The following is a 72089-nucleotide window of genomic DNA, read 5'->3' as shown; positions in this document are numbered from 1 at the left end:
CCATTCTTATCTTATTTGCCATTTATTATTAGACATTTTGATGGCATTCTGTATCCGTAATTGGGACACCCAGTTCTACGCATTGTACTTGAGTTTACTGTACAGTGATTTGGGGAAACTTTGAGTCATGCCGGTCAATTTTGCGCCACTTCAAAGTATGTAGTGGGTTTTACTTTTTTAAAAAAGTTCGAAGGTCCAGTGCTGCTCTCTCCTGGCAAGGTTATGAAGTAAGTTTTCTACTTTCTATATTGCAAAAGGAAAGTTGGCAACATCGCGCACAGCTCATTGCATCATGCAATCATTTTAACCCATTCCATGATCAGCCCGAAACCCCTTAACGCGCATGCCGCAGATAACGAACGGAGTTGCTTTTTGCTACGTTGTAATAGCGCTTTTCTCCCCATTTTGCTCTCGGGATTTTAATGTTGTTTTTGCTGTTCAGCTTGCATTCGAAAAATCGCTTCGCTTTATTAGTTTTTTGGCACTGAATTAAATAGTGCAATAAAATACAAGGTTGCTAATATGTGCTGAAATATTCATTAAATTTACACAGTACATAACGGGAAAATAATAAACAATAGAGGATAGGACGAAAAGCAATTATTTTTATAACACTAATTATTTTATTGATTTATTTTTCTTTTTGCTTTTATCTCAGTATATCATTTTTTTCTTTTTATACTCTTAAGAAATCAAAACTGTTAAATGTAAGATGATCTACCTTTCAAAAGTGCTCAACAAAACATTCTTCAAACAATTGACTGCTCGATCCAACCTGTGAGCAAGGAAATTGAATGAACAAAAACGCTTTAACTGTGGGAATGATTTTCTAAGAGGATAAAAAGTATTCTTCGGTGCCTTTTGATACATTGTAACCCTTCAAAACGACCAATAAGCACAGAGACATCTCTTTGCTTTTCGATTCTTTTATCGTAATTGCGATGACTTTTAAATCCCTTCTGAGTGTCCAGATATCAGTTGCTCAAGCGTGGGAAGTATTTTAAAGATAAATGATTACAAAAGATCAAAACTTGCGGCTAATCCCCTATTTCCCTAATGGATACTTTTGTGCATGCAACTAAAAGCCCCCAGCTGAGACAGGAATAACAGACGCTGCCTGGGCGCATTACCTAAGGAGGTGTCCCCCTTGGTGTCTTGTGGTCAACCCTTTCACATTATTTTCTTACAACAAAACAGTTTGAATCAGAAAGGAATTTCAAAGCAAGCTTTACTACTTGTATTTGAAAACATGACTTCAGAAGAAAAAAAAAAGAAAATCTTGCTTGAAATCGAGTCGGATTGTTTTTCTCTTTTTAAAACATTTTTGGATAAATTTTAATTAGTTTCATAGGATTATTTACTAATTAAAGCAACTTGATTATTGAAAAGAAACCAAATATTTTATTTCTATTTTTAAAATCTCCTAAAAGAAGGTGCAATTAAAACATTGGAGCTATTTTAAAACAATAAATAAAATCTGAAAAAGAAAGGAAGAAAAGGAATGTTTCGTTTTGTATGAATAAAGCGAAAATAACTCAAGATATTATTATTTCATTTGTATTGTAGTATATATTTTATGTTTTGCATGGTCAATTATTACGTATAATCAATGCGGTCGTCATAAATTTTGTTTGTGAAATTAAAAATATTCAAAACTGTATCACTAAAAATCCTTCAAAGGATGCCGTGAATGAAATATTAAAAAGTTAAAATTTAAGTTTGAAAATATCACGATTTAAAAATAAATAAATAATAAAAAATAATAATTGTATACAAATAAATAAAAAGCGTAGTAAACACATTATAATTTAAAAAAACATACTCGTACAAAATTAAGATGTGTAAGATAATTTTAAAAAAATATTGTGTAAAATAAATTATAAAATTTGAGGATTATGACCAAATTAGTGAAGGATGCTTGTGTAAGAAGGTGGATTTTTGATAACAAGAAAAAAATATTTCTGTTTATTTGCTTTATTCTGGCATAGAAATATTGTTAAATGTGTAAGGAAATATTTTCACACTTGTTCATCAGGAGTTCAAATGCCAGAATGCTAAGAAACAAAGCTTCCACGAAAAGATAAAAATACAATGCCTGATTATTTGAAGCATTATACGTGTCCCATCCAGGAGTACTTGAAAGGTTAATATCTTAGTAAAATAAAATAAATTACAACAAGTATCATGAAATACTATAAGTTACATCCCTTTTGTCTAAGGAAAAGAGCTTGATTACCGCTCCCCTAAAAGCACCAGAACCCAACAGAGAAGCGCAATAACAGGGTTCTGCCCCTGGAAGGATCGCCGACACAAAGAATGGGTTTTAAAGTTACTGTTTGGAAGCTACTCGTATTTGTGTCTTTTCACGGGCAACGGCTATTTTGTTCCACACGTGACGCCTCTTATATTTCATTAAACGTAACACATTAAAATATTAATCAACAATTTTTTTCTGCCTAATAAACTTATGTGTGATTTCTTAAGCAAAAAATTTCGTATTACCCTTTAAAATTATTACTTTTTAATGAAATATATGAACCGTCACGTGCGGGACAAAGAGTTGACTTTTTCGTGGAATGGACCATTTTTAAAAGTGCTGATAGCACGTTTCCTACAGTATTGTTATGAATGAAATATTAACAAGTTATATTAAAAAAAAAGTTAAGTCAATTCCTACTAAATTAGCATCATTTAAAAACACCATGTGAAATATCATTTGGCACCTTTTTCATGCTGTGCTCGATAAAATCAGAATCTTTTTTTTTTCCACCATAGAACGACGACCCGCCTTAATATTTATATTGCTTAAAAAATTTGAGATACATTTTAATAAAAGCATTGTTCAACAATGACCGTAATCAATGAACTTTCAATTAAAGGCTCACCTGTATTTTAGCATGATATTTGTTTAAAATAATTGTAATTCACGTTCTAATTATTTTGGAACATTGGAAAAAATCTTATCTGATGCAGAAAAATCAGGGTTTTTTTACGGATATTTAATTGTAATTTGGGCGAGCATTTTTTCGTCCTTATATTAAAAGATGTATGCAAAAATATTTTTCAAAATTGGAATTAATTAATAATTAATTAATGTGATTAAAGAATATTGCATGGTCATCGAGTTTGAGGTCGCAAACAGAATTTCAAAAGAATCCGATCACCGAAAGTGGATGAAAATTGAGTTGCAAGATTTGAACAAGATATATCTTCATGTATATTTAATAGTGAATTAATTCACTGATCGTGTAACGCTCTGACGTCATCAACAATAAACCTCGCGCCATAGCATGATAATTTGATAATATTTTTTGCTAATGTTTGACATGCAAGGAAATGTTTTATTTTGACAAGGCTGAACTGAATCCGGTAACTTAACTGTTTACTGTAAAGACTCATTTCAGGGGAATGAAGAAACGAAAAGGTGGCCAACAATGAACGCCATCTACTGGAGATTAGGGTTAATCCACTGGAGTTGAGGTTAAAATTTCAACTATCAAGATATCACCAAACAAGCAATTGCTTTGTTCAAATGTAGAAGCAATTTTCATCCGTCATACCTAGACGGGCAATTTTCTAGTAAATAAATAAATATCATTTTCTCACTCATTTTTTCCTTCAAGGATGCAATGCGGTGGTGTCCTTCAGTCAAAAGTATTACTTTTAGTCATTGAAATGGATAGAATGAGCAAAAAGAATTCCATGGACCCAGAAAATACTTTCATTTTCCCAACAGTTATTTTTGAATTAATTTTTTAAAATGTCCGATTTTTCAAACAAGGCGTGGTCTTGATGACGTCACAAATGATGCTCTTTGGCGCATCTTTCTATCACGTTTCCACGTTATGATAATCAAGCAGCGAATTAAAATTTCGCTCTACGCTTGCTATCAACCCTATCGTTGCCAATACACGTGAGTAAAGATGCGAATTAAGTATTTTGTTCTGTGAATTGCAACATTGAATGGCAATTCATTATTTGTGATGTCACACGACAGAAGTGTAAACAATAAAAGCGCAGAGATTTCAGTATTTTTTTTAAATTATTAAACTTAAATAAATTATTTAAAAAATGGTCAGATCCTATGTTTTTAAGCATGCTCTTTCAGACAAAAATACTTTTAAAATTTTGGAAACGACCTCTTTAGCCTTGTTATAACGTGCACTGTTTTCGCTACTGTAAAAAAAAAAAAAAAAAAAAAAAAAACTGCTTCAACTATCAAATGGTTTGCCAGGAAAGCATTTTTTGGGGGTCTCCTATAAAATTTTAATTTTCAGATTCAGGCAGCAGGCAGTTTCCTAAATTTGCAATTCAATTTCTCTCATTTTGTCGTCCAGAGTGAAGATTCCATCTTAATAAAAGCGAAACTTCTGGTGGCAAGGGGGCGAAACAAACTTTTCAGAGAGAGAGAGAGAAAGATGGGGAGAGAGGATGATTCATCACAAGCCAGCCTACCTGCAGGAAGCAGCGGCGCAAGAAGAAAGGAAAACGAACAGTTAAGCAGGAGAAAGGTGAAGAAAAAAATAAATGATTGAAAAATTCGGATGGAAAAAAAAAAAATCCCCCGTGAGAGGCCTTCGGTCGCGTGCGCATCGTGTGGAAATACGCCGGCGTGTGCGTAGCGCCATGTGCCGCGGGGGGGGGAGATATGTGTATACATATCGGAGGTAGTAGCACCTTTTGCGGGTCCGATAGAATTCTGGGGTCTTCGACAATGTGCCCGCACAATACTACATTTTGGAAAAGGGGGTGCCCCTTTGTGCTCGACCCTTAAGTCTAACGTTTCCGAACTGGAGGAAGAAAGGAAGTCTGCTCGTGCATCTGTCGATTGCCAAGCGATTTTTTTTTTTAATCGGAAAATATTACAGCTGGTTTTTAAAGAGTACTGCACGAGAAATATACAAAAGATAGGTTGAGATGGGGGAGGAGGGAATTGATTCGAAATATCCACGAGTGCGCGTGTCGGTGCGTGCGATCGCCGGTTTTTCTCTTTTTTTTTGGGGGGGGGGGGGAGTACCTACGGTAAATCAGACAGTTTTCACCAGTCGTGTTTATTTTTGCAGTGCACGTCGGAACCAGTAAACAAGTCCTCCCCCCTTCCCCCCATGAAGGTATGAGGGAGGATATGCAACAAATTTCAAGTGGCGAATATCCTTGTCCTTAATACTGTAACATATCATTGAGAGATTCATGTTAGTTAACTTAATTTTTTACTAATACGTAATAATATGCGTTTATTAAGGCATAGTTTAAAAGACACATGCAAAAGAAACATTTGTTATTGCAATCAATAAAGAAGAGCAAATAAAATAATAATTTAAAAAACTAAAAAAAACACGCTTTAGTAGCAAAATGAACTAAAAAGTTAAAAATAATCTTTGCGTGACAAGTATATAAAGTAATTGACCAAACACTTAATTTTACTGTAATAGAAAAAAAAAGCGTGGGGGGCTGCCTATTCACATTTTTGCATGGATAACAAGTGGAAGAAATTTAAGACAACTGATAAGAAGCCCCCCCCCCCCACGCTTTTTTTTTTCATTACAGTAAAATTAAAGTGTTTGGTCAATTACTTAATATACTTGTTATCCAATGATTTTTTTAAACTTTTTAGTTCATTTTGCTACGAAAGCGTGTTTTTTTAGTTTTTTAAACTATTATTTGTACGAATTATCATTAATGATTCAAGAGGGGGAGGGATTACGCAGACTACGCTATAGACATTTAGACATAGGGGAGAGGGTATTTTAAAGCGGTCTTTTTTAAATGATTCTAATACGGGGGGGGGGGGGCTCTTAGAGGTATGGACACCTCCAAGACTGTGTATTTAAGATTCTAGTTTTTGTCAAAAATTAATTATGTGTATTTTTTATTTCTGAAAAATATAAAGTCCTTACTTTTAAAATAAAATTTAGATACTAAATATTGCTAACACTTGTAATACTTAAATGAAATCTTTGTGCGTGTGTTCGATTTTTATAATGGAATGTATCTTAGTATTCTATTGCATGATTTGCATGAGACATTTTGAATGCTTTCCGGTAAATTCATGTGCAAACATTGTTACACTCCGCAGCTCTGATTTGTACGTTGTAAGTAATTCTAATAAGCCACTGGCTATTTGTCCAAAGGAAAATTGGACCCACAAACATACAAGTTAAGCTAATAAAAGCGTGTTAATTAGAATAAACTAATAACTTATCGTTAATAAATTAATTTGATTGTAGAATATTGCATTGTCATCGAGTCTGAGGTTGCATTCCAAATTTTAATAGAATCCGATCACAAGAAGTGGGCTAAAATTGAGTTGCAAGATTATAAATTTAATTTCGTTGGAGACGGGATTCGAAAGCACGCCCTATGATTCCCGGAGGTGGACGTCAGCGAAGACCCGCGCCTTAGATCGCTCGGCCACGAACGCTCATAAAGTGGTGGAATGTACTAATAGTAATTAATGTATTAACAGTGAGCCACTAGCTCCTAGTCCAAAGGTGAGTTGGTCACAAACATACAAGTGAAGCTAATAAAAGCGTGTTAAAATAAAAATTTTAAAAAATGCTCATTTAAAAGATATTGCATTCTGCACTTGAACACATTTTCCTCCAAATTGAAAATGTAAACGTGCTAAAAAGTTGATACTTTGAATGTACAGCTAATATCATTGTCGTTGATATCATTTCCTTGGGCTATTTAATCAAATGTAAAGACACAAAATGGTGGTTGTAATTGTATTACAGTCTGCGAACCACCATGAACCGTGGCAGCCGGAGGGTCAGCGAGTTTGGGAGCCCCACATAGGGGAGGCTATTGGGTGCAATGGCAACGGGAACCGAGTGGAGAAGGGGCCCAAAATGCAGCCAGAATCGTCCCTGTCCACTGGATTGTGGGGGGGGGGGGGGGGGTAACAGTCCTTTTCAGGGCCGACGAGTGGCCATGTTAGCCTGGTCGGAAATAGGGGCTTGGCCCTTTGGGGAGCATGGCTCGGAACCGGAATAGCGTAATTTTTAAAGGTTCTACGGGAGAACCACTGGTGCCCAAACTGATAAGAGAACCACCTTGGCTCTTGGCGTCCCTAGTCCTTTCCAGGGCTCATTATTGCGGCGTCTTAACTTTAGTTTAATTCGAAAGCCCGTAAAAAATACCCTCGTGGTAGATTTTTTTCCTTTGGATTTGAATGAAACCACCAAGGGCCTAATTTCACCAGGAGAAAAGTTATTAAGCGTTTTTAAGTAAGTAAAAATCAATTTCAAATTGGACATTAGTCTGCACAAGCTCAGTTTTAATAAGCATGAATAAAATGATTGAGAAGAGTGATCTGTTTTTTTTCCCTTGAGAGTGAACAAATAAAATTCTTGCTTTTGTTTTGAGGTTTTTCCTGTAATCAAGGTATTTAAAAAAATTTCCCTTTTGATTATTTTTCCGAGATTTATCATTTTTTTTTATTAATGCGGACTTTTACCATTAAATTAAATCTAATGGGGACTTTTAGATGTGCCATTAACATTATTTCAGAATAGTTAATGCTGTTGGGGATTTTGAGGGACTAAAGTCGTTATTCTAATGAGGGCTTTTGAAAAACGTATTCAAAAGGGAGTTTTTGAAGCTCTTGTTCCAATTCTGATGGGGTATAAAAAAAGAATACACACTCACGTTATTTTGAATTTTTTTCTCATTCCGAGGGCGGAAATGGGGGGGGGGGGTACTATTTTCCTTATCCTGATAGATATTTTTAGAGGGACTGTTGACGTTATTTGAAAACTGTAACTCGTATTCTAATAGGGCTTTTTAAAAACTTATGTCCTTATCTTAATAGGGAATTTTAGGGAGTTTACGGAACTATTGACTTTATTCTAATGTGAATTTTTAGGGACTATTGTCCTTACTTTGATGTTAATTTTATTGACTGTCGTGCTCACTCAAGTGAGAAATTTCACTGAGCAATGTCAAGATTCTACTGAGGATCTTGAGGACAGTTTTCCTAGTTCTAATGAGGACTTAAAAGGTTTGTTGACACTGTTGTTGATTTGTTGCCTTTATTTTAATAGCCCTTTTAGCAAAGTTTCTCCTTATTTATGTGTTGGGATATTTAGGGGAGTGTTAAATTTATTTGTGAAATTTTTCTCATTTGAATGGGCATTTTTACAGACAAGCACCCGAATTTAAATAGGGGTTGATAGGGACTTGTTATTACTCTGATAGGAATTTTTCCTTTTTTCTTTCAGTTAAGCCAGATTATTGAACATGCGTTACTTGGATTAACCTTTTTTTTTTTTTTTTTCGAGGTAGACCGGTCAAGGCCGGGCGACGCAGCTAGTTTAAATGCAAATTATTTGACAAATTGGCAACACTACATTTTTCGGAATGGTATGCTACAATATGGTACATAGACTTCGGTGCGCCCCACTTCAAGATTTAAAAGTATGCCCCGCCCCCATATACGATTTTTCCATTATTAAGAAGATAAGATTTTTCTACTAATATGCTCTAATATTCTTCATTTAATTTATTTTTTATTAAGATGACCCCCACGCTGCGATGTTCAATGTACACCATACGACATTTTTTATTTCATTTCCCATGCACACGGACACTTTCGTTAGGAAAAACTTAACTTTTAATTAAGGTAGGCGAACACCCTAATTTTCGAGAAAAAAAAAAGGTTTTTGATATATTGAGAAATTAAGAGGATCCCAGTGTTTTTCTTTCTGAATCCGCAATTGTTTTTTAAATCGATGAATTTTTGAGAATACTAGATGAAAATTACTAAACTCAAATGCACTGCTTGTAACTGAAATTTACTCTTTCTTTCTTGATTTTCTCATATCCACTTTTTCAAAGTTTTTATTTACGCCAACAGCTCTAACGAAAAAACGCGTTAACTCCAAAGATTTGAAACTTAGCAAAAATTGTAATTACTGAACATATTACTGCGATGTAAACCTTGAAAAGTTAATGTACATGCTATGTGGTTTTGAAATATTGATCATTTAAACTTAGGGGGCAAAAAGCACGCATTTCGGGGGAATTTTTCAAACATTTACAAAAAAAAAAAAAAAAAACCTGTTTTTAGTTTATTATTTCCAAATTGAAGGGTCATATCACTTTTTGGTATCTAACGAAGAGATAGACACAAAAAGTTTTAAAAATTATGAAAAAGTGAATGCACAGTAAGTGTTAAGAAAATGTTCTTTGCTGAAAATGTGTTTTTTTTTTAATTTAAAAAAAACACATAGATTTTTTTTTTTTCAAATCAAAATGTGTTATTTATATCAAATTTAATAATCGTGTAAAGTTTTAGAAAGGTGTAATGAATATTGAAAAAAAAAAAAAAAAAAACATATTTAGGGTGTTGGCCTACCTTAAATCGGGAGTTTTCAATTCCTGAAAAATACGAGCACGATTAGCGTGAAATTTATATCTGTTTCAAAGCTCTGCGATAGCCAAAACCCTCACCATTGTGATAAATTTGTGTGAGATGCCAGATTTTAAACTTTTTGAAAAGAAATTCAACACTTAGCCCTTCACATTGTCCAATATGGGACTGACCCAGTGGGTGCTCACTTCTACTCCGGTCACGTAAGCGAGGTTTGGGTGCAGAGCCATTCGGAAGTTTATTATGAACTAGTGATACCCGCACGGCTTTGCCCGTTGTTGAAAAATAAAAGGTCATTTGGTTCGCCTGTATGTTTACAAATAATGGATGATGAATTTCTCGCCAATTTGGTATGTTCATTTGCTTACAAATGTTACGGTTCCACGTTATGATAATTTGGTAATTTACTCGTCCACGTTGTAGTAATTTGCTCGGAAAAATGTTTTTAAAATTGGAATAGAAAAAGAACAAAATCGAATTTTCGAAAAATCACTTCGAGGTACACACCTCCATGGTACAAACTAATTCTGTGCCAAATTTCGTGAAAATCGGCCGAACGGTCTAGGCGCTATGCGTGTCACAGAGATCTAGACAGAGAGACTTTCAGCTTTATTATTAGTAAAGATAAAGACGAATTTGAAAGTGGTCTCGAATGAGTATATTGCTCAATGTAAATATTGCTCAATAATGGAAATTTTTCCTTTGCAAAAAAAGCATCTTGACTACATTACAAACTAAAAGCTACTGAAAGTGTTAGTGCCAATAGAAAATGAAGGGGTGCCCATATTCCTAACAGCTAGGGCGCACCCCTTAAATATCGCGAAGACCTCCCTTTACAAGAGCCTCCCTCCCCAAAGAAAAAATACCCCTCAAAACAACTCCCCTTAAAAATATCAATGACGCAGTCTGCGCCATCACCCCCCTAGGTGGGCACACCTGGAAAATGGAAAAAAAAGGTGTCGTTTTGAACAACATAATGTTGTCAACCAACCAAAAAATTTGCATGTAAAATTTAAGAAAAGGGTTTATCAAGTATACGGAAGTCATGGTGGTGGTCTATAGAAAATGACAGCCAATGTAAACAAAGTAAAATTAATTTACAATATCTATAAAGAGGCTTGCCAGATTTCTAAAATGTCCAACCGGGACACCAGAATGCCCCCCCCCCCGCGTCGCTGGTATTCAAAAGGGTATTCACCCTTGCCTAGTTTTTAGAGTGTTTTTTAGAGGGTAGTTCATTATCAATGCTATGAATAAATAGTTACAATTTTAAGCCAAAACTAGGCAAATAAATTTTTACATTTTATCTTACATGTTAATATTTAAAAGTTACTTCAGTTAGAAAAAACCCTTAAAGCACCTTGAATGAGGAATAAAAAATTGAATAATATTTGCATTGGCTAGAACTTTTTCAATTTTTATCTTGTTGTAACTATCTTAACAAAAGCTAGTCCAGTACTAGTTTTACATGTTAATGTGACAAAGAATTAAGAAATTACCGTTAAATATTTTAAAACTTTTTGGTCATCTTTTCTTCGATTTATCTTTTTCCGGGACACGAAGTAAACCGGCCGGGATACCGGTATTTTGTCTGAAAACCGGGACGCCTGGTTAGCCTATCTATGAAGAACATCTATGGGCACTACAGGGTTCTAGAAAATGCCATTGATATATAAGGACTTAAAGACAACATTTTTTTTCCTGTCAAGAATTGGGAGCACATTTAACTCAAACAGAATTCGTTCGAAACGAATACGATCAATTGTATCGACCAACAACACAGCCAGAAGTTTATATTTCCTCACCCAGAAGAAAAATTCTTTCTACTCTACTGGTAGATCGAATCGAGCACAATTGAGTTGAATGAACCTCCCTTATAGCTACAAGGGAGTAAGAAAATCTTTTTTTTTTTTTTTTAATGTTGAATATATAGTTCTGAAGTTCGTATGAGTTATGTACCTGAAAGAGGGGAAGTAAAATGTGTAAAGTTTTGTTGAAAAATTCTGAATCGCGTTTTTAAAATGCAGAGCACATTGTATTTTTTAATTGTATGCATTTGAACCACAAAAACCACTCCGTGAGCTTCAAAAAATTTTACTTGATTTCTCCATTTTTCTAGATGCATATTTCATATTTAAAGAAAACTTGGGGAGTAAAATTTCATTAACCTCAATACTTTGTTCAAAAGGTGTCAAAAACAGAGACTTTGTTAAAATTTCGAATTTTTCTGAAAAAAGTCGATAAAATTAGGATTTAAACCTGATTAAAAAAGAAAAAAGAAAGAAAGAAAGAAATGATGGTTTTGAAAATTTGCTCCCTAATGTTTTTCAATTTGTATCTCATTATCAATCTGAAAGAAGAAAAAAAAATTGAAGCTATTAAACAAATCCTGATCTGCAGGGAGCATTTGAAAGATACATATGAATTGAAATTTTACGATTCCGAGATATTTGCACTTAAATGAAACATTCGTTCACAAAATGTATAATATTACACTGACAGAATAGCTCATAGCTTCTGTAAAAATAGTCCGAATTGAAAAAATTTTTTGCTACTGAATGACCCACAGTTGAAAGATTAATATAAATGAAAAAAAAAAAAAAAAATGGAAAACGATATTTTGGTCATTTTTTCGCATTTTAAGACTCTATTGTAGCCTGTTGTTGAAAATGAGTTTAAAACACGTTTTGTTAAATTATCTATTTTTCAGAAAAGCGCTATTTTGCACAAATTCAGTTCCTTCGAATAAAATAAAAATAATCCAACCTAAATGTTTTTTTCCTTTTTCGCCTCTAAACATAATAATTCGTTGCCCACGAAGAATTTGTAGATCCGTTTTTAGCCCACTTTTCTCTTCTTAATTCTAATCAAACAGACGGTCATAAAACGTTTTTGCACCTGTCCCTCTCACGGTCATTCAGTAAAAAGTGTGGAGTAACCAAACAATGCAACAGAGAAAAGGGGAAAAAAAATGTCAGAACAATAACAGAAGATAAATTTCGTTTCCACAAAACGACGTATCCACCTGCTAAGCTCTGTAAATGAGAAAAAGGTGGTGGGTGTCGCTGCGCATGCACACACACTGCCGAAAAAAACGGAAGTTGACGCAAAAAACATATGCCAGGTCTGTATATATATATATAAATGAAATCGTAATTTTTTCCCGCCATAACGGGGCAAAAGACGCGCGCTTTCATACTTGCCGACCAATGGCGATGTCCCACCTGCTTTTCTCTATATTTCATTACATTAGTAACGGATGAATCCGGCATGGGCGAACACATGTTGCATGCAGATCCGGCTTGTGGGAGTTCAGTTTTCGATCGATAGGAGCGCATTGTGTGTGCACATGTCGCTGATCAGTTGTAATGTTCGGGGGTCAATAGGTTCTGTGTTCGTTCGACTGGATATAGAATGTGAGCGCAGGAATGAGATGGAATACAAAGTGAATTCTGCAATTTACGTTTGCCACCTGTCAGGAAAAGAACCTCCAAATTTTCCAATTCAACGAATGAGCGTATGATAGCAACATGTATAACAAGCATACGGTGAAAAAACCTTTAAAAAATGTTTTTAATGAATAAAATAAGCCTCGAACACCTGTGTTATTTGCAAAGTTTCAAAAGATTAAAATCCACAAATCTATGCTTGCTTACAGTCAGTCTTGAAATTAGTTTGCTAACTTTGTCAACAAAATTAACTTTATAATGGGGTCGTTTCCGAAATTTCAAAAGTATTTTTTTCTGAAAGAACATGTTTAAAAATATGGGAACTGACCAGTTTTTAAATAATTTGACAAAGTTTAATATTTTTTAACAATTATTTTAAATGATGCAATTTCATTTTTTACGCTTCTACACATGACACCACAAATGATGAAATGCCATTAGCGCAGAGTGTAATATTTAATTCGCTTCTTTACTCATCTGTAGTAGCAACGATATGGTTGAAAGCAAGCTTAGAGCGCAATATATGATTCGCTTCTAAATTATCATAACCTGGAAACGCGGTAGACAGCAAGCGCAAACATTCAACGCGCAAGTGGAGTTGGGCAAAAATTGGTTACTTGTGACTTCATTTAGACCACGCCTTGTTTAAAAAATCAGACATTTGAAAAAGTTAATTAAAAATTAAACGTTTGGAAAATATAAGGTTTTCCTCGCTCTATGTTTTTTTTTGCTCATTCTATCAATTTTAGTGATTAAAAGTAGTACTTTTGACTTATGGCAACAACCCCATTGCTATTCATTCCTGTTTTAGTTTTCGGCAACGATTCAAAATCTGGTCCCAACGACAAGGCAAGTATAAAAAAAGCAAAAATGAAGTTGAAGTTGGAGACTTATTATTGCAGTAGTCACCGTCAATTTTTCCAAGGGAAAAAAGGGTAAAGGGTACATATTCGTTTATGTTTCATATATAAGTACATTTAAAGAAAATATGGAACGGAGTGGTAATTACACCCTCTCCCTATGTCCCTGTAAATGTATCTAATTTAGGGGAGGTAGGTGAGTGTCTGGCAGAAGCAGATTGTTTTACCAATGACCGCTGGAGTGGGAGGCCATGCCAATACAAATCAATAAGTTCCCACTTTAAGGAGCACTGCTTAAACAGTTCCGCAGAGTAAATACAGTAAAAACGAGCTGATGTGTTCATCACATGACTTCCTTTTACTCCAATTTAATGTCATTTTCTCATTATTGGCAGTCAAAATATGATTCAATAGTTTACTCTCTAAATATCACCAACAATGACCAAATTGAAACTAGATTTTAAAAAAAAATTAAATCGCGACATTTGTCGCCAAGTTGGCGACCAAAAGACTAGCGATATATCGCCAAGTGTCCGACAAATTATAACACCACTTAAGTTTACATCGAAATTAACAATGATTTCCCCCCATAAAGGGGCAAAAGACCCCTTTAGAGCATACGAATGCAACCAAAAAAGAAGGTCAACCCACTAGGAGTCTACGTACCAAATTTCAACTTTCTAGGACATTCCGTTCTTGAGTTATGCGACATACACACATACAGACGTCACGAGAAAACTGGTTGTAATTAACTCGGGGATCTTCAAAATGGATATTTCGAGTGTCTGTACGTTCCTAGGCACATATCCACGTGTGGTCGGGTTGAAAAAAAAACTCAACATTCATTTGGGGGTGAGCAAAATGGAAATTAAAATCGATTTTTGGGTGAAAATTTTTTCGCGAATACAATAAACCCTTTTTTTGTAAAAGGAAGTAAAAATCAGTAAATGTTGAGATTTTGAATTATATGTTCTAACACTAGCAGCAGCAGACTACTTTAGCAGTGCTCCTTGACGTTGGAGGGGAGGGGAGGGGGGTCAATTTTCCAAATGAAACTTTGAATTTTACCGAATGATAAAATAGAGTGTAACATCATTATAAAATTTCTTTAACAGTTGAATTTTTGCTATGCTGTCTCCTAATTTGTCGAATCGTCAGACAAAATTTGCCTAATAAGGAAATTGTGGGGAGGTCATAGTGACCTCTCATTGGGGCACCCCTGCGTAAGAGGCTAGGAAACGCTATACCCTCTAGACTCCTGTTGTTTGTAGAGTAGATTAATTCTATAAATATTTGGGTTTTGAATTAGCTTCTAACACAAAAGCAGCAACGTTTGACGACCGAAAAAAAAAACTAACTTGAATTCTGAAATTTTGAATTCAACTTATGTTTTTCGCAATCACGAGTTGCGACAGGGCCCTACTCATTGGGGGCTATTGTTTCTATAAACAGCTCCTGTCCCCCCAAGTCTACCCCTCCTTCTGGGAGGTTACGAGTGAATAGTTGTGTGTGTGTGGGTGTGTGTGTGTGTGTGTGCAGGCGTGTGTATGTGTAGGCACGCGTGCGTGCATGTGCAGGCTTGTGTCTGTGCGTAGATCTGTATGTATGTACGTAGGCGTGTGTGTATGTGTGTAAAGGCTTGAGTGTATGAGCGTGTGTGTGTGTGTGTGTATGAGCACGCGTGTGTGCAGGACATGGACGCCATCGACCAGGAGAAACGGATTCCAGGAGGCAGTGCTCGGAACCGCGCCTGCAGAGGCCGGTGGGCGGGTGGTGCTGGTGTCCCTGATCCAAGCTGAAAAAGGAACCAAACGCCAAGCACGGTGAAATGAAAGCAGAAAGCAATCGTGATTGCTCAAAAAGAAAAAAGAAAAAAAAAAAAAAAAAAAAAAAAAAAAAAAAAAAAAACAACAACGATTTAATTTGACCAAATTGGCGAAAAATTCTGAAAACGAGCGACTTGTTTCTCGTTATGATTAATTCCCCAAACGTACGTACGGCATAATCTAATTTGGATTACAGGCATCAAATAACTTAAAGGACATTTAAACAAAGATTACTGAATTTTATGCTTACAGATACGACGTTTGCACCCATATGTACCGTTTATCAGAAGTTTCACCTTAGTATGAGGCAGTGAGAAGCAAAGGGATGTAAGTGAACATTTTCAAGTTTTGAGTAAAACAACTTAAAAGATAACATCCTAGGTAGGTTTTCACGAATTTTTTTTTCTAAATCATGCTATACAGCAGTACCTACCAGGGTTACTAGTACAGTCGTCTCCCGCTACAACGCGATTTGACTTGCGCGAAATGGCTATAACGCGAATGTTTCACGAATAAGGAATTTTAGAGTTAACGCGAGTTTTTCGTGCACAACACGAGATTTTTTGGACGGAAATATCGACTTCGTTATGAGCTACTAAATATTGATTTCATGAATGTTATTACATCCCTTTAAGCATCACTGACAGCGAAAGTTCCCACAGAAAACTTGTCTACGCATCGTGTTGTTATAGTGCATCAACTAACCATTCAGCAATTTTCATTTATTCATTTTTTTCACTTTAAATATTAAAGTTGATGAAATATAGTGGCACCTTCATCTTAAGTTTGTGAAGATGGGAAGAAAAAGAAAGTTTCTGACTTTAAAAAAAGACTAAGATTCTTGATATGCTTGAACAGCTCCAAAACGCCGACGGTAGCGCGACAATAAATATGAATGAGTTTTCCATACGTAAATTAAAAGTCAAAACAAAAAAATATCCGCAAAAGTTCAGAACTTAGTTTCACTATTGAAGCTTGCATTGCAGTCTAGCAAAGTAAATATTATGAAAATGGAAACTGCTCTTGTATTCTGAAAAAAAAAAAAAAAAAAAAGAATTTTGTCATCTTGAATTCAAATTATGTTTTTCGCAATCACGTGTGTGTGTGTATGTAGGCGTGTGTATTTGTGTGTGGAGAGTATGTGTGTTTGTGTGTAGGGGTATGTGCATCTGTGTGTAGGCATATGTGTTTGTGTCTGTGTGCAAGCATGAGTGTATGGGTAGTTGTGTGTACGAGTGTTTGTGTGCGTGGGGGCGGGGTATGTGTATGTGCGTGTAGTCATATGTGATTTTGTGCGGGCATGAATGTGTATGTGTTTGTGTATTTGTGTGTAGGTGTATGTGTGTATATGTGTTTGTGTGTGGTTGTGTGTGTGTGTGTGTGTGTGTGTGTGTGTGTGTGTAGCTGTGTATGTATGCGCGTGTGTGTAGGATATGGACGCAACCTGGAGACTGTTTTCGCTATAGGAGCAGCATCGTGAGGAGTCGGTCGACGCTGATGCTGTAGAGGGTGGCAGGGGGAAATAAAATCATAGGAACGCCAAACACGGTCAAATGAAAGCAATAAGCAATCGTGATTGATCAAAAAGAGAGAGAGAGAGATCAGGAAGAGGGGCTGCTGCCACAAATTGAAACGTTAAACAAGAAGTTCCGGCTAGAACTAAACGAGCCTACTTTCCCGTGTACCCATATCTACTTTCTAGTACCTGATCAATATTCTCAAAAATAGTAAAATCGCAAATTGTTTCAAACATAATTTTTTAATACTTAAAGCTGATTTCTAGGAATACAAGAAATGCAATAATTATTGATTTTGTTGTCAGCTGGAATAACCAGTGCATGGAGTGAGATGACTGCTGCATAAATGGTATTATAGACAATCAAAAAGAAATCGAGAATAATAGAAGGTTCGGACACCCTGCACACCACCCTTGTGTGCCGCACACAGTGTGTGTCACTGTTCTCCTACCATTTATACTTCTCATTTTAAAGCTAAAAAATCGCCCGTCAATGTATGATGGCTGAAAATTGCTTCTACATTTGAACGAAGCCATTGCCTGTTTGATGATATTTTAGCAGTTCAAATATTAACTAGTGATGTACCGGATCGTTAAAAAAGTAGATCCGCGGATACGGATACGGACACGGATCTCAAAGTTTTTTTTTTTTTTTTTTTGCCCAATTCAACCATCCAAGTTTAAAATTTATTACCGAAGGTATTCCCGTCATAATAATAACACTGTTTCTTCAAAAAAGTCATCTACGCGAAATTATAATAGAGACTATGATTTACTCTTTAAAGAAATCTCCGTTAAAATTGAGGGAGAATTGGAAGGAATGGGTCAGCGCTGCATTAATGCTTAAATAGAATGTGAAAAAATATTTCTTGCTAGATAGATGTAGGATAAATGTAGGATACAGGAGCAAGAGTGTAAAGCTGCTACTGGATAGGCTAGAATTAATTTTTTGCACTTTATTTCAGCATAAATGCAGCGCTGATCCATTCCACCCAGATTACTCCGACCGACGGAATAACAGAGCCAGGAACACCTTTACAAACAGTAAATAGATAATTTTGTCTCACTTTTTTTCAAGGATGCCGAGAAAAACCAAAATGAAGAATAATAGAAACCCCAAATCAATATCAAAAACTAATATTAAACTAAAAATTAAAAAAGAATTAAAAAAAAACATGTCTCAGAGGGCCATTGGCGTCTGAAATGATAATTTATAATTTAAATAGGGAGTAAAACCTAATTTAAACGGAATTTAAGAGTCTTTTATTCAAATATTTAAAAAAATTTAGAATAGAAAAGATCCATTTAAGATCCGTCAAGAAAGTAACGGATACGGATACAGATCTTTATTTTCCTCGGATATCTGCGGATACGGATACGGATATTCGGAACATCACTAATTTTAACCCTGCCTCCAGCGTTCATCGTTGACCACTTTTTCGTTTCGTCATTCACCTTAAATTAATTTGACCAGTAAAACAGTTAAGTTACCAGATCCAGTTCAACCTTGTCAAAATAAAGCATTTCCCTGCTTGTCGAAAATTGCCAAAATGATATTATCAAATTATCATGCTATAGCGCGAGTTTCATTGTTGGTGACGTCAGCGTTACTTGATCAGTGAATTGGCTATTATATGTATGAGGATTTATCACTTGCTCGTGGCCACCTCATTTGTAATGCTTATACGAAAGAATCTTTCAAATAGTATGAAGCAGCTCCCAACACCTGGCCACACGGCAGAACCTTGCTCCTCCAAATACCAGAAACCGAAACAAGAAGCAAAACCGAATCTGGATGCGGACGTGACGAGAGTCCCCAATCGGCCATCCTCACTTTCTCCTCAAGAACTTCTTTTTAAAAAAAGGGTTGATGCTAAGAAGCAACAGGTGTCTTCACTCTGAGGAGTGGCGCGACGAGCAAAGTATATCGGATCCGTGTGACTGACCCCTGACCGATCCCAAAGGCAGGTGGAGTCAGGAATTAGTGAGGAATGTATGTGGAGAAAGGTATCTCGCGTTTGATAAGTGTATCTCACATTCGATAAACACGAACTTTTAAGTTTTGGGAGGGCGGATGTGCTCAATTTGCCGAATGGAACTCCATATTCAGTCGAAAGATGATAGTTTTGACGAATAGGAATCCAAATTTCGTCGAATGATGATAATTTTACCACCCCATAAAACTCCAAATTTTACAGAGTAGACCTCCAAATTTTGCCGAGTGACGATAATTATGCCGAGTAGGACTCCAAATTTCACCGAATGATGATAATTTTACCGAAGAGAACTCCCAATTTTACAGAATATAACTCCAAATTTTGCCGAATGATGATGATTTTGCCGAATACGACTCCAAATTTCGCAGAATGGTGATGATTTTACCGAATATTAGAACTCCAAATTTTACAGAATAGAACTCCACATTTTTCCAAATGATGATGATTTTGCCAAATTTGTCACCAAAATTTGCCGAATAAGGACATTTTTGGAAGGTCAGAGTGACTGCCCGCGACCTCCCTATCGAACGCCCCTGCTCACACATTTGATACTACATATTGTTGAATCCATTTGTAGAGGTGGGATATTCTTACGCATGTATTTGCACTTTGTTGCAGAATTTTAAATTTTGGCTTATAATGATTATATATTCCAGTGGTTTCCAACCTACATCCTGCGGGCCAGATGTAGCTTTGCGAAGCCGATCTGGCCCGCAATTTATATTGCATTTTGAATTTTTTATTTAATTTTCTCACAAAGTATGGCGTGTCTCTCACTTTTACCCTACTTCCCAATTTTTAATTTTTCTCTATGTATTTAATTATTTTATTTATTTTTGACTTTTCTTTTGTTTTTAGCGATATTTTTAAGATGCATTAAGCCTTTTTTCATGCTTTTTTCTTCTTTCTTTGACGTTCACTGGGAAAGTAGGCTAAAAATGGTTTCGGTAAAGGAGTAAAGGAGTGACTCTATATTACAGCATTCGTTTAGAAACGTTTAATGTATAGGAGCGAATTATAACATCTAGAGAAGTTGAAAGGGTGTTTTCATTTTTAGAGCTGATAACCGGTGTTGTGTTCAATGTTGTGAATCGTTGATGGTCAACGTTATTCGGTATTATGACTTATTATTGGAAATTTGGGGCCAAATAGTTAAAATTTAATTTCTAAAAAACAGGTGGCAACTTTGTATCAAACAATAAGCATGTATAAATGATAACAACAGTTCTTGGTTTATAATTTTCTTTCCATTTCTGCTTTTCCCACGTTATTAGTTTAAAAAAAATAATAAATAAAAAAAATTCAAAATTATATTAATAATATATGTGTTCTGGCGCACAAAATTTATCTGAATATGAGGTTCAGCCCTCGGTTAAAAAGAGGTTGGACACCACAGGCAGCGGTGCCTACGATCCGTGGGCCTTATGTGCTATGCGGCCCTTGAAGCTGATCCATGTGGCCCGCTCAATGTTACGAATCGAAAACTATGCTCTGTAACCATCCAAAACAACTGATCATCTTCATTTAGTATCAAAAATGACTATATTAAATTTAGAACCTAATTACAGAAAGTGGTGTCCAAAAAAAAAAAAAAACGAATGGAAGCTTATATGAATGCAATAATGATAACAACAATTCTTGGTTTTAAAAAAATCTATTTCCATGTTTATGTGTTCTGGCCACCGAGATCCATCTAAATGTGAGTTGCGACCCTCTTAAAGAGGTTCATCAAATGGGCACGACTCTATGGAGTATTCGTGTTCCATTCCAAGAACATATGAATGGTGCTCAAACGTTATCACCTAAAGTACTTCAAAAAAACTCACACCTGTTGAATGGCATGTTTTGTCCTCTCTTATCTTTGGCAGCTACTGTGATAATTAGAGTACAGATTATATGCACCATAAAATCATAGAAATATGCGTACTATAAAAATATAAATATTTATTAAATCAATATTCACACAGAAAATGTTAAGTATATTAGTTATTGCAATTGCAAAATGTTTTTCAAGCTATTCTTCAGTTAGACATTGTGTTTTGTAGTTTCCTATTTGGGGTGCGACATCGATGTCGATGTTTTGGAAACATCGATGTTTTTGTTAAAACATCGATGTTTTACTTTCGATGTTTTGGGTTCGATGTTCTTTCGATGTTGATGTTTTTGTATTTTAATTGAAAATTGTAATAAAATTTTTTACAGAGAAGCGACATCGATTGAAAAACATCAATGATTCAAAACATCGATCTTCAAGATAAGAAAAGAAAAAAAAAGATTGGATCTGTAAATTGACCCAAAAGCATTGAACTCTCGGAAACATCTACATCACCTAAATTTGAAAAATGTTGGAGCTGAGTTCTTGTCAGCTACCATGCAAAATAAGCTCAAACAGGGATGCCAACTGCAACGCAAAAATTGCGAAGCTCCTGAGCTCTGCAAAAAAGTTATTTTGCTCCGCATTTCCCGGCCGAGCGTTTTCAAGCATGACATAGTGTTTAAAGCTGTTTTTTATTTTTATGCTAGTGTTTATAATGATTATCAAAGCTCAAAAACAATTTAAGACAAATGGTTTTCGTTTTTTAAATTGAATTTTATGCAAAATATGGAGCTGCTCCGCCAAATTTCAGATTGCTTCTTAAAACCACCACATACACTGTTAAAAAAATTTCCTGAAAATAACGGATAAAGTACCGGCAGCAAAGTTGCCGTAAATATTACGTTTCCGTTAAATTATTTTCCGTGACTTTACAGAAGTTCCATTTCTCATTTCTCCGTTTAGTTCTGTTCTTCCATTTATAAATTTTCCGTGATTAAACGAAAATTCCATTTCTCTTCTTTCCGTTGATCTATTTTTCCGTTTTTAAATTTTCCGTTCATCTATTTTTCCGTTTTAAAACTTTCTGTGTCTTTACAGAACTTTCGGTTCTTGATTTTTCGTTGCGCTATTTTTTCGTTTCTCATTTTCACATATTTTACTAAAATTTCATTTTCGTTTTTCTATCCTATGTTTAAATAGAAAAATAAATAATAATAATAATAGAAATATATAGAATAATAGAAAAATAGCTTAACTATTCAAAAACTATTATTTTTTTTAAATTTGTATTTATTACTAAAATATATTTTTAGTGAAATTTTTGCTTGATATCTTACACTGTAAAAAATCTCGGAAAACTCTCTGAATATACAAAAAAGTTTTCCGTAATACACAGATTCGTACGCCCTCCGCAGTTTTCTGCTATAATCAAAAACGTTTCCCGTTTAGCAAGAAAGTAAGAGTCGACGCATGCGCAGCTCTCACGGCAATTTTATAGTCCAGCAGCAAAACTAAACTGAAACTTTCGAAAGCACGCAATGAAAATAAGTGCTGACTCATGTATGCGAAGTAACACTCATCAAGGGGATTAGTAGAAGTTTTGTTCCTCGCATGAATTCACTGAAGATAATTTTAAAGTCTTATATTTTCTTGCATATGTATCGTCATGAGATTGAATTTGAAGCTATGTCACTTATTTTTAAGTACGAAGTGCAAATTCTCGACGCATGCTCGCGGAAGGAATACAAACTGAAATTAAAAACCAAATAACTGCCGAGAGGACGCCATCTAAATTCATTGCGTCGCATAACTTGTGTAGGTAATTCACTTTTTTCTTGGATACTTTTCTTCTTTCTACACCAAATGGGTAATTTTTGTTGGCAGAATTTTATTCTGTCATAAAAATCACCTTTTTGGTGACCAAAGCCTGCAAAAGACCACCACCGACGAATAGGTAAGTCGCTTTGCAACTCTATTACTTTAAAGAGATTTAGTTCATATAAATCTCGTTAAAAAAAAACTATTTTCTTCAGTATTATTTTTTTGTTGTGAACTATTGCAATTTGAAAATATTTTACATTATATAGAACACATATTTAAAGTGCAAGTGTGTCTAGTTTTATTCTGTAAAATTTATGAATTGAAGATTATAAAAAAATTTAAATAAGTGTTATTGTGTACTTTGTTTTTATGTGTCAATCTCAGTTAATATTTGGCTGAACATTTATGTATCAAGCATTATGAATTAAATGTTATAATATGCAAATTGTCAGGTTTGTTAGTTCGCCTTTAAGGTTGCATGTTTTCATTCTCTTGTAAACAGTGTAGCTAGATTGTATGAAGGGCATTCCACGGTATTTTGGACATTATGTAGAGTCCGTAACGTGACCTTTTTTTGCCATAACTTTTTAATTTACCGTTAGATTTGCAAATTATTTTAATTTGAGCTGGTGTGTTGGTAGGAAAAGATCAAAATAAAATAATATGCTAATCAAACAGTAAATTAAAAAGTTATGGCAAAAAAGGTCACGTTACGGACTCTATATAAATGTCAAAAATACCTTGGAATGCCCCATGAAGTAAAAAAAAAAAAAAAACTATCTCTTGTAATTAGGAACATAGTGCTTCAGTATTATCTAAATGACGATATCTCTTTAAATATTTGCATTAGCGAAACGCTTTAAATTAGTTAAATGTGTATTAATTTATTTAACAAATAGATACATATATGTATTTAAAAGTGTCTTCATTTTTTTCGTTTTACGAGCCTCAATTTTACCAAAAGCAAAAAAAAAAAAAAAAAGACTTAATAAAATAATTTTGTATTTTTACACCATATTAAAGTATTTGACTTATAATTTATATGATACTTTGATTTATAATGTATATGATACTTTGATTTATAATGTATATGATGTTGCTTTTTCAAGGGGGGGTGGGCGCTTCATAGCATTTTATGGGTGCACCATCACTCTTATGGTGGGGGGGGGGGGGGTATTCTTGTATATATGGAATGGAATAATCATGTAATAGAGTTCAATGTTTTAATAAATAAAATATATAATGCATTTTGCGCACACTGTAAAAATAAAATCAGTAACCTATTTTGAATAAGTATTTATATTTGTGATGAGATGGAAAAGGGCAAGAACAGAAGAATCAACCCGAATGGTTCCAGCAGGGGGACTTGGTGTCATATTTAAATTCATCAATTTCTCTGTTGGTACTTTTCGGTACACTTTGTTCGTCAGAGAAATTGACTTGAGGTGAACGAATTGAGGAACGCGAAGGGTAGGTAAGTCCTGTCAAATTTTATCCGAAGATAAAAGCTATCAAGTTTGATACAAGATATGTTTTTAAGTTCTGCATTAAAAATACAATATGTTGATAGTTTTGTCTTGAAAATATTGAGAGAAAAACTGAAGTTTAAGATTGTTTAACAAACAATCCCCACTTTTCAGAAGGTACCCCCACTCCAGTTCCCCGACGATTTTGTGATTAGGAATGAAACTACTAGATTATTTCATAATTTTTCAAAAATTTATAACTGTGCATATGTTATGCTGTTAACCGTGCTATTTGTCATTAGAAATTCCAAAAAAAAAAAAAAAAAAAATCCACGAATGATTCTAAAATTGCTTGTATTATTGCTCTTAGATATGAAAGAATTGAAACTGATATGGTATGCAATACTATAATAAAGAATTATATTTTAGAAAAAATAACGGAAAAAGGATTCCGAAATTCTCGGAAACGTTTTTGAAAATTGTTTGGAGAATTCCGAAATACTCGGAAACGTTTTCGAAACTTTCATGAACCACAGCTGCACAGAATACTGAGAAACATTTCTGGAAATTACGGAAAGAGGATTCCGAAATACTCAGAAACGTTTCTGAAAATTACAGAAAGAGGATTCCGAAATACTCAGACACGTTCTGGACATTACAGAAAGAGGATTCCGAAATACTCAGAAACGTTTCTGAAAATTACAGAAAGAGGATTCCGAAATACTCAGACACGTTTCTGGACATTACAGAAAGAGGATTCCGAAATACTCAGAAACGTTTTTGAAACTTTCATGAACCACAGCTGCACGATATACTCAGAAACGTTTCCGGATTTTTTTTACAGTGTACCTTTCAAGCATCTCGAAATTCGCACCTTCAGATGAATGAAAATAATCGAAAAGTACCAACAAGTAAATTAGTGGATTTAAATATAACACCAATTTTTGATGCTGATACTGCTCGATATTTCCTTCGACTTCTTCTCGTACATATTCTGGCGTGGCATGGAAAAGCATACATGAAAATAGAATATTTTTATTTGCAGAATGAGTCAAATAAAATACCATTGAAAACCGGTTGACTTTATCATGGAATAATATACCTGATGGAGAGTACCGCATACCAATTTACTGTGTTTAAAAACAGAATCATTGACATACACGTGAAGAATTTTTTGCTCCAGATGATGTATACCCCCCCCCCCGGTGATTTCCGCATTTTTCTCTCATTGGAATAGCAACATAGAAGGCTAAACATATCAATCAGTTCGTTTTACCCGAAATGTTTTTACAAGAAACTTGCAATAATCTCAAATACGTTGTTGGATGAGATCCTAAGGAAATAAATAATTTATATTTTTTATTATAAATGAAATCCTGAAAGGAGTAATGAATGTTTCCAGATTTCTAAGTAATCAAGAAAACTTACTCTTGTCAAAATTATATTTTCAAAGATTAACAATATGCTATGCCTTTTCGCAAAAAATATAACAGCAAGAAATACTTTTATTTGGAGATTCAAAATGTTTACTTTGAATCTGTCAAAGAAAAAAAAAAAAAAAACTGAGTGATTTTTTTCTGTCTTGCTCGCACATTACGATAATCTTCGGTTGATACGAAATGTTGACATTTAACGTTTTAATGATTTTCAAGAATACAACGCGTTAGAGCAAAAACAGTAACTTTATAATAGTTCTATAAATTCTAAATCAGCTACCATCGGAATTTTATCAAATGCATATTAACAAGAAAAATACATTTGTATTTTAACATGTACAAAGATATTCAACAATACTTACATGTGACCAGCGGTGCTAAATTTAAGTGTCTCCATTGCATCTGGATACAAGTAATCCAATAGCCTTTATTTTAAACGGATAACACAGGATCCTAAAACTATTCTCACGGCTAGAACGCACAATATGACTAACGAATAGAATTGTTCGAAGTATTGAGCAAAATAATACACCGCAATAATATTCTAATACTGACTCAGTAAAACCCACATCAAATCATCAGGGCGATCAAAACACATCTGCCAGTCTAAAAATGGCGCGAATATTTTTCCAAACCTACAAAGCTAAAAGGCGTATAAAAAATTTCGACATAACGAGTATATTACTCTCCAGACATGAAATAGCAAGCTATCTATTTTGTCTACAGCATCCGAGTTGTTATTCTAAATATGCTTTTAATTAGCAAAATGTAACAGTGCGATTAATAAGCACTATCAATAAGGGATGTTTATCATGACTTGAAGGCTAATCAAAGCAAAGTACAGCAGAGCGGCAACCCTAGAAATGGAAAAATTCCGTTTTCGTCGGGATGTTTACGTTGTTGTAAGGAAAAAATACGTTTTGGAAATATTCTGTTAAAATCAGTCAGAAAACTACCTGAACTTTCAGGTTTTTTTTAACAGTGTATGCTCCTCAAATTGTTTCTCCAAGGTTGGCTCAGAATTCTCATTGCTTGGAAAATAGCATAGAAAAATTCAAAGAAAGTAAATTCGCTGCTGCCGGTGTTTAGATTATCTGAAATTTCCCAAAACTATTTAAGCTTCAACGGAGTATAAAATGAATGCATTCAAAGTAAACATGGGATTTTTTCAATGTGTATTACAAGCATAAACAGCGACAGGAAAGCTTCCTCTGGTCTGATCTGTTTATTTATTTATTTATTTTTTCGTTGTTGACTTGCGAAATGTAGTGTTGTACGTAACTGGTTAGAGAATATATGCATATAATTTAATATTGGCTTTACTTAGAAATTTCTGAAAAAATAGCTATAATTAAATGAATTGATGCAATGCCAAAAAAGAATTTACTGATCCACTAAGAAACATTTCTTAGAGATTATCATATATTTAAGTCTGTAAAGTTGTACACTCAAAAATGTATGTTATGTATTGATAAAAAGATCGATGTTTCAAAACATCGATGTTTGAAAACATCGATGTTTTTTAGTCGATGTATCAATACAATCGATGTTTTAATTTCGAACATCGATGTTTTGCTATCGATGTCGCACCTCTATTTCCTATCAGCTCTACACTGTTAAAAAAAACCTGAAAATTCAGGTAGTTTTCTGACTGATTTTAACAGAATATTTCCGTAATGCTTGAAAATGTATTTTTTCCTTACAAAAACGTAAACATCCCGACGAAAACGGAATTTTTTCATTTCTAGGGTTGCCGCTGTGCTGTACTTTGCTCCGATTAGTCTTCAAGTCATGATAAACATCACTTATTGATAGTGCTTATTGATCGCAGTTACATTTTGCTAATTAAAAGCATATTTAGAATAACAACTCAGATGCTGTAGACAAAATACATAGCTTGTTATTTCATGTCTGGAGAGTAATATACTCGTATGTCGAAATTGTTTATACGCCTTTGAGCTTTGTAGGTTTGGAAAAATGTTCGCGCCATTTTTAGACTGGCAGATGTGTTTTGATCGCCCTGGTGATTTGATGTGGGTTTTACCGAGTCAGTATTAGAAAATTTTTGTGGTTTTAATATTTTGCTCAATACTTTGAACAATTCTATTCGTTAGTCATAGTGTGTGCTCTAGCAGTGAGAATAGTTTAAGGATCTCGTGTTATCAATTTAAAATAAAGCCTATTGGATTACCTGTTATCCAGATGCATTTAGCACCGCTGGTCATATGTAAGTGTTGTTGAATATCTTTGTACATGTTAATACAAATGTATTTTCCTTGTTAATATGCATTTGATAGAATTCCGATGATAGTTTATTTAGAACTTATACAACTATTATAGAATTATTTTTTATTGCTCTTACGCATTCTTGAAAGTTAATACACTAAATGCCATTTCGTATCTATACCGGAGATTATCGTGGTGTACGAGCAAGATAGGAAAAATCACTCTTTTTTTTGGGGGGGGGGATTCGCTTCACAGTTTGGAATACTGAAAGTAACTATTTTAAATCTCTAAATAAAGGTGTATTGTTGATCTTTAATATATACAATGAAAGTTTTGGCTACAATAAGTACTTAATTTAATTTATTAAGATCTTATCCAACAACTTATTTGAGATTATTGCAAGTTTCTTGGAAAAACAGTTCGGGTAAAACGAACTGATTGATATTGATATATGCTTAAGTAATAATGATTATGTACTAAAAATCTACGTTGCGATTCCAATGAGTGAAAAATTTGGATATCATTGGGGGGGGGGGGGATGTAGCATCTGAACCAAAAATTCTTCACGTGCATGTCAATGATTCTGTTTTTAAACCCAATAGATATGCGGTGCTCTCTATCAGGTATATTATTATATGATAACGTCAACCTGTTTTTAATAGCATTTTATTTGGCATATTCTGCAAATAAAAATATCATATTTTTCATGTATGTTTTTCCATGCCACCCCAGACAATGTACGACGAAGGGAATATCGAACAGTATCAGCAGGGATAATTGGTGTCCTATTCAAATCCATCAATTTTTCTGCTAGTACTATTTGATTAATTTGACTCATCTGAAGTTAATATAAAAAGTTTTGGTCAGCAAATGGATGCTTGGGTATATTAGGTAAGTTCTCTCTCCAGATGTTAATTTAAAAAAAAAAGATGTTAATTAAAAAAAAAAAGTAAGAAATGCAAAAAAAAAAAAAAAAGTAATAATTTTAGAACAGTTAACTATATCTGTATTATATATCATTTTAAAGAACTAAATTTTTAATGAAACGAAAAGTCAATACTTGACATAACTTTTTAAATATTTTTTGAAAATAAAATCTTTTTACATAAATACGGGAAAGTGAGAAATGGAAAAAATATCGCAATGAAAAAAAAAGGAACGTAAATTCTGTTAAAACACAGAAAGATCGTAAATGAACGGAAAAATAAGAAATGGAATTTTCGTTCAGTCACGAGAAATTTATAAACGGAAAACTACAACTACGGAGAAATAAGAAATGGAACTTCTGTTAAATCACGGAAAGTCATTGAACGGAAACGTAATATTTACGGCAACTTTGCTGCCGGTACTTTCTCCGTTATTTTCAGGAAATTTTTTTAACAGTGTATATAAAGATGAAAAAACCCTTTCAACTTCTCTAGATGTTATAATTAATTGAAAAATCTCATTCGCCCCGATACATTAAACTAACTTCGTAAACGAATGCTGTAATATAGAGTCGCTCCTTTACTCCTTTACCGAAACCATTTTCAGCCTACACTGTTAAAAAAATTTCCTGAAAATAACGGATAAAGTACCGGCAGCAAAGTTGCCGTAAATATTACGTTTCCGTTAAATTATTTTCCGTGACTTAACAGAAGTTCCATATCTCATTTCTCCGTTTAGTTCTGTTCTTCCATTTATAAATTTTCCGTGATTTAACGAAAATTCCATTTCTCTTCTTTCCGTTGATCTATTTTTCCGTTTTTAAATTTTTCGTTCATCTATTTTTCCGTTTTTAAATTTTCTGTATCTTTACAGAACTTTCGGTTTTTGATTTTTCGTTGCGCTATTTTTTCATTTCTCATTTTTACATATTTTACTGAAATTTCATTCTCGTTTTTCTATCCTATGTTTAAAATAACATATATTATAAAAATAGTTAACCATTCAAAAACTATTATTTTTTTAATTTGTATTTATTACTTAAATATATTTTAAGTGAAATTTTTGCTTGATAACTTACCTTTCAAGCATCTATCTTGAAATTTGCACCTTCAGATGAATAAAAATAATCGAAAAGTACCAGCAAGGAAATTAGTGGATTTGAATATAACACCAATTTTTGATGCTGATACTGCTCGATATTTCCTTCCACATCTCCTCGTACATATTCTGGCATGGCATGGAAAAGCATACATGAAAAATAGAATATTTTTTTTTGCAGAATGAGGCAAATAAAATACCATTAAAAACCGGTTAACTTTATCTTGGAATAATATACCTGATGGCGGGTATATTATTCCATACAATATATTAGGGCATACCAATTTACTGTGTTTAAAAACAGAATCATTGACATACACGTGAAGATTTTTTTGCTCAGATGATGTATACCCCCCCCCCCCCCCCGGTGATTTCCGAATTTTTCACTCATTGGAATAGCAACATAGATTTTTAGTGCATAAGCATTATACTTAGGCTATACATATCAATCAGTTCGTTTTACCCGAAATGTTTTAACAAGAAACTTGCAATAATCTCAAATAAGTTGTTGGATGAGATCCTAAGGAAATAAATTAAATAATTTATATTTTTTATTATAAATGAAATCCCGAAAGGAGTAATGAATGTTTCCAGATTTCTAAGTAGTCAAGAAAACTTATTCTTGTCAAAATTGTAATTGTATTTTCAAAGATTAACAATCTGCTATGCCTTTTCGCAAAAAATATAACAGCAAGACATACTTTTATTTAGAGATTCAAAATGTTTACTTTCAATCTGTCAAAAAAAAAAAAAAAAAAAAAACTGAGTGACTTTTTTCTGTCTTGCTCGCACGCCACGATAATCTCCGGTTGATACGAAATGTTGGCATTTAACGTTTTAATGACTTTCAAGAATACAACGCGTTAGAGCAAAAACAGTAACTTTATAATAGTTCTATAAATTCTAAATCAGCTACCATCGGAATTCTATCAAAATGCATTAACAAGAAAAATACATTAACAATAAAAATACATTTGTATATTAACATATACAAAGATATTCTACAATACTTACATGTGACCAGCGGTGCTAAGTTTAAGTGTCTCCATTGCGTCTGTACACAAGTAATCCAATAGCCTTTATTTTAAATGAATAACACGAGATTCTAAAACTATTCTCACCGCTAGAACACACAATATGACTAACGAACAGAATTGTTCGAAGTATTGAGCAAAATAATACACCGCAATATTATTCTAATACTGACTCAGTAAAACTCACATCAAATCACCAGGGCGATCAAAACACAGCTGCCTGTCTGAAAATGGCGCAAACATTTTTCCAAACTTACTAAGTCCAAAGGCGTAAAAACAATTTCGACATACGAGTATATTACTTTCCAGACATGAAATAGCAAGCTATCTATTTTGTCTTCGACATCGGAGTTGTTATTCTAAATAAGCTTTTAATTAAAAAATTTAACAGTGCGATTTAATTAAGCACTATCAAAAAGCGATGTTTATCATAACTTGAAGGCTAATCAGGATACTAACAAAGTACAGCACAGCGGCAACCCTAGAAATGGAAAAAATCTGTTTTCGTTACTTCCTTTCGTGATATTTCTGTTTTTGGAAGGAAAAAATACGTTTTGAAGCATTACAGAAATATTCTGTTAAAATCAGTCAGAAAACTACCTGAACATTCAGGTTTTTTTTAACAGTGTATACTTTCCTAGTGAACGTCAAAGAAAGAAGAAAACGAGCTGATGTGTGCATCACACGACTTCCTTTTGCACCAATTTATAGTTATTTCTCTATTATTGCAATTTTAATGTGATTCTCTCTCTGACTAAATATCACCAACAATGGCCACATTAAAACCAGATTTTAAAAAATCGCCAAATTTGTCGCCAAGTTGGCGAAAAAACTTGGCGACCAAAAGATTGACGATATATCGCCAAGTGTCCGCCAAATTATAACACCACTTGAGTTTGAATCGAAATTAACAAAGAATTCCCCCCATAAAAGTGCAAAAGACCCCTTAAGAAACACCCGAATGCAACCAAAATGGAAGGTGCACAACTAGACCCCACTAGGAGTCTACGTACCAAATTTCAACTTTCTAGGACATGCCATTCTTGAGTTATGCGACATACATACACACATACGCATATACATACGTATATACAGACGTCACGAGAAAACTCGTTGTAATTAACTCGGAAAACTTCAAAATGGATATTTCGGGTGTCTATACGTTCTTAGGTACATATGTGCGTGTGGTCGGATCGAAAAAAAACTCAGCACACATTTGGGGTTGAGTAAAATGGAAATTAAGGCCGATTTTCCAGTGAAAATTTTTTCGCAAATACAATACTTCATTTTCTGTAAAAGGAAGTAAAAAGCATGAAAGAAGGCTTAATGCATCTTAAAAGTATCGCTAAAAACAAAAGAAAAGTCAAAAATGAATAAAATAATTAAATAAATAGAGAAAAATTAAAAATTGGAAAGTATGGTAAAAGTGAGAGACATGCCATACTTTGTGTAGAAATTAGATAAAAAATTTAAAATGCAATATAAATCAACGTGGTATGTTTTATTTTAAAGTTACACTATTATTAAGTATTTAAATTACCTTTAACTAGCTTTAGACTTGAATAAAAAATAAATAAAAAATAAAAATTGAAAGTTGACAGCGGTCCATCTCTTCCACACAGTATGGGAGAGATGTCATATATGTTATTATTCCTTGTTTTTGAACTTTTTGCGGATTATTTCTCTACTACAATTATTACAATGCGAGCGTACATTCTACATGACTCATGCAGCCATTTTTGGCAAAAAGAACATTTATTTATTTATTTATTTGTTAAATAATAGTTTTCTCTGCATTCCGCGCGCACAAGCACATGTTTCCGGTTCACTGCCGAGCTAGGTAGTTTTGGGATTGGATAAGACTTCTGAAGAATCTTTGTAGGGGTTTCTCCGCTGATGGATGTTTGTCTGGAAGTTGATGGTTTTTGTGGAGACAGAGCTGGAGTGGCAGCACTTTCAAGAGGAATGTCAGGAGTAGCTACTTCAATTAAATCAGACATAGAAAAGAAATGATCTGGAATAGCATTAGGATAGAGTGGGAATATTCCACAAGCTTTGAAACCTGATGTAGGTTTCCCACGGCATTTAATAAGTTTTTTAACTTCATTTTTCGAAATTTCTATTTTTTTTTTAAACTTTTTCAATAGCCGGAACTAAGTTCTCTTGACTCCACTGCCCCCTGACTACCGCATGCTTCCTCACGTATCTTCTCGGATTTCTAAAAACAAAAACTAATGAACTAAACACCCCTTCATTTACACGTTTGAAAAGTTTGGCATCTCTCCTTATTATGTGGGAGAGATGCCACATAGGTATCAAGTACGTAAATATATTAACATATATTGCAAAATGTAATTGAAATAAGTTAATAACAACTTTATCAAGCATTAAAACCCGTTCTTATTTTACGGTGTCTTTGTTTTACATTTTAACCTTATTGAAACCGCTGCCACTCAAAATTTTCGTCGAAAAATGCTCGTTTGAAAATAATCTTTTCGTCATACACGCGTCATACTCAAACGTATTCGAACAAGAACTGACATGTTAAGAAAGAAGCGCCTATGAGTAAATAAAAATAGTGAGAAATATAGCCATATCTTTTTCCAACCCTGATTTTCTGAAGGTATGGCGTCTCTCCCACTTTTACCCTAGTATGTTAGCATTTTCAAAAAAGAATAACATATAAAAAATTCAAAAAAAAAAAAAAAATTAAAATTAATTTGAATTTTTACCTTTTGAATTCAAATTATGTTTTTCGCGATCACGAGTGTGTGTGTATGTAGGCGTGTGTGTTTATGTGTGTGGGGGGGTATGTGTGTTTGTGTGTACTGGTATGTGTATGTGTGTGTAGGCATGTGTGTTTATGTCTGTGTGCAGGTATGAGGGAATGTGTATGTGTGTGTAGGCACATGTGTTTGTGTCTGTGTGCAGGCATGAGTGCGTGGGTAGTTGTGTGTATGTGTTTGTGTGTGTATGTGTTTGTGTGTGTGTATGTTTGTGTATGTGTGTAGGCGTATGTATGTGTGTATGTGTTTGATTATGTGTGTAGGCGTATGTATGTGTGTATGTGTTTGTGTGTGTGTATGTGTTTGTGTGTGTGTATGTGTTTGTGTGTGTGTATGTGTTTGTGTGTGTGTATGTGTTTGTGTGTGTGTGTGTACGTGCGTGTAAGTGTAGGATATGGACGCAACCTGGAGACTGTTTTCGCTAGAGGAGCAGCATCGGGAGGAGTCGGTGGACGGTGTTGCTGCAGAGGGAGGCGGGGGGGAAATAAAATCATCGTAACGCCACGGACAGTCAAGTGAGAACGATAAGCAATCGTGATTGCTCAAAAAAAAACTAAATTGTAATCTAGCAAAAGCTTAGTTTATGGTGCCCTCTCATGTCTTGGCACCCGGGGCGAACGTCCCGCTCGTGCCCCCTCCCCCTCGTTGCTCTCCTGTCTCAGTGCAATTACGGGCTGAAAAGCCCTCCATCATCAAACCAAGAAATGTTAATATTCCAAATGCAACGTTCCTTCGTCTGATTTGTGAAATTTCCATAAAACCCCCCACCATTGTGCAAGCACCCCTATCCCGTTATTAGAACCTCCTCTGACTGTTGGACCGGAGCAGCGATGATAAGGCTCCTCAGCCATAAAAAGAGGAAACGCGCGCTTTTGCCCGGATTTTGCACCTTCCCGTTTCCTGCGGGAGCGTTGAGGTAAAACAAACGGGGTACGTCGGGGGGAGGATTTCCTACAGCTGTTCTTTTCCGCGCTCAAAAGGTAGGAAAGGAGGGTAGTTTCATTTCAAAAATTCCCCTCCCCACTGAAATATTTTAAAAAAGGATGCCGGGAGGCGTGATGGAAGGGGTATCGTGGAAGAATCGTCCGTGTTTTCGATTTGAATTGGAGCAGCTTCTCCAGGAGGCCGTATGGTGTGATGATAGAGAACGTAGAACAAAGTGAAAAGATGTTATTTTAGGCACACATGTATGTTTGGTTTTTTTATTTACTTGATTGGCTCACTTCACTTTAATTCATAACCTGCCTATTCTTAAAACTAGAAAATCGCCCGTCAAGGTATGACGGGTGAAAATTGTTTCTACATTTGAACGAAGCAATTGCCTGTTTGGTGATATTTTGATAGTTGAAATTTCAACCCTCACTCCGGTGGATTAACCCTAAACTCCAGTAGATAGCATTCATTGTTGACCTCTTTTTCATTTCTTCATTCTCCTAAAATGACATCCTTACCAGTAAAACAGTTAGGTTACCGGATCCAGTTCAGCCTTGTCAAAATAAAGCGTTTCCCCGTATATCAATCATTACCAATACATATTATCAAATTATCACGCCGTGCTGCGAATTTCATCGTTGGTGACGTGAGGAGCGTTACTCGATCATTGACTATTATATCTATGAGGATTTACAGTATGATAAAACGCAAACAGTGTTGAATTAATATAAGTTTTAGATGGCTAGATCGTGGACTGATAAACACATAAGTTAAAGCTGATAAGCATTGATTAAGCCAGTCTTCTCTTCAAGGACGCCAATATAGGGAGGCAAGGGGGGGGGGGGGGCTCGAGCCCCTCTTAGAAATTAGAACTTCCTTCCTTTTAGTACTTTTTTCTTTTCTAAAATGTAAAAACATTTCGGAAAATCTACCCCTCCTCTCCCCCCGCCAGCGTAGAGAGTAGTCAAAAGAATACACACACACCCCTCGTTGGTTTTGTGAGTGTTTATAGAGGGCAGTTCATTTTTAATGCTATGAATAAATGGTTACTAATTATGAGCCTAAATGAGGGGTAATAAATAATACATGTGACGCAAGCAGATACATTTAAATATTTCATTTCCCACATGTTAATATTTTAAAGTTATTTAGTAAGAAGAAACACTTTGAATGAGGAATAAATGTTTGAACAGTTTGTACATGATTTTTGCATTGGCTAGAACTTTTTTAGAAAGTGTTTTGTTTTTAGTTTTGTTGTAAAAATCCTCACAATCTAATCCGATATTAATTTTACAAGTCAATGTTGCAAATCTGTTCCTCAGAGCCAGACTCAGAGCTTAAGTCACATAATAGCTACATTACAGGAAATAGGAAAAACATTTGTCTGACGCATGCAAATGCTAGGCCGCGAGGCTCTTTTAACACTGGTAAATAATTATAGAAGATTTTTTTTTTCTCTTTTATTTATAGAATTGCGCTTGCATGGCCCGATGTGGACTAGGATTCTTCATACAATGCAGTAATAAACAGAGAATCGCAATTTTTGAACTTACGTCAGTCTGGCTCTGAGGTACAAAAAGGACAAAGTTACTATTTTTTTGCTAATAATAAAGCTGAGAGCCTCTCTGTTTGGATGTCTGGATATCTGTCAGGATCTCTGTAACGCTCGTAGCGCCAAGACCGTTCGACCGATTTTTCATGAAATTCGGCACAGAATTAGTTTATAGGATGGCGGTGTGCACCTCGAAGCGATTTTTCGAAAATTCGATTTTGTTCTTTTTCTGTTCCAATTTTAAGAACTTTTCACCGAGCAAATTATCACAACGTGGGCGAGTAAATTACCAAATTATCATAACGTGGAACCGTAACACGGGCAAGCATAGCAAATCGGCGAGAAATTCATCATCCATTATTTGTAAATTTACAGGCGAACCAAATGAGGTTTTAATTTTCTACTACGGGCAAAGACGTGCGGGTACCACTAGTTTGAAATAATCCTTCGCAATTAATTATTTTTAGGCTTTTTTGGTCATCTGTAATCAAATTTATCTTTTATCGGAACGTGAAGGAAACCGGCCGGGAGGGACACCGGGATTTTGTCTGAAAACCGGGATGTCTGGCAAGCCTACATAGGGGGTCTAGGTCGTCCGAATTAATGAAAATCCAGATTAAATTAAACAAAATAAAACTATAAATTACTCCGAAATCCCTAAACAAACTATGTACTACTGCAACGGTTCCCAAACTTTTTCCTTGTGCGAACCCCTTTCAAAACCAAAAGAATTTGGCGAACCCGTTTTGCAATATTAAGCAACGAGTAAAAAACAAAAGTTTGGATAATACTCCCCCCCCCCCCCCGTTACACAATAGTTTTTAAAGGAAATGAAAACAAAATTATTTCACTCTAAATAGGAGAATTGTATAGCCGACATTAGACTTAAAAGAAGTGGGGGGAGGGGGAGGGAATCCTCATGCTGGGTCAAAAAAACGGATCATTGCTGGTAGAACTTTCGACCTACTCTTTATCAGGTGGAAAGCAGATAAGCTCAAAATCAGCAACGGTCAACTACAGGTCGTAATGTGAAAGGGTCTTATCGAAATTCATCACTCCTTTCATTTGTTCACTCACCACTGTGAGTTAAAACTGAATAAAAATGCATGATGAAGTTATGATTAACGTACTCGTGATCATCACTTTTCATCGCCTATTTCGATCCGTTCAGCTACCTCGATGCTCAAAACGAAGTAAAGCGACAAGCTTTTTCTCTTTATTTGTTATTACTTACATTATTGTTATTACACTATCAAATCATAAAAAGTACAGTAAATATATTTTCATAAATGAATTCTAGGGTGTATTTTTGCGTTACATTTTTGCTTTTAGTGATTTCAAACTCCGCCATTACAATTTTATTTTTGCGAACCCCCTTGACTCTCTTTGAAGAACCCCTAGGGGTTCGCGCACCACCAGTTGGGAAATAATGTACTACTGCAAAAAGTAAAAATTGTACTTAAAATTCAAGACGGTGGATTTTTTCCATATGAGGCAGTGAGAAGCAAAGGGATGCAAGTGGACATATTGAAGTTTCGAGTACAACGCGTTTAAAGATCAGATCCTAGGTAGGCTTTCATTGAATTTTTTTTTCTAAATCAAGTTGTGTACCGGAACCTACCAGGGTAACTAATACTATATCTTGCCCCAAGATAGAGGAGGGGTTCACCTACCATGTGTACTGATTTTCTCCAAATTTTTAATTTTGCCACTTACATCCCTTTGCTTCTCACTGCCTCATATGATGTGCATCTACATGGCAAGGGCGCCCATTTGCGAAATTTTAAGGAGGGGGGACTCAGATATTTTCCCCGTGGTTTATCAGGATCTTTTCCCCATAGAAACCGATTTCAGTACAGATTAGAGTTATTAAAGTTTTGACATTTTTAATAAATTATTCATCAATGCCTGAGAAGAAATGTTTTCACATTTTTCCAAAGAAAAAAGTACTAAAAGCAAGGAAGTTCCAATTTCTGGGGGGGGGGCTTGAGCCCCCTCTTGCCCCCCTATATGGGCGCCCTTGCTACATGGTTGTGCAAATAAGGGGCAGTCTGATTTATTAAGGTCCAGATGAATGAGGGTTGACCGTTTAATGCTACATTATTCATATTCAAGATACGCAATTTTAAAATCAGCGTAACTATGACGCGAGAGATGCGGCGCCAATAGTAGGAAATCAAACACATGATCTCCTTTCATGCAAACGGTTGTACCTGAATATTGGAATCATTTTTTGTACTTTTTCAAATACAAGCCGTAACTTGCAACAAAACGTTAGTCTGGAACTTCAATATCAACGTACTCTTGGCGCCGGCATTTATTTTTTCAGATTCTGTTTGAACTTGACAGGCAGAATCGGGTGTAATATCAAAATTTGATGCAAAGCGTGTAAAACTCGTATATTGAATCGAAATTACTCTTTAAACTAACTTCATCTGTAAAACTAAGGTAATGAGAAATGAAAACGATTATTTTTGAGCAGAAAAAAGAAAAGAAAAAAAAAAAAAACATTGTTAAAGGGGAAAAACTTACTGCGTAATTTTGTGTTCATTATTTAAGTCTTAAATGTACAACGAGTTTTTATATGATGTAAGCCATGATTATTGTTATAATATATTTGTGTCGAAGTTACAGGAAACCCTTTCATCAGTGCTTCACAAAAAAATTCAACCCGTTAAGATGCTTTATTAAAATACAAAAAAAAAAAAAAAATCATTATTTTGCAATGAATGCTTACGCTTGTTTTGAAATTCTGGTAAATCAAAGAAAGCTTGATAGTGTCCGTTGGTAAAATTATGCAATTATTTTTAGATTACTTCCTGGGTTCATTGCGCAGTCTGCGCCATTGAAATTTTTAGGGGGAAGGGGTGTTTTGAGGGGTATTTTTCCTTTTGCGAGGAGATCTTGTTTTTTTTTCTTTTTTTATTTTATTTTGGTGTGGGAGGGGGTCACGATATTTAGGGAGGTGTCCTTGCTCTTGAGGGGAGGGCACCCCTGCTTTAACTGAAATAAGATCCATCAAATTTTTAAGTGATTTAATTATTAGTGCTTTGTAAGTGGTAGCCGTACCTTTCTGACTTAAATCAGATGGCATTGACTGCTCGGGCTTGGATTCCTAGAACAGTGATTCTCAACCTGTGGTCCGCGGACCATCAGCGATCGACGAGCGATTTTCATACGGTTCACAAACAGCTAGTGAAAGAAAAAAATTTTTTCACTTGTATTGTTATAATTGCATTTATTAAAGAGAACTTTTAGACGAATCGCATTTCACCTAATTTAAGTGCTGTGATTTTTAGGCAACCTCAAAAACGAAGAAAAAAATACATGTAGAGGGGAAAAAATATTTTAGGGTTCCAAAGTGGATTTTAAACAGTAATCGGTAATCAACCAATTTTTACCGATTAATCGACGTTTTTTTGAAAATTACAAAAAAAAAAAAAAATCTTAAAGTGTGCTTAAAACAAGTAAGTATGCTGAATGAGTACACTGATTGAAAGTTTTTGTTTATATACATTTTACACAATTTTCAACGAGTACTGGATTGGAGGTTTTTAATACCTCATTTACTGATTTTAAACTAGATGTTTGTAATGGAATGTGGGACAAAGTGAAATAGTTATGATGACTGAGCTTTTTCAAAATAAACAAATTGGAAATTTGTTTTGAAAATTACAGCACATAAAGAAAGAACATTGTATTTTGTAATGAAACTTACATTTAAATATTACTTTTTATTTTTGACGGTAAATTTTCGTTAAAAAAAGGGGGGGATTTTTTTTATTTATTTATTTATTTATTTTTTTTTTTCACGGGGCAAAGTGAGAAATGAAATATTTTTGTAATGAAATGTTTTCTATTCGATAGTAAAAAATATTTTTGATCAAATGAATGAGTAAATAAAAGGTTTGTAAATGAAAAGACGTTAAAATTTTTTTTTCGAATAATTAAATAAATTAATGTATGATGACAAATAAACGAGTGAGTAAACGAGTGAATGAATAACAAAAATAAGTGAATGAATGAATAAATTAATGAATTACTAAATGACGGAATGTGAAGGAATAAATGAACAAATGAATACGTAAGTGATTTAGTAAATGATTGAGCGAGTAAATAAAATAAACTATTTCCCTTTGCCCCGCATGTACTTAACTAATTGTACAAAATATTTAAAGTACAAATAAGCTTAATATTAACTAAATAACTACTCCACCGAATATTAGAAGGTCTCAATTAATATTTCAAATGTTAATTACATGAACTTCATCATTTAATAATAACTATAATAATTTTCGACTTTCAACAAAATATTACAATATGAGTATCATTTTTTGAAAATTGCTTGCATTATCATAGTCTTTGATTTTTAGAGTTAATTTTTTCTTCACTGGAATGGACTACATGTGTTACTACATAGTTCTTCACCATTTCACTTTGCCCCACATTCCCCTACTTTTAAACCCTTATTTCGTTCTAATTGCTACTCGCATTGTATTATTTTTATTTTAGCTTTGTCACCAAAACTGAATTTTCCTGTATTATGAAGATGTGCAGTCTTTTTTAAGTAAAATAAATAAATATTCAAAGTTCTAAAAGTATAATTTTCAAATATAATTTCCTGAGTTTTGGAAAACTTTTTTATTTAAATTTCATAAAGTTTTTAGCAAATAGTGGCTCGAACATTTTTATATCATGGCTTTTATTTATTTTAAAACTGGCTGTTTGTACCTATAAAATGTTTAATAATTTATTCAAATCTTCTAACTGCTATTTCGAAAATTTCGTCTTATATTTATTTTCGCCTTACCGCTGCAATTAGATTTTTCTGCTGCGTGCAGTGTTTAAATTTCAATAGAGAAATGAATACATGATCCAAAAATGTAATTTTAGAACACTGTTTTCGGAATTGCTAGTATGTGTCTGCATTAAGAAATTAAAAGACAAATGAGGCAGCGAGAAGTAAAGGGATGTAAGGGGGCAACTTATCAAAATAACAATATAGGAAGCACATAATGGAACATAATTCCGACCATCTCTCTTACTTAACTAACTGTTAGAACAATTAGTATCCACGAAAATATATTATAAACGCTTATCTTCAAAATGAAATCAAAACAACACCGAATTTGGACCAGCAAATGATGAAATGAAAAACCAAGTGCTGTCACTAAAAAAAAGTCACTGAAACAACAATGGAAGCAAAATACAGCCTGAAATAATAAATGTCGCAGACGATAATTTTAATTCAGGGAATAAATATCAGTTGCTTCAGAGCAGACGAAAACTTTTCGTGTTATTATCTTAATATTTTGTGTTGATATTTTAAATAGCTTTTCAAAAGTCAGTTAAAACAATATGCTTTAACTGGCGGTCTTTAAACACGATCTTTAAAAAATATATCTTTTCGATAAAATGAAACATTAAATTTCTGTCTAAGGTTTAAAAAAAAAATAACAACCGACATCGAAACCGAACACGAGGGAGGCAAAATACAACCTGAAATAATAAATGTCGCAGACGATAATTTAATTCAGGCGACAAATATCAGTTGCTTCGCAGCAGACGAAAACTTTTCGCGTTATTATTTTAATATTTCGTGTTGTTTTAATTAGCTTTTCAAAAGCCAGTTGAAACAATATGCGTCATGTCTTTAAAAAATACAGTGGTCGCCGCTTATATGAATCACGGTTGTTCTTTACAGTTTTGATTTCATAAAGCGGCTGATTCAATAAAGCGGCTAGTTCAATAAAGCTGGATTTTATTCTGTTTTTGGCAATTCGATTCATTAAAGGGGTTGATTCAATTAACCACTGATCCAAGTAAACGGCGTTATATTATTTTCGATAAAATGAAACATTAAATTTCTGTCTGAGGTTTAAAAAAATAACAATAAAAAAAACCCCCCGACATCGGAACCGAACACGAGAGAGGAAGGGCAAAACGACACCTGTATCCGACAAACGAGGGGGGTCCCCGCACGTGCCACCTTTCCCCTCTCCTCGTTCACTCACGCTCGTTGAAGCCAGATGACACCGCGAAAATTTTCATCCCCCTCCAGATAGAGGGGACGGAGGACTTCCGAACCCCTGAAGGCTGCTCCCAATTGGTGGATCTGTCCACCTGCTTCGAAAGAGGAAGCCTTGAAAAACTGAGCGGATGAAGATCTGGGATTCAGTAACCGTCCTGTAGCTGCCTCGATCAGATCTCTGTTCCTCGATCGGATCCGTTCCTTCGTTTTCCCGAATGTGTTGTGTTCGTCCCGTGTGATTCCCTCCCGAGGTTTCTGGATTTTTGTGTCTTCGTTCGGACTTTTGCTATCTGTCAGTGACCATGCCGCGTGCGTTCCTCATCAAGAAGAAACAGCAGTGTGCTCGCAATGGACTATCGCTTTCCAAAGCCAGTTGGACAGACGATGATTCGAATGACATTGACGAAATGGATAATTCCCGACCGCAGTTTACCCCGCTGACGATTGTTTCCAAAGGTAATACATTTTTTTAAAAATTAACTTTAAATAATTAACATTTAAAGCTTGAGATTCGTTCGTGTTCTTTCAAACTATGTTAAGGATTATTTAAATTATAGTAATGAAATCTAGATATGGTAAAATATTGAAAAATAAGTCAATGAGCAGAATGAATTTTAAAAGTTTAAGATACGTCCTTTCTTTAAAACTATGTTGAGGATTAATGAAGTTCTGATAGTCTAACCTAGGGATGGTAAAATATCTAGAAATAATGTAATGAGAAGAATTAATTTTTAAAATGTAAGATCATGTCTTTTCTTTTAAACTATGTTGAGGATTTATGAAGTCTAATGATAGTTAAACTTAGAGATGGTAGAATGTCTAGAAATAAAAATTCAATTTAAAAGTTTAAGACATGTCTTTTTTATGAAACTATGTTGAAGGTAAATGAAATAATGATAGTTAAACCTAGCGATGGTAAAAATAGTGCTACGAAAAGAATTAACGTTTAGAACGTAAGATAATGTCTTTTTTTCAAGCTATCATTGTTAAATTTAGAAATAGTAAAATATCCAGAAAGAATACAATGAGAAGAATTAATTTTTAAAGCTTAAGATATGTCTTCTCTTTAAAACTGTTGAGGATAGACAAACTGGGATATAATAAAGTACCCAGAAATAATTTAATGCAATTAGTGAAATAAAATGTTTTTATGTTTTTATAATTCAAAGAAAAATATTTTTTCAACAAGCAACAATAACGTAGGCTAAATTTTGTTGCATTGTACGTGCCATGAAAAAATATTGTTACGAATTATGATTATGTTAAGGTTTAATGAAAAAATATGATGTTTAAAGCTGGTTATGGTAAAATATATCGAAGTAATGGAATGCAATTAATGTAATGGTGACATTTTAGTAATTTCTATGTAAAATGTAATAAAAAAACAACAATAGCATGGATTCATTTTTAAAAAAAAAACGTTGCTCGTGCAACTAATATATGTTTTTGATTTTGTTAAGGATTAACAAGATATAATAGTAAAGCTAGTAATGGATAAATGTCTAAAAGTAATAGGGTGCAATTAATGTAAAATGGTAACATTTTTGAAGAAAAATATTTATTTTAACTAACAGTATTGCGGGAAAAGTTTTTTTTTTTTTAAATCATGTTGTACTTGTAGTTAGTGAAGCAAGTTTTAGATGTTTCTTAAATGTGAAAAAAAAGATTAAATTTATTTTGATATAATGAGATGGTTCTTTCTATGTAAAAAAAATACTACACTTGCTGCTAATTTTTAAAAAATATCCAAAAGTAGCGAGAAATTTCTGCCAAGATTCATGGGAATTTTCAAAGCATGTTTATTGTTAAATAATTATGATTCTATTTGGCAAGATGATGTTTTGCAAATGGCCTACTGTTTACAAAACTGAAATATCTACGAATAAGAAAACTTATAATCATCAAATGTAACTAAAACCTAACAATAGAAAGTTAATGTATTCTGAAAAAGTTCATGAATAAATAACTTTCACATACCAGTCAATTAATGTGTGAAAAATATCGTCGGCGAGTTAAAAGTGATTTTAAGAAAAGAAAGAATTTTAAGAAGAGAAACTTATATTTATACATTTTTAAACTATCGTCTGCCAAACTTTACATACGTTGTTTTATATCTCTGTATTGGTTAAGGAAAAGTTTTCTATCAATACTGTTTTTGGAACACGGATTCGCAAAATAAACGAAGTTCTAAAAAATTTGATATCTGTATTTTTAGTTTTCTGCGGATTTTTATGAATTTTTAAAAATTATTTTCAACCGAAAATATTAATTGCTTTAAATATGCTTTGCGTAGTTGTGTTGCATGTATACGATATAAGTTATAAAATTCAAAAACTTTACTTTGTATTGTAACTGCATAGTTTAAGAGTTTTTACATCGAATTTTTCCGATTAATATTGTTTCTTAGGGAAAATTCGATGTAAAATTATTCTTTCGATTTTGAAAACCGAACTAAATTCAACGACATTACAAACAAAATTTTTTTGTACAATAAAAAGAATCATCTGTGAACGTTAGGTATCTGCCTCCAAGTCTAGACATATGGGCGCTAGGAGGGCTTTCTTGTTTTCCATGATACGCGCAGTGAAGCAACATTACCGGGTTGGAATCTCTCGTCCAATATTTCATCCATAAAACTTGTTTTTTGCAACTTTTCTGTTTTGATTTACTTCAGCGACGGAAAGATGAGGGCTTTAAATTAAAAACAATTAATAATTGGATTTTTATTTATTTATTTATTTTTTTTGAAAGATTCGAAACAAAAATTCATCGTTTGTAAAATTCATTGTGTTGCGCAAAATGTGGATTCTTTTCCTGAAAAATTATGAAGTTTTTTGTTTACAAAAATGCTACAAATAAAATAATAAATTTTCCCTTAAAGGTAATGCTTCTTATATGTCGCAGGTACTAAATAAAATATTACCTGTTTGTAAATATTTAGAAAAAAAAAGGTTAATTTATGAAATTGTATTGTGCATAAATAAATGCTCGGGGTTTGTGATTCTACTCATAGGCTCAAAATAATCTTATTTATGTAAATGCATATTTTTAACTAAACTACAATTCTGTTTAATATTTGGAAACTTGCGTAACAATATTTTTTTATGCAATGAAATGCAAGTTAGGATTAAAAAATAAAGTAATATTTCTTTCAGTATGGTTTAATTTTTCGTTATTTTCATGAAAATAAATGTAATGTTTACTGTTGTTAGCTTTTATGATTTCAACTACGAATACAACGAACATCCGGTAAACATACTGACTCGGCCGATGTGCTGGGTAATTGGCAATAAGCGAATGACCATTAAGTCCAAAATAGTTTTACGATAAATAAACAACTTAATTAACAATTGTTAGGAAATTATTTAATCTATTTTTCACTCAACTCTTTCTGGACATTTTCAAAATTTTCATACTAGTATGCTTCACAAAACATTTCATTGCAGTAGTTTCCCCTTCACCCACTATTTCATTGTGTATGTTTTTCTCATAATGACTGGATGTGTTGGGAATTATTATTTCTTAAGTTGCTTGAATAAGGGTTAATTATGTAAAAGGTTTTTTTTTTTAATGCACAGAATAAAACTTTTATTAGAGAAAACGAAACATTCTTCAGCAGACGGTCGGTTGTCCGGCTTGAATTGATATAAAACGTCCGGTATCCGGCAAAACTGATATGCATCCCTAGTTTCAATAGAAAGTATTTATTTTGAATAAAAATAAACACTTTTTCAAAATTAGTTAATAGCTCAGCTAAAAAACATTATAGTATTAGTGATATTTGTTTTTAAATTAGCTGACTAGTGATTAGTTAAATGTGCGTCTAAGGAAGCTAATAAAATTCTTATCGAAATTTTGGAGCCCATAAAAGTCGCCACCTAGCGATTTGGTTTAGTGCCTACTTGAAACGGAATAGATTTATTTCTATGGCAAAAAAGGGGGGGTTAGGGCAATTAATTTATTTAGAAATTTTATTTTTACATCAATGCATTAAAGGATTATGGACTTAGAAGATTTAATCGAAAAAAAAAAGAGAATGCTGTATTCTTTTAGAACCTACGTTCCTCTTAATTGATATAGTCATTACCCAAAATTTCATGAATTCCGTTTACAATTCCCCCCCCCCCAAATAACCATTAATAATAATTCAAAAAATTACTTGCCTTTTAAAATTTGTGCTACTGGAATAATAAATAATATGTATGGGTTGAAACTTGATCGTTAAAAGCTCCAAAAGATTAATTAACTTCAGTCTAAAGGAAAGTTATTCTAAAACGTATGTAATTTTTCCTCAAAATATATCTTATATATTTTCATTTATTATACCAAATTCGTAACATAAATTTATGGAAGTTTTTTTTTTTTCCTTACAAAAAGTGAAAATTGTACCAGCAAAAAAACGATTTTATCAGATTTATCAAGCAAGATCTATCTTTAAATTTAAAGGGATGATATAACACTCTACAGATCAAGAGATTGACATTTTTGACTTAAATGGGTATTTGGCAAATTAAGCAATTTTTATTGTTATTATTTTTATTTTTTAATGTTCCATCTAGCAAACGTAAAAAATGGCTCGAATTTGTTCATTACTATGTTTGAAACGAATATAGGTTCTACCTAGGAACTACCATTAATTTTTGTGACCGAGAGCTGAGTAACGCTAAGAGTGGAACCAGAACCATGCAGTCAAAAAGTTATGCCTCCCTCCCTATATCGGAAAGTTATTTTTATTTCTCTCGGGCTGTATATTATTTTTAAACTGCAAACAGCATAAATAGTAAAATTAACCTAATTCTTTTCTAATTATTTGCACTACCTCCATATTGCTTTAGTTGAATTCTTAAAACAAATAAATAAATAAAAGTGAATTAAAATGGTAGAGTCGCACACGAGAAGGGGATTTGGAGGTATCCCCCATCCCCCCTGTTACTCAGAAATTATTCCCCCCCTCCCTTTTTTTGGCCTGTAGTTAATGACTAAGATATTAATGACCAAAAAAAAGAAAAAAAACAATAAAATTAATTTTATTTCTGAAATTTTGAATTCAAATTATGTTTTTCGCAATCACGAACTGCGACAGGACCCTACTCATTGGAGTTATTGTTTCTAGAAACGACTCCTGTCCTCCCCCCCCCCCAAGCCCTCTCTTGGGCGGTTACGCATGTATAGTTGTGTATGTGTAGGCATGTGTGGGTGCGTAGACCTGTGTGACTGTGTATGTGTATGAGCGTGCGTATGTATAGGCAGCCTGGCCCGTGCCTGCAAAGGACGGTGGGGTTGAAAAAGGAAAAAAAAACATCAAGGACGGTCAAGTAAAAAACAATTAGCAATCGTGATTGCTCAACAAAAAATTCCCTCGGAAAACGTTTTCCTGGCTACACCACTAGAAAAAGATTTTAAGCTCAAGAGAAGAGCATCCTTTATTTTAAATAATAAAATTCACGCAAATATTTGTATAGTTAAATATTTTTTCTCCAACTTTCTGTTCGCTAAATTTTGAACAATTTTGATTCAAATCATTGCAACAAAAGGATAAAATATTAAGGCATGTAAAATACAGGAAGAGTTTAGATGTTTCTATCATTTTATTTAATTTCATTCCTTATGCTTTTGCCTAAATCGTGTCAGGCTCTACAAGTGTTCGTCCCATACGAAACCCTTTAAATATTCGCATAACTCCTCCCCACCTGTATGCTGAACTTGTTTTCCCATATTTTATTCCCATATACTTCTAGTAGTAGCTCTAAGATAGGGAAGATAAAAAAAAAAGAAGCAAAAATCCGATCTTTGTTGTCGCATCCTCCCCGATTTCTCGTCCGGAAATGCGCTTCCGATTCCATCAGGTGCTTCTGTGTTGCCAACGCAGCATGCTAAATATATATATAAAAAATAAACCATAGCGTGACCTCCGCGGAGGGACTCAAGGTGTTGAAAAATCAGAAAGGAAGCCGATTGGAGATCAAGTGAATGAACCACACCTTGGGAAATGGAAGCCCCCTTTTGGCTTCCTGCTCCACTGACTGAAAAGCCAGGAAAAAGAGTAGTGCCTGCTTTGGCTGCTTTTTTTTTTTTTTTAATGTTTTCTTTCCTTCCGAGGGATGCTTGACCTTGAGTGTGACTCTTAGCGACAGGTGGCGGTTGATTCCAAGAACATCCCTTGCATTTTTATTTTTATGTTATTATTTCTTCCATCCCAACGCATGTTTTGCATGGGAATGACGGCTTAATAGCTTTCGTGTTTCCTCAAAAATGATTTCATTTGTCAGAAGTTCAGGAAAAGAAAACCAATCTGCATTTTGTCACGTGAGTTTAATACTCATGATCAATTGTTTTGACATAAAACGGTTTTGAAGTCATGTCGTCAGAGGGTCATGATTGGGTATCACTTGACGTAGGAAAACGGAGACTACTAATCACGTGAAAGTTAACCTCAAGTTTAACTTACTATGTTTATTATTCCACTTACAAGTCACGAGAATTCTGCGAACTTTCGAACATAAAAATAAAAAGAAAAGAGGGGTTTGATGTCTGTAATTGTATGATATTTTCTTTCCCTAAATTACCAGTTGTTTTAAAAGAAACTAATTTTTCAGCATACCTATACAAAACTCAAGAACTAAAGAAAGCTTGTCAGAGAGTTTTAACGAAACAAAACTAATTGCTTTTGCTTGAACTGTTTTCAGAAATTGATGTATTTTTCAGACTAGTTCTTTTACAAAATCTTTAGCTATATTTGGTATCAAGAAATATTACATTATTTTTATTTTAGTTTCATAAAACATTCATGAACGAATGTAGTTCATTCCTGAAAGCATATCAGACATTCAATTTAACCCCTATTAAATGAAGTACCACGGTTTTATAATTTTAAAAAGAAACCTTTGGGATTAAACGCTTGACTTTCACATACGCTCCTTGGCAACTCCAAAATCCAAGAGTTAGTTTATTTGTGTTTTATAGTACGTTCCATTAGTTAACATCTTGTTCCAATGATAACCTAATCATGTTGCTCAGAATGTGGTTCACAGCATACGCTACATATTTCTTTTTCTCTTTATTTTTAGATGCTAAGGGCGCATATGATTTGAGTATGAAGCCAAAGAATATAGACGAGAACTCCAGCGATAGCGAGCGGGGATTGTCGGTGTCTCCCAGGCCAACAATGAATCTTTCTTCTCATCAACCGGGGGCATTGGTGGCTCCAAAAGCAATCAAACCTTCTCCTAAGTCAATCGAAGAGATGGCTGCCGCGAGGTCTCAGTGGCAAAAGCACGTGATGTCCTCCTACCTTCCTTTCAACTACCCTGTGTATCCTTATCCTGGGAAACCAGAAGTGTATCCTTACAACTCCGGCTACCACCAGAGTGCTCTGGCGCCCCCACCTCTTGTACCACTCAATTCTTCCAATAGTGACCGCTACTCCCCATCGAGGGAAAGGTTCGAAACAGCAATGCCGAGAACTTTCAACACGTCAGCCAGTCCATCTCCACCTACAGTCTACCCCGGATGGTATTCTGATGGCCACGACTCTGGCCTCGCCTCTTCCCCTAGTCCAAGTTCCGAAGACGGCGATCTCGTCTTGTCAAAAGCTAATCCGACTCGATACCAGTGCCCGGACTGCAACAAGAGCTATTCCACCTACAGCGGACTGTCGAAACACAGGCTGATGCACTGTGCCACACAGGCAAAGAAGTCCTTCGGCTGCAAGTACTGCGACAAGGTTTACGTCTCCCTGGGGGCTCTTAAGATGCACATCAGGACGCATACTTTGCCATGCAAGTGCAAGCTTTGTGGCAAGGCCTTCTCCAGGCCTTGGCTTCTGCAAGGACACATTCGCACCCATACTGGCGAGAAGCCCTTTTCCTGCCCCCACTGTAGTAGAGCTTTTGCTGATAGGTCCAATCTGAGGGCCCACCTCCAAACACATTCTGAGGTGAAAAAGTACCGATGCAAAACATGCAGTAAGACTTTTTCAAGGATGTCATTGTTGTTGAAACACGAAGATGGCGGTTGCGCAGGCGCAGCAGCACCTCAAATTCAACAGCAGCTGCCCTCGAACTCACCTGTGAACTTTGCTTAAATGGACGTTTCTTCCGAAACGCATATTCTCATGTTGCCAAATAACCCTCATGAACACTGCATTAACTTCGATGATTAAACCTAAACTACTTGGTTCACCTACTTCATAAGCTCAACAGCAAGTAATGAGGAGCTAGTCTAATTTTGTATTATTTCGTTGGATCTTTGATTGTTCTGTCTAAAAAACTACGAATCTTTGACTCCAAATTCACAATTTAAAAGTTAATCTATTACGTGGAAAGCACTAAATTACTTTAAGTATAAAAACATTTTTTATTCATTGTGTTTTTAGCTGAAAATATAACCATTTAACTTATTAAGTTCTAAAAATGTTCTTCAACTACTAAGTAATGTCATAGGAAACTAGTTAAATTCAGTAATCCCCTTTCGCACAGTTTTCGTTCATATCTTCTTCACCAGTATTTAGATAAGAGGGTATTTAAATCAATTTAATTTGCGTGTATTATTATATATTTTATGTGTACATTATTTTGCTTGCGCACTTATAAAATATTGTAAAAATTGTATTTCATATTGCAGAGAAATTTTATGAAGGAAGGATATTTGAGTTTGAGTGAATGATTTTTGACTGAATGCTTGCCTAAAAGTGAAACGAATATTATTTAAAGTGTGAAAAATACTAGTCTTACTATTAAATTCACTTTAGAAAGAAGGAAAGTTCTGTTCTATTTAGTGAAATTAATGCTATATTTTTTATTTTTTAAAGTTTCTACGGAAAAAATGTATAGATCCTTATTTGTTATATAAATAGATATAGTTTCATCGACTAAAAATTAGCCAAGAAAGTTTTGAGAAAAAATGTCTTTCAATTCTTATAATATTTTCAAAAGCATTTAACTACGAGTATTTTAATTAAAGAAAAGTTTTGCTGAATTCCAGTGTTTTGTCAATTAAGTGGATTCGAGTGTCGCATATAATTTGAAGCATCTAAGAAGCAAAATGGTGTAAGTGTCAAAATTTAAAATTGGGAAATAACTAGTACAAATAATAGGAGAAATTTCCATCAGTTTTGGGGCACGAGATGGTAGTGTAGATATACAGCATGATTTAGTAGAAAAACTTTTCAATGAACAGTAACCTTTGGTTGAAATTTTGCACGTATTTTACTCGGAATGAAAAAGTCTACAGTTGGAGCAAACCTAATCTGGTAGCGACGTGATCAGAACTTGAGTATCCTTCACAATGCTGCGAGGTTAGGTTTGCCCCAACTATACTTGCATCCTTTTGCTTCATATTACGTCATTTATTTCTAAGTTAGTCTAAGATAATTCCAAGTATAATCCTTCTATATATTTAGAAGTTGGTAGCTTTAAGAAAAATATATTTTGTGCATTCTTATAAATATTTTCAGTAATAATTAATTTTAACAAGTATTTATCATTGAATATTAACCAAACTTTCAAAGCAATTCGCAATTCCTTCCCGACTTCCTTTTGGACCATTTAAATCTCGAGCGGCCCACTTTCCCCTAAAAATGCCCACCTGTTTCTGGCTATACGCAAATGTCCCATCCAGTAGCGTCGGAAGGTCGTTGATGTGTTGTTTGTGGTCTTGGGGAGGCGTCACCGCCTTGCCTTGCACCTGTTGCCGAGGAATGTTCCTGACTCGGGTGGTTCAAGGTTCAGGCCGAAAGACAACTAGTTGTCTTTGACTTTTGTTAATTAGAGCTCTCCCTCTAGCGAAGCTGGTTTCATTATTTCACTTCTCCCACTTAGTTGACTTTAGAACTTCTCAAGAGCACAGTGACCCATTTAAGGTCATTAATGAAAGGATCTGTCAGAAGAGGGATTGTTAAGGGAAGATGTGTTCTATCCAAAAGCCAGACCAAGGTTTTATCCATTAATATAGATTCGTCAGGGATTAATATAGATTCGTCAGGGATTAATATAGATTCGTCAGGGATTATTGACGATTTTGCCAATACAGTAGAACTCAAATTATCCAAATCAATTGGGACCGGGCCCGACTCGGATAATTGGACATTTCCCAAAAAAGGGTATTTAAAATATATGTTGAAAATGAGGTTCTATTTTGTAAAAAAAACTTTTAATGAATGAAGCGGAGAGATAACACTCTTCATGCTAAGTGTACTTACAAGTGATGTACGTCAGTACAGTGTGTACAATGTACACACCGTATTGTAAATAAGTGTAATTGCTTGCTGAACATTTCGGTCCAAGAAAGCTGTTTGACTTTAGCATGCGTAGACAGAATCATTATTTTGTGAATCGACAGTACGTTTTCTCCTTACTTCTTCTGAATTCTGAAAGCGATTCGGATAATCGGAGTTTGGATATTTGGAGTTCGACAGTAAAGTTTTTCCACCCAATTCCGGTTTAAGTTGAGTGTCATTCATCAAGAAATTCCATACTAATAAATTATGTTCAATGCCTTCTTTTCCATGATGATGGCAGTTGAAAGTTCAATTTTATTCCATCCCACAAAATTTTAAAGCTGCTTGAGATTTTCTGATTGGAAAATGTTGGGAAAGCATTTTCTTAAAAAACTTCAGTATTAAATTACAAAGGAAAGCTGTTTCTAGGTCTTAAACGTTAATTTAATTTTATTAATTAACTCTGAAGTTAATAGTTTAGTTTATCATTTAATATAGCTTTAAAAAAAAATGAAATTATAATTTCGCCTTTTGAATGTTTCGTACTGAAGATTTAAAAATGAACAAATTCCAAATTCTTTAAAAAGCCTTCGAGATCTTTGCAATTTACTAAATCAAAAACTTAAAAAAAGGAAAAAAATCTATTGCCCAGTGTCTTGGTCTTGAACAAATTTTAAAGTGCCAATATTACATATTGTTCTTTCAATTCTAAATGTACGGAAAAGAAAAAATATCACGAATTTTTTAGTATTATTATATAGATAATTTATTGTTGCACTGGAATTAATACAATCAATAACGTAAACAGAGTGAAATTTATCATGAAAAATTCGTGACTAAAATAGCATTTTACGAATACGTCCAGCACTTTGTTCTGTGCCATTTTTTCCAATTTGTTGACAAATTTATTGTATTTATTTTGTATTGTACATATGTGTGTTCAAAATGTGTTTGTTTACCAAGCTAGTCAATTTTTATGTATCTGACGTTTCCAAGCGTCTTTTTTTTTTTTTTTCAAATGAAGTGAATTCAATCCTTGCCGTGCCATGATGCCTCTTTCTTCGCGGTAAATGAATGTTTGCCCGAAGCACATTTCACTTTTTCATAATCATTTTGATTTAGTTGTAGTAAACTCAACTGTCACGCACTTCAAGCTTTTCTCAAAAAATGAACCCTTGAAAATTTATCAGCTAAGTATAAAAATGCTTTTTTTTTAAGTTTAAATTTTCCTAATTTTTAAAAATATTCCTTAAAAATTATGAAAAGATTCTGATAAAAGGGGGAAAACTTTCTTTCAGAAAAAAAATCAATATCCCTCATTCTCAGCATATGTATTTGATAGATTTTTTTAAAAACATTTTTTAAATTTAACGTTGCATTTTTCAATGCTCTTAATTGTTTGCAACAACTTGACGAACGATTGTATCGTTGTGAAAAATATTTTAAAGTGCAATTCCGTTACAAAATAATGAACGATTGAAATAACTTTGACACATTATAAAATGAATTTAAAACTCTTAAAATAAGTTCATTGTAAAAAATTAATCAGTCTTCTTTTAGTATTGATCATTTATTTTTAGCTAAATAATAACAGAGTTGTTGTGATCTTCAATTCCGCCATTATTAAATGTTTAGTTTAATTTTGAATAGAACAAAATTATTATAATTTTCCAATTTGCGTTTTATTTTTCAATTGAACTGAATTTTCTCGTGACTTTAGTGAAGAAAATATACTTTCAGCAACTGTCCTATTTGTATTTGATTATTTAATTCTAATTTTATTGCATCTGCTCCTAACCGGAGGAGATCAAAGCAGCCTTATGAAAATGTGCCTTTTTCTTCAATAATGCATCTGACTTCCACAATATGAGATGCTCAAAGCTTTCAAAAGTTGTGCCTCAGCAAAATATAGACATTATGTCGGCAAATATATTTCTCTTGTTACATTTTGATAAAGTTATGTATCAAATGTGAAAAATATTTATTTTGGGATGAATCTTGAAATAATCCTATTTATTAATGTACATAAAAAGATAAATCAGTTGCACTTTGCTCACAGTTTATATTTCAAATTGTTTTTCAATAAAAAAATTTGAATGAAAATATTTTTGTTTTTATTTCTGACGTTTCTGTTGATGTCTCAATATGATGGAATGAATTAAATTCGTTTGATTTAGAAGTTCACATAGTACATGGCGTACTAAGTATCACTCGTATATGAAAATGGAACCATTTACACACACATGAAGAATTGTGCACTTACTGGAATAGGAATATATATTTTGAGCATAAATTTATTTTTTAAATAAATTAAATTGAAAATTTATTCAAACCAAAAATCTTGCAAGATTTAATTATTTTAAAATACATGAGGAGGAAAAAAATATTAATGAATCGAGATGAAATTTAACTAATTTACCAATCATTTCATATAGTTTTTTTTTTCCAGTTATAAATGATTTTGTCAGCAGTAATGGTTTTGAATATTCTCAAAGCTTCATGTTCTACCACTTCACCACGTTTTATTTCGAACTTGGGGAAGGGAGGGGGAGAGATAAATATAAAGCAATAAATAAATAATAACTTGAATCCGTTTCTGACCAATGACAGTTTTCGCAATCAAAGATTGAAGTCACAGGTCTCCGTATTCCTGAAACATATAATTTGACTATATTTTCAGATGTTTAATTCATACTAAATACAACCCCCCCCCCCTCCACGAAAAAAATAAGAAAACACTAATGAATCGTAACAATAGTCTAAAAGTTATAGGGGAGAGACTGGGGATACTTGATCCCCACTTTAGTTTTCAATTTTTTTCTCTGCTGCAAAGTTTCCCTTGACACATTCAGACGATCATTTCTTGAGCTAAACAAAATGGCTGAAAAAAAAAATGTTGCCAGTTTTTATGTACAAGTATAAATTTAATATAATTGTCATGTTTCAAATCTCTGCTTAATGATTTTGGTACATTTTTGGCTATTGGATCATGTATCCCCAGTCTTCCCTACCTTACCATGAAACCATCAAGAGTGTTTGTAATCCGAAAATTTTGGGTTGCAGTTTATATCTATCTATCTATCTATCTATATATATATATATATATATATATATATATATATATATATATATATATATATATATATATATATATATATATATATATATATATATATATATATATATATATATATATATATATATATATATATATATATATATATATATATATATATATATATATATATATATATATATATATATAATATACACTGTTAAAACTACAGGTTGCGTTCGGCACCTTTCAGGGGTGAAACGCTTGTTCACCAGCGGCACCCAATACGGAGCCGAAATTGCACCTCTTATTAGGGTGAAAAACGGGCACCTTTTCAAAGACAGACAGCGGCGGTGAAAAGAAGGAACCTTTAGAGAGATAAATGGCACCGTTACTGATTTCTACAGTAGATCGTCTTCCCTCCCTCCCCCGTATTGTGTGCATTTTTGAATATTATTGTGTTTATTGTTTGTGTTTATGATATACAAAGTCTTGGTACATTTTTCACATTGAATTGATTTTGGGTTAAAATTTGTCATTTAAGGCATTTGATCACATTTCAGACTTTCCAACATAATTTAGAAGCGTTCATGACTTCAATTCCTCTATCCGAGTTCTAACTCTCATAAATACCCTTGAATTGCTCTGTAGTTTTAAATGGATATTGACATTTACTACAGCATAATACCAAAAATTAAGAATGTAGGCATCTATGGATAATTTACGGACACATTCAAATTTTTCAGTTATATTACAATCACGGAAAAATCAAATCGTTTCATAAATTGCAGGCGTTTCATAAACGTTCAAAATATTTTAATCAAGAGTAACATATTGATACGTATACATATATGGTTCGACATTTGGTCCTATTTAAACATAAGTAATCTAAAAAAGCACTTTTTTTTCTTTTTTAAATAGGTTTTGATATTAAAATCGAAACAAATTTATGGCATCCCACATAATAAAAAAGCATTGGAAACAGAAATTAGAAAAAAAATAATAAACGCGTCTAGACAATGCATTCGTTTTTTTTTTTCTTTTTTTTTTTTTGAAATAACACAAACGAAATATTTTTACGTAATGAGTCATGGCATGAAACACAGAGAGATTTCTTTTCCAAGCGTCTTTTTTTTTCTTTGCTACGTCTACGCAGCTGTTTTATTGAGAAGTTAAAGACATTTAGTGTATCTGCTGTAGCAGTTAAGTTACATCGCTAAATTTTCATAACGGTTACTTATTAATTATTTCGTATTGCTAACAATAAACATTTTGGGGAAAATCCGCGAGACCGCTGACGCGACAAGGAAGTAACAGCATAGTACACATGATAGAAAAAGCCATACATCACTATGTTAAAACGGTTAACTATAAACAAGAAGTAGTATTCAGTTTACTTTGTTGAAACTCGACTCTGAAAACACTAAAAGTCTGTTGGAAAGCCTTAAATGTTATACCATGATTAAATGACTGTACTTACGCAAGGTTTTGAAGGTTTGTCCCAGAAATGTTGAATTTTAATCCAGTTTAGTTTTCAATTCAATGTGAAAATTTAATGTACCAACAACTACGTTGCTGCATCGTCATCCGCCATTAAAGTGGCTGAATTGAACTCGTGCCGGACCGCACAGCGCATGTGCCAGCGAGGCACCTTTGCGGAGGAAAAGAGTCGCTATTGGCTACTGCGTGAGCTGATGGCTCTTCATTACCTTCTTTCATCTACTAAGGTGCTAAAAGATATCGGAACAATATTTCCTAGCCTCTGTGACTCTCTATGGCTCCGTCTTTGCACCCTAAGGTGGAAAATCGCACCTATCTGGCTCCTCCGGTTTTAACAGTGTATATATATATATATATATATATATATATATAATAATTTTTGTATGCATATTTAAAGACTTTTTACAGGGGGGGGGAGTCGAACTTCCTTAATAGTTTCCGAAAATTTTACCCTCTTCAGAAAACATGATACATGAAGCAATAAATCAAAAGATCAGTCGGAAATCTATACTGTTAAAAAATAGCTATTAAAGCTTTTCATTTTAAAGGAAGCAAAATGAAAATGAATAACATATTTTCAATGAATACATTATAATGTCCAATCCGGAAGAAATATCCATCGTATTACCGTATCTAAGTGCTTAAAACTAATAAAATAAGAACGAATATCCGAAAGAAATATAAGTTAAGAATGTTTTGTAGGCATTATTATTCAAAGTAGTTTAAAAGACTCCAGTGACTGGTATCTACAAATTACAAAGGTAACAGATCTGAGCGATTTAATATAAACTTTGGGCTTTGGCCGAAATAAGGTCAATCAATCAGCAATCTTGATTGCTTAGTAAAAAAATAACTTAATATTTACTTCCATTGAAAGGGGGAAAAAACTAAACAGATAAAATAAACTGACCAGTGATTTTAAAAAAATGTGCTTGTCTTCCTTCCTATCTTTTTTTCCCCCTTAGGTATTAATCGATTCGAACTAATAAGAGTTTTTTGTTTGAGAGATCTTCAGGATACATCTGTCAGATTTTCGATGAGATTTTGCTATTTTAAACAGATTGTAAAAATTTAATAAGACTATTACCACATATCCTGCATGAAGAACTGTGTTGTAGAATATGTGCATCAAATGATTAGGGATTTTTTAATATCTCTATTTAAGTTTTAAAATATTTAATGTTCTTACCTATGGACGAAATTAAAACTTTTTTTTCTAAGTTTATGAAATTACAAAAAAAAGTGAATAAATAAACGAATAAAATGAAAAAAACGCATAAAAAACAAAATAAGTAAAATTTCAAAAACTAAATTATTTTAGCATTTTTCTTCCCCAAAATTGTATTAAATTGTAGTTTTGCGAATAAAATGACCACAAACAATCTATATTTATAATACAAATAAATATATAGATTTTTTAAAAAAATTTATTAATGCAGTATATAATCAATTTATTTTTTCAGCAACAATTCCTTTTTTATTCGCTCTTTTCTTATGGAATAAACCAACGTAGCTATTCTTGTTTTTATCGAAAGGTATTCTTGTAAAATTGCTCAGACCTTTTTTATTTGTGTAGTATTTAATATGACTCGAAAACCAGAAAAGAAAAAGTATGGAAAATTATGATTTTTAGAAATACAGGTTAATTAACTATACGAAATGGAAATTCGAAAAAGAAAGGGGGGAGGGACACTTTTTTTCCCTTTTTTTTTCTTTCTTTCTTTCTTTTTTTTTTTAATGTTTCAACAACTGACTGCTATCCTTAATTGCAAAAAAAGTTAATTTGTGAGGAACTTTTTTTTTAATCTCTTGACTCAAAAATACTGCAATTCTATTTCAAAAGCATAAAAATTACATTCTTTATTTAAAATTTTCAAAATCCTGTCCATGAACGTGAGATCACGGACAGGGTTTTAATATGTATGACCAATCCTTATGCAGTAAACTTTCGATTATCCGCGAGCCGATTAACCCCGGGGCGGATTATGCGCGAGTCATTCAACAATCAGAAACATGTATTTTCACAGCAAGAAGCAAAAACCAATGGCTCTTTTTTTCCCTCGAAAAATTGTAACCTACAGTTGTTTTTGTTTTATTTATTCATTTATTATTACTAAGAGGCTCTGCCCCCTGCTCGTTAACGCGCACCAACCCCCGAAGATTGCTTCGCAGTCGTATTTGATTCGCAAAAATTTCAATCGTCAATTAGAAAGAAACAGATTAAAAACACATTATGAGCTCCCTTTGGAACAAAAAGCACCCATTATCCGGGTTTCAAAATAACTTCTACCAACTTACAAAGCCGTAAGGGCTAAGGGGCTCCTGAGCATTGCAAAACTGCAGTTTTGTACGTTTGAAAAGTCGCTCTTTAGCTCGGTTCTTGAATTGAGTTGAGCCTAAGATTTTCCATTAGAATCGAAACCCTTAAAGTTTATGAATAAAAGAAAAAGAAGCAAGCGAATAGAAAAGACGTAACTATGGCAACGCCAAATAAAACATCAATAATTTTAATGGCGTTAAGATTATTCGAACTTGATTTTTAACGGCTTGTAATGTTTTTTAGGTCGAGTTAGATGTGGAGTAAAAAAAAGCCGATCTTTCTAGTGGTGTCAAAAAGAAAACTGTGGGACAACTCCTTCGCTTTTTACTGATAGATTTAATGAAGAAAGTAGTGCCTAAAGTTTAGCTAAGCCTAAAAAAGTTTGAGCTAAAAATGCAAATAACTCCCGCTGCATTTAAATTAGAGCATTGAAACAAATTGCGTAGAACGCGGAAAATTCTACCCTTTGTACGATATATAATATTAATATATTCCAAAAAAAACACCCCTTCAATAGGCAATTTACGCAAAATTTGAGCTTAAAAATTAATTACAAAAAAACTAATTCGAATTTTAAAAAGCAAAACCCCAGGTGCAAACCACTGCAGACCAAGTAATTTTTTACAAAATTTCAAGACTGTAGGTGCTATGGGGTCTCCTGGAAGCAGGTCCGCCACAGACTTCCTTTCAAGATTTCTTTGAAACCTTACTTTCATTCACTGTAAAGAGATTATTGTTATTATTATTATTATTATTATTATTATTATTATTATTATTATTATTATTATTATTATTATTGAGCTCGAAGTAATTTTTTACAAAATTTCAAGACTGTAGGTGCTATGGGGTCTCCTGGAAGCAGGTCCGCCACAGACTTCCTTTCAAGATTTCTTTGAAACCTTACTTTTATTCACTGTAAAGAGATTATTGTTATTATTATTATTATTATTATTATTATTATTATTATTATTATTATTATTATTATTATTATTTTGCGTTTTTCATCGTACATGCCATTGCTCTTTATTGATGTTATGATCTGTTTTACAAAAATAAAAAAAAAGACTTTTTACAGTGCTCCACTTATTTTCACTGTACAAAGTTACAAAGTTTTATATATTGTTACAAATCTTGTAAATAGTAATTATTGTAGGAACGTAACCTGTAAATAGTTCCCCGTAATGAATATACAACCCCTTAACATATGGCTAAAGTATACAACCCCTATTCTTTTTATTTTCATTGATAAAGTTTGATAACGGTCTACGCATTTCTCGAAGCAGAAAGAATGTTGTAGAAAATTCTTGGATGTTTATAAAAGCCGTTAGCGATGGATAAACGGGGAGTTTCGATTCAGATTTCGAACTGAGTGTGTGTATTAGCTCTGTTTCTAGCGAGGCATTTCGCTGTGTTGTTTTCGTATTTGGAAGTAAATACGTGTGTAAACGTTGAGTTTACGGTGTTGCGTGATAATTGCTTAATTGCTGATGAATAATTTTGCAGTTGTTGACGATCTTTCCTGTACATAGTGTAAATAAATTTCCTGTGCTTTTATCAAGAACTGTGTCTTCATTTCAAGAAAGTGGAAGTCGCACCGAATCCGGTACAATTTGGCGCCCAACGTGGGGCTACTTCAGGACTTTCTTGCAGTAAGTGTGACTTTGGACATTTTTTCATAAAGACTTTTTAAATTTGGACTTTATTTTTATGGTGATTACTCGCGCAATGGATGACCAATTAAAACAACTTCTGGAAGCAATTAATGCTGTGAAAAGTGACTTGACCGAAAGTTTGGCGGCTAATCAAGAACAATTAAAAAATGATATGGCAGCTAATCAAGAACAATTAAAAAATGATATGGCAGCTAATCAAGAACAATTAAAAAATGATATGGCGGCTAATCAAAACCAATTGAAAAGTGATTTAACGGTGCTGAAAAATGACCTAGTTTCTAACCAAGAGGAAATTAAAAACGATCTTACTTCGGTAAAGACTGTGATGGAAAATAAATTTAATGAGATAGAGCATCGAGTTGATGCTATTGAAGGAAAGTTTGAGGCAGTTGAAGGCCGATTCATCGCAGTGGAAAATAAAATCGAAGAGAAATTTGAAGAAAAATTAAGTTCCGTTGAAGGCCGATGCAATGCTGTAGAAAATAAACTGGAAGAAGAAGATAGAAAATTTCATCAACTTAAAGAAGACATCTTTAAAGACCTGGAAAGGAGATTGGCGACCGCGGAAAGCAGCTCTGTACAGTTTGGCGCTCCCACATCGGTTGCTCGACCGTCCATTAAACTTGCCACATTTGATGGGAAAACTTCGTGGCAGGTTTACAAAACTCAGTTCATGATAGTGGCGGAAGCGAACGGATGGGACTCTGCTACCAAGGCCTGCCATCTTGCAGCATCCCTGAGAGGTGACGCAGCGGACATTCTTCAGACCCTTCCGGACAGCCAGCGCCTGGATTTCGCCGCCCTCACATCTGCGTTGGAGCTTCGCTTCGGTGAGAAGTGCCAGAAAGATTTCAGCCGACTCCAGTTGAAGTCCCGTTTCCAGAAAACCGGGGAAACCCTGCAAGAGCTAGCGGCGGACGTCGAGAGACTGTCTCATCTTGCTTTTTGCGACTGTCCTGCGGATGTTCGAGACAACCTGGCACTCAACTACTACATCGACGGGGTTCGAGATCCGGAAATCCAGAAAGCTCTACGGATGGCTGATGTCAAAGACCTGAATTCTGCTGTTGTGTATGCGATGAGATACGAGGCCGCCCAAGAAGCAACCCGTGTGGATCGCCATCTAATCCGGACTCAGGAAGCTGATGAGTCTGATTCCAGGTCGTCCCACCTCGCTGAACTTGAGAGACAACTCGGTGACTTGACAAGACATTTGAGCAGCATAACAGCCCAAAAGAAACAAGAGCAGAAGTGCTGGAAATGCGGTAGTGAAGGACACCTGCGAAGGAGTTGTCCGGCTCGCCAAGCTGCGCGAGGGAAGGAAATCACCACCACTAAAGCTCTGCAGATTTCCTCTTCTAGTAGTGGCAGTGATGGACTTTTCATTTACGCACATGTAAATGGGAACCCCTGCAGACTGATTGTTGACACTGGAGCCAATGTGACAATCATTAGGACAGATGTGGCTCGTGAATTTGGATTGAAACTGCTGTGGACATCGCCACGCGTAAGTCTCCAGACTGTGACAGGTGACAAAATTGAGATTGACGGTAAAGTGGACTTGGAAATAGTGTTTGGGAATGCCACCTACCATCATACGGCATTCGTCGCTAATATCACGGACCCCTTCATTCTCGGATTGGACTTTTTAAAGAAATATGACTTCACTCTCGACTTCAAGACTAATGAGCTGCACTCGATGAGAGAAGACATAGCTGTTTTCCCCGCAGAAAGTGATGTAAAATCCGCTCATCAAATAATAGCCCGAACAGATTTATCGATTCCCTCAAGGTCAGAATCATTAATACCTGGCTCCATTGAAGAAACCAATAGTTTTCGATTTGGACTCATTGAATACCCTAACCTAAGCCTAAAAGGAGTGCTGGTAGCATCTACGCTTGTGGACCTTTCTAAGGAGGTAATTCCCGTGAGAGTCGCCAACGTGAGTGAAAGGCCAAGGAATATCCGGAAAGGTGAAGTGTTAGCAACTTGTACTCCAGTAAACTGCATCATTAGAAGAATCAATTCCCCCGAGACTGTGTCTTCTGAGTCCTTGACATCGAAGTTAATTGGGAGTGCACCCTTATCGGAGGATCAAAGAACTGCTGCGGAACAATTGGTGGACGACTTCAAGCATCTGTTTTCATCTACATCGGAGGATGTTGGCCGTACGAATTTAACGCAGCATAGGATTTACACTGGAGAACACCCCCCTATTAAACAGCCTCCAAGACGACTACCGTTCGCTAAGAAGGAAGAGGTTGAAACTCTCCTGAAAGAGATGAAGGAGAATGATGTAATCGAACCTTCATCCAGTCCTTGGGCTTCTCCCATCGTCTTGGTCCGAAAGAAAGATGGCTCCACCAGATTTTGTGTCGATTACCGACGGCTGAATGAAATCACCAAGAAAGACAGTTACCCTCTTCCACGGATAGACGACACCTTGGACACTCTTTCCGGACACAAGTGGTTTTCGACCCTGGATTTGAAGAGCGGCTACTGGCAGGTTGAGATACACCCTGATGACCGAGAGAAGACAGCGTTTACAACTGGACAAGGCTTATGGCAGTTTAAAGTGATGCCCTTCGGCCTCTGCAATGCACCAGCTACGTTCGAGCGTCTTATGGAGACAGTGTTAAGAGGACTTTCCTACGAATCCTGTCTGGTCTACTTAGACGATATCATCATCGTGGGACGCAGTTTCGAAGAACATCTGGCAAATCTTAGGAAGGTGCTGCAAAAGCTTAAGGAAGCCAATCTGAAGTTAAGCCCGTCCAAATGTAATTTGTTCCGCCGGGAAGTGAACTACCTTGGTCACATCATCTCTTCTGAAGGTGTACAAACCGATCCAGAAAAGGTATCCGCGGTCAGGAGTTGGAGTCGTCCCGAAGACATCCATGAGCTGCGAAGTTTCCTGGGGCTCTGCACGTACTACAGGAAGTTTGTAAAGGGTTTTTCCAACATTGCACGACCTTTGCATAAGCTGACGGAGAGCAAGCAAAAGTTTGAATGGTCCAAAGAATGCGAAGATGCATTTCTACGACTGAAGGAGGCTTTAACATCAACGCCTATCCTCGCCTATCCTCAGCCTGAAAAATCCTTCATCCTAGACACTGATGCGAGCAACGAGGGCATCGGAGCTGTTTTATCCCAAGAAATTGACGGAAATGAACATGTCATCGCTTACTGGAGCAAATGCTTATCAAAGTCGGAGCGAAATTACTGCGTCACCAGAAAGGAGTTACTGGCCATAGTGAAAGCTGTAGAACACTTCCATCATTACCTCTACGGCCGAAAATTTCTGCTTCGGACAGATCATGCCTCGTTAACTTGGCTTTTGAACTTCAGGAATCCGGAAGGCCAGATAGCCAGATGGATACAGCGGCTCCAGGAATATGACATGGAGATCAAGCATCGAAAAGGGTTATCTCACGGTAATGCTGACGCTTTATCAAGGAGACCCTGTCCTGAGAACTGCCACTATTGTTCCCGAATCGAGAAACAGTATGGAACGACTAGCCCTACCGCCTATCAGGTGACAGTGACTCCAACATCATCAGAACCTGATCCATGGAGTGATGACCAAGTTCGAAAAGATCAACTTGAAGACCCCGACATAAAACCAATTTTAGAGTTCATGGAAAGTGACAGTCGACGCCCTAGCTGGCAGGACGTTTCCATCTTCAGTCCTGCAACAAAAAGATACTGGGCTTTATGGAACTCACTCCATTTACGGAACGGCGTGCTACACCGGAAATGGGAATCTGACGACGGTAAAACATCTAGGTGGCAGTTACTACTTCCCCGATCAAGGATTTCAGATGTTCTGAAATAAATACATAGTAGTGCGACTGGAGGACATTTTGGTGTCTTGAAAACTCTCAATAAAGTTCGGGAGCGCTTCTTCTGGAGCAAGGCGAAGGATGACGTAGAGAAGTGGTGCCATTCTTGTGACGCCTGTGCTGCTCGTAAAGGACCGAAGAAGAGAAGCAGAGGAAAGCTACATCTGTACAACGTTGGAGCTCCTTTCGAACGAATTGGGATCGACATCCTGGGTCCTCTACCAAGAACTGCTGATGGGAACAAATACATTCTTGTTTCCATCGACTACTTCACCAAATGGCCGGAAGCATATCCCATTCCAGATCAAGAGGCTACTACCGTAGCAGAGACTCTAGTCCAACATTGGATCTCGAGATACGGAACACCTTTGCAGATTCATTCCGATCAAGGGAGGAATTTCATCTCTGCTGTGTTTAAGGGCCTATGTCAAATTTTCAGAATTGAGAAAACTAGGACAACACCACTACACCCACAATCGGACGGCATGGTGGAGAGACTTAACCGCACAATCCTGAATAGTCTCTCGCTTATGGTATCCAGAAATCAACAGGATTGGGACAAGAAGCTACCTTTGTTCCTGCTGGCCTACCGCAGTGCTGTCCACGAGACTACCGGATATGCCCCATCTCAGATGCTCTTCGGACGAGAGCTTCGGCTACCTGGTGATCTCGTCTTCGGTCGTCCTCCGGATGCGCCTGCATCGCCTGAGGAGTACATCCAGGATCTCCAGGCCCGGTTGGAAGACGTTCATAACTTCGCACGAGAGCGAATCAACATCGCGGCGGAGAAGATGAAGACCCGATACGACACAAGGTCTACTGGACATGAATTCAACGAAGGCGACAAGGTTTGGTTATGGAATCCCATCCGACGGAAAGGTCTTTCACCCAAATTGCAGTCGCATTGGGATGGACCCTACAAAGTCGTTAACCGACTAAATGACGTCGTAGTGAGGATCCAAAAATCACCTAATGCAAAACCTAGGGTTGTACATTATGATCGGTTAGCTCCATACTATGGCCATAGTTCATGAGTATTACGTAAACAACCATGGTTGATAACATAAAATTTGTAGATAATTTTTGCTTTTAATGTTTAGTAATATTTCTTGTTATTATTGTGTTTTCTGTATCTGTTAGTTATTAATTAATGTGAATATTTGTAAACTTTTGATAGAGGTTCGACACCCTTTCTGGGGATTGTACTGCCCGGGACGTGCAGTCCTTAGGAAGGGGGCAATGTTACAAATCTTGTAAATAGTAATTATTGTAGGAACGTAACCTGTAAATAGTTCCCCGTAATGAATATACAACCCCTTAACATATGGCTAAAGTATACAACCCCTATTCTTTTTATTTTCATTGGTAAAGTTTGATAACGGTCTACGCATTTCTCGAAGCAGAAAGAATGTTGTAGAAAATTCTTGGATGTTTATAAAAGCCGTTAGCGATGGATAAACGGGGAGTTTCGATTCAGATTTCGAACTGAGTGTGTGTATTAGCTCTGTTTCTAGCGAGGCATTTCGCTGTGTTGTTTTCGTATTTGGAAGTAAATACGTGTGTAAACGTTGAGTTTACGGTGTTGCGTGATAATTGCTTAATTGCTGATGAATAATTTTGCAGTTGTTGACGATCTTTCCTGTACATAGTGTAAATAAATTTCCTGTGCTTTTATCAAGAACTGTGTCTTCATTTCAAGAAAGTGGAAGTCGCACCGAATCCGTTACAATATCAATACAGCCATGTATGTTTTTGAGGAGGAATAATTTTCACCTTTGTTGTCCCTCATTTTCTCCTTTTTGCAATTTATCCGCAATTTTTATTATCCGCGGTATTTGTGCTATCCAATTCCGCGGATAATCGGAAAGTTTACAAGACTTATTATCAAAAAAAAAAAAAAAAAAAAACTTCTAAAAGATAATTTTGGCTGCACTAGAGCTCATGTGTGATCTATGGCGGTTCTACCCTCTCCTCCTTTAGCTTTGAAAGGAAAATGCATATGCATTTATTTGTTTTGCTCTAAAATTATTCTATTCCATCTTGTATGACTTCAAATTTAGTACTTTAAAAAATATTATACATGAAAGTTGTGAAGCGTCAAATACTTTATGAAAATGTTATGAAATAGGAAAAGAGAAAATATACTCTAACTATTTCGTAAAAGTTGCACTGTAAAATGCAAAAAACTATTTCCAAAAAATATTTGTTAGTGATTCGGTGTCAAAATTTTTGAAAGAAAAAAAAATCTCGTCTGGTTTCAGTTACTATGAGTTAAATCAAACGTTTCCCCTTTGAATTGATTCTGCGGTCAAGATCTGCATATAAGAAGCATTCAAAACAAAAGCAAAGGACACTTAATCCCCGAAAGCGACAATTAGAGCAAGAAAGTTATTAAATATGTTTATTTCCAAGGAGCACTCACACTTTTCAAGGACAAAGACAGAACTCTTGAGCTTTTTCCTGCTTCTCAGATGCTTGTTTAAAAGGCTAATTGACTTTCGCTGCATGACCAAATTAGCAGTGTCATTGGCATCGGAAAATATGATATGAATACAGATTTTATATCGTGAAGACTTCAGAACTCGTGATTTAGCGCAAGTGTCCGACCGGTGAATGAACAGAACAAACCAGAGTTGATGGATAGCTCGTAATTTGGTTAAAAAAAATTTCTTACACGAATTAGCAACAGTATCTTCCTCCATACCAGTGGTGCCCAACCTTTATCTACCTAAGGGCAGTAACTTATTTTTAAATGAATCTCGCGGATCGGAACCCATGTAGAACTTAAATACTACATTTGATTTCTTCAACCAGAATCAGCGACTCTCAATCAGTGGTCCGGCACCGGTCCGCAGAAATTTTTGCTCGTTCATGTAAAAAAAAAGTTTAAAAATTAATTTGAATTTTGACATCTGGAATTCAAATTATGTTTTTCGCAATCACGTATGTGTTTGTCTGTGTGTTGTTGTGTATGTTTGCAGGTGTACGTGTATGTGTGTGTTGGTGTGTGTGTGTATATGTGTGTGTTGGTGTGTGTGTGTGTGTATATGTGTGTGTTGGTGTGTATGTGCGTAAGTGTGTGCGTGTGTGTATGTAGGATATGGACGCAACCTGGAGACGGTTTTCGCTAGAGAAGCCGCAGCATCGTGAGGGCCGGTCGACGGTGGTGCTGCACAGAGGGAGGCGGGGGAGGGGGAATAAAATCATAGGAATTCAAAACAATCAAATGAGAACAATAAGCAACGTGATTGTTCAAAAAAAAAACCCTTACTTATAAAAGGGGGGAAAAAAAGAGCTTTCAGCAATGTTTATTTCTTTTGTATAATTTTCTGAATAATTACTTACCTTATTCTTTAAAAAAAACTGTATAATTATTGTATAATTGTACAATTAATTACAGTAAGTAATTATACAATTGTATAATTAATTGTATAATTACTTACCTTGTTTTAAAAATAAAAAAAAAAACCTGACCAGTAAGTTTTTTTTTTTTTTTTTTTTTTTTTTTTTTTTTTTTGTCTTCAAATGCAAGGTTTTCCCCTCTTTTTTTTCCAAAAAGAAAAAAGGAAAGAGAAAAAAAAAAAACGGTTGGCGAATTTTTTTCGAAAGCATCTGCTGGTCCGCGGGTCAAAAAAGGTTGAGAAACGCTGTGCAACATGAGAAAACACGGAAAAAGGAAGAAAATTACAAACCAAGAAATGTTGTAACCATAACTACATGATTATTTTACCAGTACAAAGTTCTATCTATTGGAAAAACCAATTTCTGACCATTTGGCTCCTAATTTGCAACAATCATTAGCAATACCAAATGAAGAAGATCGATTGTTTTGTGAGTTTTTCTAGAACAGCGTTTTCGATTCGTAACACTGAACATTGAACGGACCACGCGGATCGCTTTGCGAGCCGCATGTGGGCCACGAGCCGTTGGTGGGGCACCACTGCTCTATATCATTGGCGGCCCAACATTATTTTACCCCAAGGCCCCCACTTCATATTTCGATCGCTGGCCAGAATACACTTAAAATTAACAGATAATTTTAAATTTATTACATCATGGGGGATCATGAGCTTTATGCGAGCGTTTTGAGGAGTTATATTTCAGATCCTCATCTAAGCCGAATCTGACATTTATTCCATTCCCCCCCCCCCTTCCGGAACTGACCCCTCCAAAACCAGAAGCTGGAACTGTCTTGGTGACTAATAAGTATGTGTGTCACCTCACCGTCAAGAGAAAAACACAAATTTCATCACCTCTCCACAGGTACATATCGCTCACACGCGAAGATTCACAAAGGGACATCAAACCTAACTAAGGGGCTGTCCATAATTAATGTCACGCTTTAAGGGGGATCGTGAATGTGTGAAAGCATGTGACAAGGGGGGGGACAAGAAGTGTAACATCACACTTTTTTTTCGTCTATGTTGCAGGCTCGACGAGAGGCTATGTCAGCCTAGTCGGAAACTAGGGGCCCGGGCCTTAGGGGGCCCAGCGACACTGACCCAAAAAAAAGAAAGAATAAAGAAAGAAAGAAAAAAAAAGGAAAAAAGAAAGGAAAAGGGAGGGGAAAACCCCGAATAAGTGAAAACGTAAAGATAAAGTAAAATCTTCTTTTCTGGTATTTACTGTTGTGGCCCTTAAAATAAAGTTACTTGTTTTCTAGTAAGCAGTTTTGATTTTTTTTTTTTTTTACTTCTCCTTTTTTCTTTTTCTTTTCCTCTTCATTTCTTATTTTTTTATTGGAGGAGGGGGGGGAGAGGGGGTTGTATGACAAAACTGACAAGAGGCCGCCTTGGCTCTCTGCGGCCCCTGTATGTTTATGAAAAATAGCCTGACGTGTGACAAAGGGGGAGGGGGTAAGGTGGAAGCGTGACACTTTAAGACTAAGCAGGAAGGGGTCAAAAAGGTTGAAGAAAAGCATGACATCATTCATACACAGCCCCTTATCTAGCTGTCCTCGATAAAACCCCAGCCACGCATGATTAAATCTCTCTCTTCTCGCAGGTTTAAAACAAAGCATCTCACTCACGCAGCACCGTGGTACTTTTCTGCTCAGACGCGTCTGGGGGCAACGGGATCCAGGCAGATGTCAGGAAGGAAGCAATAGGACGCTCCTCTTAATTGCTCCGGCGGAAACAAAAAAGCTGTAATCGGTTCTGCTTTCGATTACCTGCTCATTCGGCGCGTGCGATACGCTTCACTTTGTACACTCCCCTTCATTCCAGCCTCGTAAATCTCATGTTTTCCGGTAGCCATATTGGGTCAACAGTGCCCCGGTAACGGAATAAAGGCTCTTACCCCACTGAAAGTGACCGGAAAGCAACTTCCTGTCAAACTTCAAGGAATATTAAATCTTCATCTACCAATCATTTTTTTTAATTTCATCTAAAGGACGGGTAAAGGGAGCAAAACGGAAGAGGGCAGTCCATACTGGTTTGCCGTGGTGGCCTGATCGGTAAGGCATCGAACTCGTGACCAGAGGGTCCCGGGCTCGATTCTAGCCGGTCGAAGATCCACCGACTTCATTAATGGTGACTGGGGACGTCAAATATGCTTGTGGCCACAAAGTCCTCCAAGTGAAACGATACTTCTGGCTTCTGGGGATGCTGGACCAGGGATTGCTCGGTTTCTGGTCTGGATCAAAAAATCAGAGCTGTCTTCAGGGTCCCATCCAACTGGTTAAACCACAAATAGTGGTAGGTACGGGGGACCCTGGAAAAGTGAAAAGTCCAGGATGGCAAATGTTCTGAAGACATCCTCCAGAAGCTATGCAAATATTTTTGTGTTAAAGAAGTAATATTGCACAAGTTCCACACAATGTCTGCAGATTTGCTTCTGCAGGTGTTCAAAATCGTTCCTACTTGAAGGTTGTTTTTTTAGGTTGTATTTTTTAAACACATAATGTAACTCCCTATGAATAACATAGAGACAGAAAGTAAACAGCATAATAGTACAAAACACACATACACACACACACACACAAAATGATTTGAATACTGTAAGCAAACAATTATTATAAAAAAAAAAAAAAAACAAATAAAATAGTGAAAAATTTACTTCAAGGTTGGACCATCATTTAGCAGCCCCACATCTTAGAATTATTAGCAATTTTTTGTGTAACCGTCACATAGTAATTTTTTTCGTGCAAAAATCTCCAGTTTTGAGTCGAATAAGCATTTTTCAAAGTAATTTTAGATTTGGGATATTCTTCTTTTTTTTTTATTTATTATTATTATTAAAGGAACTTGATTGCGCAGAATTTCCGAAAAACTCCTCCTTAATTTGAAACTTACTTTGTAAAAACTCTTCAGAGCTTCTGTAGAAATTTGCAGAATTGTTACAGAAGATGAGACCGTCTTGACTGCATCTTTGAGCCTCCTTCACTCACTGGAAGACCACTCGCTCATTGGTACCATTATACTGCCAATAATCAGATGATCAGTATGCTCACTAACACGTAATCAGTTGTGAGATCATAGATGAGTTGCTTGCATAAGTATCCAATAATCAGATGATCAGTATGATCACTAACACATAATCAGTTGTGAGATCATAGATCAGTTGCTTGCATAAGTATCCAATAATCAGATGATCAGTATGCTCACTAACACGTAATCAGTTGTGAGATCATAGATCAGTTGCTTGCATAAGTATCTCAGGCAAACTTCTCCTTCTTGTACCTTATGATCAACATTTCTTTAGCCAGCTCTTGGTCTATTGGCGATTAATAGTTAGAGCTGGCAATCAGGGCCGGATTTAGGGGAGGGCAGGTGGGGCTACTGCTCGGGGCCTCCACAACAAAGAGGCCCCCGCAATAAAATTTTTACAAAATATCCTAACTTTCACGGGTCAGCAAATTTTACGTTTTTTCTCCCAGACATTTCTTTTTTCTTTTTTTATTTCTACAAAGAATGCTTGCACAAAAATAATATTATTATCGATATATCGGAAAGCCCTGATTGCAAGTATCCATTTACTATCAATTTTTTTAATTTAATCAAGCATTTCAGTGGCAATATATTTTTTGTTATTCATTCAGTTTGTAATTTGTACCTAAGAGTTAAAAAGAAATAAAGTAAGTTTTAAAAAAAAATCCCAAAAAATGGTTAACTTTGCAGGTCATCCTTACAACTGCTCGCTTCTTGAGCTCAAAATTTTAAAAATTATTTGATGAAATGACTTGAATGGAAGTTTTTTAAATCGAAAATATCGGATATATCAGTGGTTGGAAAAACTACATTTTTTTTGTAGCGAACTACAACTACAACTACTCTGTTACAAATGTAGTTAACTACAACTACAACTACTTTTTTCAAAATGTAGCAACTACAAACTA

The 72089-nt window shown here is 34.9% G+C and overlaps 1 protein-coding gene across 1 annotated transcript; it reads left to right on the top strand.

Moving 5' to 3' along the window:
- Window positions 1-42449: 42449 nt before the first annotated feature.
- Window positions 42450-50230, top strand: LOC129226417 (protein snail homolog Sna-like). The gene is made up of 2 exons (XM_054861017.1): window positions 42450-42603; window positions 49215-50230. Exons 1-2 carry the CDS (start codon window positions 42450-42452, stop codon window positions 50228-50230), a joined length of 1170 nt encoding a protein of 389 aa, XP_054716992.1.
- The last annotated feature ends 21859 nt before the right edge of the window (window positions 50231-72089 follow it).

The sequence above is a fragment of the Uloborus diversus genome, chromosome 7 (genome assembly GCF_026930045.1).
Source record: "Uloborus diversus isolate 005 chromosome 7, Udiv.v.3.1, whole genome shotgun sequence".
In the NCBI taxonomy this organism is placed as follows: Eukaryota; Metazoa; Arthropoda; class Arachnida; order Araneae; family Uloboridae; genus Uloborus; species Uloborus diversus.
Note: the sequence above shows the minus strand (reverse complement) of the source record. Positions and strands in the feature narration are given on the sequence as shown.

What these genes read in the sequence shown, in the direction of transcription:
- LOC129226417 (XM_054861017.1), top strand. Translation starts at nt 42,450, where the DNA reads ATGCCGCGTGCGTTCCTCATCAAGAAGAAACAGCAGTGTGCTCGCAAT. An exon ending in GCTGACGATTGTTTCCAAAG is followed by an intron (nt 42,604 to 49,214) that starts GTAATACATTTT and finishes CTTTATTTTTAG; the next exon opens with ATGCTAAGGGCGCATATGAT.